Here is a 58,736-nt window from a genome sequence, read left to right as displayed (position 1 = left end):
TAAAATTATGTTGTCAAAATTACTTACTTTTCATTTGACAAATAATAGTTTAAATATTTCTTTAGGGTTTAAAATTAGCTTGAAAAAATGTAGCATATAATCTCTTTGGCCAATGACATACACATTTCGATAGCTAACCATGACATGTTTTTTGTGTATATTTTTTGATCATATTTTGCCAAAAATTGACCAAGTAAGTCCTCATTAGTATAGTGTGAAGTATCCCCGCCTGACCTGCGGGAGACCGGGGTTTGATTTCTCGACTGGGAGTTTTGAACTTTCAATCTCTTTTTTTGCATGCTGTTTCACTTTGTTTTATTGAGATAACAAAAATGCCTTATCTAAATTGAATCCAGGGTTTCTGTCAACTTGAAAAAATCTTGCATGTAAGCTTCATGGCCAGTGCTACAAGTACAATTTGTGAGGTCACCATGACCTGGTTTTGGGTATATTTATCAAAGTAATAAATAGTGATTCAATACACTGCTTGGTAAGAGCAGGAGTAAAGACTTTAGAGTGCTATGCATTGCAAGAGTAAAATTATGTTGTCAATATTACTGACTTTTCATTTGCCAAATAATAGGTTAAATATTTCTTTAGGGTTTTAAATTAGCTTGAAAAAATGTAGCATATAATCTCTTTGGCCAATGACATACAAATTTCGATAGCTAACCATGACATGTTTTTTGGGTATATTTTTTGATCATATTTTACCAAAAATTGACCAAGTAAGTCCTCGTTAGTATAGTGTGAAGTGTCTCCTCCTGTCATGCGGGAGCTGGGGTTCAATTCCCCGATGGGGAGTTTTTAACTTTTAATCTCTTTTTTTGCATGCTGTTTCACTTTGTTTCATTGAGATAACAAAAATGCCTTATCTAAATTGAATCCAGGGATTATGTCAACTTGAAAAAAATCTTGTATGTAAGCTTCATGGCCAGTGCTACAAGTACAGTTTGCGAGGTCCCCATGACCTGGCTTTAGGTATATTTATCAAAGTAATAAATAGTTATTCAATACACTGCTTGGTTAGAGCAGGAGAATAGACTTTAGAGTGCTATGCATTGCAAGAGTAAAATTATGTTGTCAAAATTACTGACTTTTCATTTGCCAAATAATAGGTTAAATATTTCTTTAGGGTTTTAAATTAGCTTGAAAAAATGTAGCATATAATCTCTTTGGCCAATGACATAAACATTTCAATAGCTAACCATGACATGTTTTTTGGGTATATTTTTTGATCATATTTTGCCAAAAATTGACCAAGTAAGTCCTCGTTAGTATAGTGTGAAGTATCCCCGCCTGACCTGCGGGAGACCGGGGTTTGATTTCTCGACTGGGAGTTTTGAACTTTCAATCTCTTTTTTTGCATGCTGTTTCACTTTGTTTCATTGAGATAACAAAAATGCCTTATCTAAATTGAATCCAGGGTTTCTGTCAACTTGAAAAAATCTTGCATGTAAGCTTCATGGCCAGTGCTACAAGTAGAATTTGTGAGGTCACCATGACCTGGTTTTGGGTATATTTATCAAAGTAATAAATAGTGATTCAATACACTGCTTGGTTAGAGCAGGAGAAAAGACTTTAGAGTGCTATGCATTGCAAGAGTAAAATTATGTTGTCAATATTACTGACTTTTCATTTTCCAAATAATAGGTTAAATATTTCTTTAGGGTTTTAAATTAGCTTGAAAAAATGTAGCATATAATCTCTTTGGCCAATGACATACAAATTTCGATAGCTAACCATGACATGTTTTTTGGGTATATTTTTTGATATTATTTTGCCAAAAATTGACCAAGTAAGTCCTCGTTAGTATAGTGTGAAGTGATTCCGCCTGTCATGCGGGAGGCTGGGGTTCAATTCCCCGACGGGGAGTTTTGAACTTTTAATCTATTTTTTTTGCATGCTGTTTCACTTTGTTTCATTGAGATAACAAAAATGCCTTATCTAAATTGAATCCAGGGATTATGTCAACTTGAAAAAAATCTTCCATGTAAGCTTCATGGCCAGTACTACAAGTAGAATTTACGAGGACCCCATGACCTGGCTTTAGGTATATTTATCAAAGTAATAAATAGTGATTCAATACACTGCTTGGTTAGAGCAGGAGAAAATACTTTAGAGTGCAATGGATTGCAAGAGTAAAATTATGTTGTCAATATTACTGACTTTTCATTTTCCAAATAATAGGTTAAATATTTCTTTAGGGTTTTAAATTAGCTTGAAAAAATGTAGCATATAATCTCTTTGGCCAATGACATACACATTTCGATAGCTAACCATGACATGTTTTTTGGGAATATTTTTTGATCATATTTTGCCAAAAATTGACCAAGTAAGTCCTCGTTAGTATAGTGTGAAGTATCCCCGCCTGACCTGAGGGAGACCGGGGTTTGATTTCTCGACTGGGAGTTTTGAACTTTCAATCTCTTTTTTTGCATGCTGTTTCACTTTGTTTCATTGAGATAACAAAAATGCCTTATCTAAATTAAATCCAGGGTTTATGTCAACTTGAAAAAATCTTGCATGTAAGCTTCATGGCCAGTGCTACAAGTACAATTTGTGAGGTCACCATGACCTGGTTTTGGGTATATTTATCAAAGTAATAAATAGTGATTCAATACACTGCTTGGTTAGAGCAGGAGAAAAGACTTTAGAGTGCTATGCATTGCAAGAGTAAAATTATGTTTTCAATATTACTGACTTTTCATTTTCCAAATACTAGGTTAAATATTTCTTTAGGGTTTTAAATTAGCTTGAAAAAATGTAGCATATAATCTCTTTGGCCAATGACATACAAATTTCGATAGCTAACCATGACATGTTTTTTGGGTATATTTTTTGATATTATTTTGCCAAAAATTGACCAAGTAAGTCCTCGTTAGTATAGTGTGAAGTGTTTCCGCCTGTCATGTGGGAGGCTGGGGTTCAATTCCCCGACGGGGAGTTTTGAACGTTTAATCTATTTTTTTTGCATGCTGTTTCACTTTGTTTCATTGAGATAACAAAAATGCTTTATCTAAATTGAATCCAGGGTTTATGTCAATTTGAAAAAATCTTGCATGTAAGCTTCATGGCCAGTGCTTCAAGTACAATTTGTGAGGTCACCATTACCTGGTTTTGGATATATTTATCAAAGTAATAAATAGTGATTCAATACACTGCTTGGTTAGTGCAGGAGAAAAGACTTTAGAGTGCTATGCATTGCAAGAGTAAAATTATGTTGTCAATATTACTGACTTTTCATTTGCCAAATAATAGGTTCAATATTTCTTTATGGTATTAAATTAGCTTGAAAAAATGTAGCATATAATCTCTTTGGCCAATGACATACACATTTCGATCGCTAACCATGACATGTTTTTTGGGTATATTTTTTTATCATATTTTGCCAAAAATTGACCAAGTAAGTCCTCGTTAGTATAGTGTGAAGTATCCCCGCCTGACCTGCAGAGGACCTGGGTTTGATTTCTCGACGGGGAGTTTTGAACTTTCAATCGCTTTTTTTGCATGCTGTTTCACTTTGTTTCATTGAGATAACAAAAATGCCTTATCTAAATTGAATCCAGGGTTTATGTCAACTTGAAAAAATCTTGCATGTAAGCTTCATGGCCAGTGCTACAAGTAGAATTTACGAGGTCCCCATGACCTGGTTTTGGGTATATTTATCAAAGTAATAAATAGTGATTCAATACACTGCTTGGTTAGAGCAGGAGAAAAGACTTTAGAGTGCTATGCATTGCAAGAGTAAAATTATGTTGTCAATATTACTGACTTTTCATTTTCCAAATAATAGGTTAAATATTTCTTTAGGGTTTAAAATAAGCTTGAAAAAATGTAGCATATAATCTCTTTGGCCAATGACATACACATTTCGATAGCTAACCATGACATGTTTTTTGGGTTTATTTTTTGATCAAATTTTGCCAAAAATTGACCAAGTGAGTCCTCGTTAGTATAGTGGTGAGTATCCCCGCCTGTCACGCGGGAGACCGGGGTTCAATTCCCCGACGGGGAGTTTTGAACTTTTAATCTCTTTTCTGTGTGCTGTTTCACGTTGTTTCATTGAGATTACAAAAATGCCTTATCCAAATTGAATCCAGGGTTTATGTCAACTTGAAAAAAATCTTGCATGTAAGTTTCATGGCCAGTGCTACAAGTACAGTTTGTGAGGTCCCCATGACCTGGCTTTAGGTATATTTATCAAAGTAATAAACAGTTATTCAATACACTGCTTGGTTAGCGGAGGAGAATAGACTTTAGAGTGCTATGCATTGCAAGAGTAAAATTATGTTGTCAAAATTACTGACTTTTCATTTGCCAAATAATAGTTTAAATATTTCTTTAAGGTTTTAAATTAGCTTGAAAAAATGTAGCATATAATCTCTTTGGCCAATGACATACACATTTCGATAGCTAACCATGACATGTTTTTTGGGTATATTTTTTGATCATATTTTGCCATAAATTGACCAAGTAAGTCCTCGTTAGTATAGTGTGAAGTATCCCCGCCTGACCTGCGGGAGACCGGGGTTTGATTTCTCGACTGGGAGTTTTGAACTTTCAATCTCTTTTTTTGCATGCTGTTTCACTTTGTTTCATTGAGATAACAAAAATGCCTTATCTAAATTGAATCCAGGGTTTATGTCAACTTGAAAAAATCTTGCATGTAAGCTTCATGGCCAGTGCTACAAGTACAATTTGTGAGGTCACCATGACCTGGTTTTGGATATATTTATCAAAGTAATAAATAGTGATTCAATACACTGCTTGGTTAGTGCAGGAGAAAAGACTTTAGAGTGCTATGCATTGCAAGAGTAAAATTATGTTGTCAATATTACTGACTTTTCATTTGCCAAATAATAGGTTAAATATTTCTTTAGGGTTTTAAATTAGCTTGAAAAAATTTAGCATATAATCTCTTTGGCCAATGACATACAAATTTCGATAGCTAACCATGACATGTTTTTTGTGTATATTTTTTGATCAAATTTTGCCAAAAATTGACAAATTAAGTCCTCGTTAGTATAGTGGTGAGTATCCCCGCCTGTCACGTGGGAGACCGGGGTTCAATTCCCCGACGGGGAGTTTTGAACTTTTAATCTCTTTTCTGTGTGCTGTTTCACGTTGTTTCATTGAGATAACAAAAATGCCTTATCCAAATTGAATCCAGGGTTTATGTCAACTTGAAAAAAATCTTACATGTAATTTTCATGGCCAGTGCTACAAGTACAGTTTGCGAGGTCCCCATGACCTGGCTTTAGGTATATTTATCAAAGTAATAAATAGTGATTCAATACACTGCTTGGTTAGAGCAGGAGAAAAGACTTTAGAGTGCTATGCATTGCAAGAGTAAAATTATGTTGTCAATATTACTGACTTTTCATTTTCCAAATACTAGGTTAAATATTTCTTTAGGGTTTTAAATTAGATTGAAAAAATGTAGCATATAATCTCTTTGGCCAATGACATACACATTTCGATAGCTAACCATGACATGTTTTTTGGGTATATTTTTTGATATTATTTTGCCAAAAATTGTCCAAGTAAGTCCTCGTTAGTATAGTGTGAAGTGTTTCTGCCTGTCATGCGGGAGGCTGGGGTTCAATTCCCCGACGGGGAGTTTTGAACTTTTAATCTATTTTTTTTGCATGCTGTTTCACTTTGTTTCATTGAGATAACAAAAATACCTTATCTAAATTGAATCCAGGGATTATGTCAACTTGAAAAAAATCTTGCATGTAAACTTCATGGCCAGTGTTACAAGTAGAATTTACGAGGTCCCCATGACCTGGTTTTGGGTATATTTATCAAAGTAATAAATAGTGATTCAATACACTGCTTGGTTAGAGCAGGAGAAAATACTTTAGAGTGCAATGGATTGCAAGAGTAAAATTATGTTGTCAATATTACTGACTTTTCATTTTCCAAATAATAGGTTAAATATTTCTTTAGGGTTTTAAATTAGCTTGAAAAAATGTAGCATATAATCTCTTTGGCCAATGACATACACATTTCGATAGCTAACCATGACATGTTTTTTGGGAATATTTTTTGATCATATTTTGCCAAAAATTGACCAAGTAAGTCCTCGTTAGTATAGTGTGAAGTATCCCCGCCTGACCTGCGGGAGACCGGGGTTTGATTTCTCGACTGGGAGTTTTGAACTTTCAATCTCTTTTTTTGCATGCTGTTTCACTTTGTTTCATTGAGATAACAAAAATGCCTTATCTAAATTAAATCCAGGGTTTATGTCAACTTGAAAAAATCTTGCATGTAAGCTTCATGGCCAGTGCTACAAGTACAATTTGTGAGGTCACCATGACCTGGTTTTGGGTATATTTATCAAAGTAATAAATAGTGATTCAATACACTGCTTGGTTAGAGCAGGAGAAAAGACTTTAGAGTGCTATGCATTGCAAGAGTAAAATTATGTTTTCAATATTACTGACTTTTCATTTTCCAAATACTAGGTTAAATATTTCTTTAGGGTTTTAAATTAGCTTGAAAAAATGTAGCATATAATCTCTTTGGCCAATGACATACAAATTTCGATAGCTAACCATGACATGTTTTTTGGGTATATTTTTTGATATTATTTTGCCAAAAATTGACCAAGTAAGTCCTCGTTAGTATAGTGTGAAGTGTTTCCGCCTGTCATGTGGGAGGCTGGGGTTCAATTCCCCGACGGGGAGTTTTGAACGTTTAATCTATTTTTTTTGCATGCTGTTTCACTTTGTTTCATTGAGATAACAAAAATGCTTTATCTAAATTGAATCCAGGGTTTATGTCAATTTGAAAAAATCTTGCATGTAAGCTTCATGGCCAGTGCTTCAAGTACAATTTGTGAGGTCACCATGACCTGGTTTTGGATATATTTATCAAAGTAATAAATAGTGATTCAATACACTGCTTGGTTAGTGCAGGAGAAAAGACTTTAGAGTGCTATGCATTGCAAGAGTAAAATTATGTTGTCAATATTACTGACTTTTCATTTGCCAAATAATAGGTTCAATATTTCTTTATGGTATTAAATTAGCTTGAAAAAATGTAGCATATAATCTCTTTGGCCAATGACATACACATTTCGATCGCTAACCATGACATGTTTTTTGGGTATATTTTTTTATCATATTTTGCCAAAAATTGACCAAGTAAGTCCTCGTTAGTATAGTGTGAAGTATCCCCGCCTGACCTGCAGAGGACCTGGGTTTGATTTCTCGACGGGGAGTTTTGAACTTTCAATCGCTTTTTTTGCATGCTGTTTCACTTTGTTTCATTGAGATAACAGAAATGCCTTATCTAAATTGAATCCAGGGTTTATGTCAACTTGAAAAAATCTTGCATGTAAGCTTCATGGCCAGTGCTACAAGTACAGTTTGCGAGGTCCCCATGACCTGGCTTTAGGTATATTTATCAAAGTAATAAATAGTTATTCAATACACTGCTTGGTTAGAGCAGGAGAATAGACTTTAGAGTGCTATGCATTGCAAGAGTAAAATTATGTTGTCAAAATTACTGACTTTTCATTTGCCAAATAATAGGTTAAATATTTCTTTAGGGTTTTAAATTAGCTTGAAAAAATGTAGCATATAATCTCTTTGGCCAATGACATAAACATTTCAATAGCTAACCATGACATGTTTTTTGGGTATATTTTTTGATCATATTTTGCCAAAAATTGACCAAGTAAGTCCTCGTTAGTATAGTGTGAAGTATCCCCGCCTGACCTGCGGGAGACCGGGGTTTGATTTCTCGACTGGGAGTTTTGAACTTTCAATCTCTTTTTTTGCATGCTGTTTCACTTTGTTTCATTGAGATAACAAAAATGCCTTATCTAAATTGAATCCAGGGTTTCTGTCAACTTGAAAAAATATTGCATGTAAGCTTCATGGCCAGTGCTACAAGTACAATTTGTGAGGTCACCATGACCTGGTTTTGGATATATTTATCAAAGTAATAAATAGTGATTCAATACACTGCTTGGTTAGAGCAGGAGAAAAGACTTTAGAGTGCTATGCATTGCAAGAGTAAAATTATGTTGTCAATATTACTGACTTTTCATTTGCCAAATAATAGGTTAAATATTTCTTTAGGGTTTTAAATTAGCTTGAAAAAATGTTAGCATATAATCTCTTTGGCCAATGACATACAAATTTCGATAGCTAACCATGACATGTTTTTTGTGTATATTTTTTTATCAAATTTTGCCAAAAATTGAACTAGTAAGTCCTCGTTAGTATAGTGGTGAGTATCCCCGCCTGTCACGTGGGAGACCGGGGTTCAATTCCCCGACGGGGAGTTTTGAACTTTTAATCTCTTTTCTGTGTGCTGTTTCACGTTGTTTCATTGAGATAACAAAAATGCCTTATCCAAATTGAATCCAGGGTTTATGTCAACTTGAAAAAAATCTTACATTTAAGTTTCATGGCCAGTGCTACAAGTACAGTTTGCGACGTCCCCATGACCTGGTTTTGGGTATATTTATCAAAGTAATAAATAGTGATTCATTACACTGCTTGGTTAGAGCAGGAGAAAAGACTTTAGAGTGCTATGCATTGCAAGAGTAAAATTATGTTTTCAATATTACTGACTTTTCATTTTCCAAATACTTGGTTAAATATTTCTTTAGGGTTTTAAATTAGCTTGAATAAATGTAGCATATAATCTCTTTGGCCAATGACATACAAATTTCGATAGCTAACCATGACATGTTTTTTGGGTATATTTTTTGATCATATTTTGCCAAAAATTGACCAAGTAAATCTTCGTTAGTATAGTGTGAAGTATCCCCGCCTGACCTGCGGGAGACCGGGGTTTGATTTCTCGACTGGGAGTTTTGAACTTTCAATCTCTTTTTTTGCATGCTGTTTCACTTTGTTTCATTGAGATAACAAAAATGCCTTATCTAAATTGAATCCAGGGTTTATGTCAACTTGAAAAAATCTTGCATGTAAGCTTCATGGCCAGTGCTACAAGTACAATTTGTGAGGTCACCATGACCTGGTTTTGGATATATTTATCAAAGTTATAAATAGTGATTCAATACACTGCTTGGTTAGAGCAGGAGAAAAGACTTTAGAGTGCTATGCATTGCAAGAGTAAAATTATGTTGTCAATATTACTGACTTTTCATTTGCCAAATAATAGGTTAAATATTTCTTTAGGGTTTTAAATTAGCTTGAAAAAATGTAGCATATAATCTCTTTGGCCAATGACATACAAATTTCGATAGCTAACCATGACATGTTTTTTGGGTATATTTTTTGATATTATTTTGCCAAAAATTGACCAAGTAAGTCCTCGTTAGTATAGTGTGAAGAGTTTCCGCCTGTCATGCGGGAGGATGGGGTTCAATTCCCCGACGGGGAGTTTTGAACTTTTAATCTATTTTTTTTGCATGCTGTTTCACTTTGTTTCATTGAGATAACAAAAATGCCTTATCTAAATTGAATCCAGGGATTATGTCAACTTGAAAAAAATCTTCCATGTAAGCTTCATGGCCAGTACTAAAAGTAGAGTTTACGAGGTCCCCATGACCTGGCTTTAGGTATATTTATCAAAGTAATAAATAGTGATTCAATACACTGCTTGGTTAGAGCAGGAGAAAAGACTTTAGAGTGCTATGGATTGCAAGAGTAAAATTATGTTGTCAATATTACTGACTTTTCATTTTCCAAATAATAGGTTAAATATTTCTTTAGGGTTTTAAATTAGCTTGAAAAAATGTAGCATATAATCTCTTTGGCCAATGACATACACATTTCGATAGCTAACCATGACATGTTTTTTGGGTATATTTTTTGATCAAATTTTGCTAAAAATTGACCAAGTAAGTCCTTGTTAGTATAGTGGTGAGTATCCCCGCCTGTCACGCGGGAGACCGGGTTTCAATTCCCCGACGGGGAGTTTTGAACTTTTAATCTCTTTTCTGTGTGCTGTTTCACGTTGTTTCATTGAGATTACAAAAATGCCTTATCCAAATTGAATCCAGGGTTTATGTCAACTTGAAAAAAATCTTACATGTAAGTTTCATGGCCAGTGCTACAAGTACAGTTTGTGAGGTCCCCATGACCTGGCTTTAGGTATATTTATCAAAGTAATAAATAGTTATTCAATACACTGCTTGGTTAGAGGAGGAGAATAGACTTTAGAATGCTATGCATTGCAAGAGTAAAATTATGTTGTCAAAATTACTGACTTTTCATTTGCCAAATAATAGTTTAAATATTTCTTTAAGGTTTTAAATTAGCTTGAAAAAATGTAGCATATAATCTCTTTGGCCAATGACATACACATTTCGATAGCTAACCATGACATGTTTTTTGGGTATATTTTTTGATCATATTTTGCCAAAAATTGACCAAGTAAGTCCTCGTTAGTATAGTGTGAAGTGTTTCCGCCTGTCATGTGGGAGGCTGGGGTTCAATTCCCCGACGGGGAGTTTTGAACTTTTAATCTATTTTTTTGCATGCTGTTTCACTTTGTTTCATTGAGATAACAAAAATGCCTTATCTAAATTGAATCCAGGGATTATGTCAACTTGATAAAAATCTTGCATGTAAGCTTCATGGCCAGTGCTACAAGTAGAATTTACGAGGTCCCCATGACCTGGTTTTGGGTATATTTATCAAAGTAATAAATAGTGATTCAATACACTGCTTGGTTAGAGCAGGAGAAAAGACTTTAGAGTGCTATGCATTGCAAGAGTAAAATTATGTTGTCAATATTACTGACTTTTCATTTTCCAAATAATAGGTTAAATATTTCTTTAGGGTTTTAAATTAGCTTGAAAAAATGTAGCATATAATCTCTTTGGCCAATGACATACACATTTCGATAGCTAACCATGACATGTTTTTTGGGTATATTTTTTGATCAAATTTTGCCAAAAATTGACCAAGTAAGTCCTCGTTAGTATAGTGGTGAGTATCCCCGCCTGTCACGCGGGAGACCGGGGTTCAATTCCCTGACGGGGAGTTTTGAACTTTTAATCTCTTTTATGTGTGCTGTTTCACGTTGTTTCATTGAGAAAACAAAAAAAAATATCCAAATTGAATCCAGGGTTTATGTCAACTTGAAAAAAAGCTTGCATGTAAGCTTCATGGCCAGTGCTACAAGTACAGTTTGCGAGGTCCCCATGGCCTGGCTTTAGGTATATTTATCAAAGTAATAAATAGTTATTCAATACACTGTTTGGTTAGAGCAGGAGAATAGACTTTAGAGTGCTATGCATTGCAAGAGTAAAATTATGTTGTCAAAATTACTGACTTTTCATTTTCCAAATAATAGGTTCAATATTTCTTTAGGGTTTTAAATTAGCTTGAAAAAATGTAGCATATAATCTCTTTGGCCAATGACATACACATTTCGATCGCTAACCATGACATGTTTTTTGGGTATATTTTTTGATCATATTTTGCCAAAAATTGACCAAGTAAGTCCTCGTTAGTATAGTGTGAAGTATCCCCGCCTGACCTGCAGAGGACCTGGGTTTGATTTCTCGACGGGGAGTTTTGAACTTTCAATCGCTTTTTTTGCATGCTGTTTCACTTTGCTTCATTGAGATAACAAAAATGCCTTATCTAAATTGAATCCAGGGTTTATGTCAACTTGAAAAAATCTTGCATGTAAGCTTCATGGCCAGTGCTTCAAGTACAATTTGTGAGGTCACCATGACCTGGTTTTGGATATATTTATCAAAGTAATAAATAGTGATTCAATACACTGCTTGGTTAGTGCAGGAGAAAAGACTTTAGAGTGCTATGCATTGCAAGAGTAAAATTATGTTGTCAATATTACTGACTTTTCATTTGCCAAATAATAGGTTCAATATTTCTTTATGGTATTAAATTAGCTTGAAAAAATGTAGCATATAATCTCTTTGGCCAATGACATACACATTTCGATCGCTAACCATGACATGTTTTTTGGGTATATTTTTTGATCATATTTTGCCAAAAATTGACCAAGTAAGTCCTCGTTAGTATAGTGTGAAGTATCCCCGCCTGACCTGCAGAGGACCTGGGTTTGATTTCTCGACGGGGAGTTTTGAACTTTCAATCGCTTTTTTTGCATGCTGTTTCACTTTGTTTCATTGAGATAACAAAAATGCCTTATCTAAATTGAATCCAGGGTTTATGTCAACTTGAAAAAATCTTGCATGTAAGCTTCATGGCCAGTGCTACAAGTAGAATTTACGAGGTCCCCATGACATGGTTTTGGGTATATTTATCAAAGTAATAAATAGTGATTCAATACACTGCTTGGTTAGAGCAGGAGAAAAGACTTTAGAGTGCTATGCATTGCAAGAGTAAAATTATGTTGTCAATATTACTGACTTTTCATTTTCCAAATAATAGGTTAAATATTTCTTTAGGGTTTAAAATAAGCTTGAAAAAATGTAGCATATAATCTCTTTGGCCAATGACATACACATTTCGATAGCTAACCATGACATGTTTTTTGGGTTTATTTTTTGATCAAATTTTGCCAAAAATTGACCAAGTGAGTCCTCGTTAGTATAGTGGTGAGTATCCCCGCCTGTCACGCGGGAGACCGGGGTTCAATTCCCCGACGGGGAGTTTTGAACTTTTAATCTCTTTTCTGTGTGCTGTTTCACGTTGTTTCATTGAGATTACAAAAATGCCTTATCCAAATTGAATCCAGGGTTTATGTCAACTTGAAAAAAATCTTGCATGTAAGTTTCATGGCCAGTGCTACAAGTACAGTTTGTGAGGTCCCCATGACCTGGCTTTAGGTATATTTATCAAAGTAATAAACAGTTATTCAATACACTGCTTGGTTAGTGGAGGAGAATAGACTTTAGAGTGCTATGCATTGCAAGAGTAAAATTATGTTGTCAAAATTACTGACTTTTCATTTGCCAAATAATAGTTTAAATATTTCTTTAATGTTTTAAATTAGCTTGAAAAAATGTAGCATATAATCTCTTTGGCCAATGACATACACATTTCGATAGCTAACCATGACATGTTTTTTGGGTATATTTTTTGATCATATTTTGCCATAAATTGACCAAGTAAGTCCTCGTTAGTATAGTGTGAAGTATCCCCGCCTGACCTGCGGGAGACCGGGGTTTGATTTCTCGACTGGGAGTTTTGAACTTTCAATCTCTTTTTTTGCATGCTGTTTCACTTTGTTTCATTGAGATAACAAAAATGACTTATCTAAATTAAATCCAGGGTTTATGTCAACTTGAAAAAATCTTGCATGTAAGCTTCATGGCCAGTGCTACAAGTACAATTTGTGAGGTCACCATGACCTGGTTTTGGGTATATTTATCAAAGTAATAAATAGTTATTCAATACACTGCTTGGTTAGAGCAGGAGAATAGACTTTAGAGTGCTATGCATTGCAAGAGTAAAATTATGTTGTCAAAATTACTGACTTTTCATTTGCCAAATAATAGGTTCAATATTTCTTTAGGGTTTTAAATTAGCTTGAAAAAATGTAGCATATAATCTCTTTGGCAAATGACATACACATTTCGATCGCTAACCATGACATGTTTTTTGGGTATATTTTTTGATCATATTTTGCCAAAAATTGACCAAGTAAGTCCTCGTTAGTATAGTGTGAAGTATCCCCGCCTGAGCTGCAGAGGACCGGGGTTTGATTTCTCGACGGGGAGTTTTGAACTTTCAATCTCTTTTTTTGCATGCTGTTTCACTTTGTTTCATTGAGATAACAAAAATGCCTTATCTAAATTGAATCCAGGGTTTATGTCAACTTGAAAAAATCTTGCATGTAAGCTTCATGGCCAGTGCTACAAGTACAATTTGTGAGGTCACCATGACCTGGTTTTGGATATATTTATCAAAGTAATAAATAGTGATTCAATACACTGCTTGGTTAGTGCAGGAGAAAAGACTTTAGAGTGCTATGCATTGCAAGAGTAAAATTATGTTGTCAATATTACTGACTTTTCATTTGCCAAATAATAGGTTAAATATTTCTTTAGGGTTTTAAATTAGCTTGAAAAAATTTAGCATATAATCTCTTTGGCCAATGACATACAAATTTCGATAGCTAACCATGACATGTTTTTTGTGTATATTTTTTGATCAAATTTTGCCAAAAATTGACAAATTAAGTCCTCGTTAGTATAGTGGTGAGTATCCCCGCCTGTCACGTGGGAGACCGGGGTTCAATTCCCCGACGGGGAGTTTTGAACTTTTAATCTCTTTTCTGTGTGCTGTTTCACGTTGTTTCATTGAGATAACAAAAATGCCTTATCCAAATTGAATCCAGGGTTTATGTCAACTTGAAAAAAATCTTACATGTAAGTTTCATGGCCAGTGCTACAAGCACAGTTTGCGAGGTCCCCATGACCTGGCTTTAGGTATATTTATCAAAGTAATAAATAGTGATTCAATACACTGCTTGGTTAGAGCAGGAGAAAAGACTTTAGAGTGCTATGCATTGCAAGAGTAAAATTATGTTGTCAATATTACTGACTTTTCATTTTCCAAATACTAGGTTAAATATTTCTTTAGGGTTTTAAATTAGATTGAAAAAATGTAGCATATAATCTCTTTGGCCAATGACATACAAATTTCGATAGCTAACCATGACATGTTTTTTGGGTATATTTTTTGATATTATTTTGCCAAAAATTGTCCAAGTAAGTCCTCGTTAGTATAGTGTGAAGTGTTTCTGCCTGTCATGCGGGAGGCTGGGGTTCAATTCCCCGACGGGGAGTTTTGAACTTTTAATCTATTTTTTTTGCATGCTGTTTCACTTTGTTTCATTGAGATAACAAAAATGCCTTATCTAAATTGAATCCAGGGATTATGTCAACTTGAAAAAAATCTTGCATGTAAGCTTCATGGCCAGTGCTACAAGTAGAATTTACGAGGTCCCCATGACCTGGTTTTGGGTATATTTATCAAAGTAATAAATAGTGATTCAATACACTGCTTGGTTAGAGGAGGAGAAAAGACTTTAGAGTGCTATGCATTGCAAGAGTAAAATTATGTTGTCAAAATTACTGACTTTTCATTTGCCAAATAATAGTTTAAATATTTCTTTAGGGTTTTAAATTAGCTTGAAAAAATGTAGCATATAATCTCTTTGGCCAATGACATACACATTTCGATAGCTAACCATGACATGTTTTTTGTGTATATTTTTTGATCATATTTTGCCAAAAATTGACCAAGTAAGTCCTCATTAGTATAGTGTGAAGTATCCCCGCCTGACCTGCGGGAGACCGGGGTTTGATTTCTCGACTGGGAGTTTTGAACTTTCAATCTCTTTTTTTGCATGCTGTTTCACTTTGTTTTATTGAGATAACAAAAATGCCTTATCTAAATTGAATCCAGGGTTTCTGTCAACTTGAAAAAATCTTGCATGTAAGCTTCATGGCCAGTGCTACAAGTACAATTTGTGAGGTCACCATGACCTGGTTTTGGGTATATTTATCAAAGTAATAAATAGTGATTCAATACACTGCTTGGTAAGAGCAGGAGAAAAGACTTTAGAGTGCTATGCATTGCAAGAGTAAAATTATGTTGTCAATATTACTGACTTTTCATTTGCCAAATAATAGGTTAAATATTTCTTTAGGGTTTTAAATTAGCTTGAAAAAATGTAGCATATAATCTCTTTGGCCAATGACATACAAATTTCGATAGCTAACCATGACATGTTTTTTGGGTATATTTTTTGATCATATTTTACCAAAAATTGACCAAGTAAGTCCTCGTTAGTATAGTGTGAAGTGTCTCCTCCTGTCATGCGGGAGCTGGGGTTCAATTCCCCGATGGGGAGTTTTTAACTTTTAATCTCTTTTTTTGCATGCTGTTTCACTTTGTTTCATTGAGATAACAAAAATGCCTTATCTAAATTGAATCCAGGGATTATGTCAACTTGAAAAAAATCTTGTATGTAAGCTTCATGGCCAGTGCTACAAGTACAGTTTGCGAGGTCCCCATGACCTGGCTTTAGGTATATTTATCAAAGTAATAAATAGTAATTCAATACACTGCTTGGTTAGAGCAGGAGAATAGACTTTAGAGTGCTATGCATTGCAAGAGTAAAATTATGTTGTCAAAATTACTGACTTTTCATTTGCCAAATAATAGGTTAAATATTTCTTTAGGGTTTTAAATTAGCTTGAAAAAATGTAGCATATAATCTCTTTGGCCAATGACATAAACATTTCAATAGCTAACCATGACATGTTTTTTGGGTATATTTTTTGATCATATTTTGCCAAAAATTGACCAAGTAAGTCCTCGTTAGTATAGTGTGAAGTATCCCCACCTGACCTGCGGGAGACCGGGGTTTGATTTCACGACTGGGAGTTTTGAACTTTCAATCTCTTTTTTTGCATGCTGTTTCACTTTGTTTCATTGAGATAACAAAAATGCCTTATCTAAATTGAATCCAGGGTTTATGTCAACTTGAAAAAATATTGCATGTAAGCTTCATGGCCAGTGCTACAAGTACAATTTGTGAGGTCACCATGACCTGGTTTTGGATATATTTATCAAAGTAATAAATAGTGATTCAATACACTGCTTGGTTAGAGCAGGAGAAAAGACTTTAGAGTGCTATGCATTGCAAGAGTAAAATTATGTTGTCAATATTACTGACTTTTCATTTGCCAAATAATAGGTTAAATATTTCTTTAGGGTTTTAAATTAGCTTGAAAAAATTTAGCATATAATCTCTTTGGCCAATGACATACAAATTTCGATAGCTAACCATGACATGTTTTTTGTGTATATTTTTTTATCAAATTTTGCCAAAAATTGAACTAGTAAGTCCTCGTTAGTATAGTGGTGAGCATCCCCGCCTGTCATGTGGGAGACCGGGGTTCAATTCCCCGACGGGGAGTTTTGAACTTTTAATCTCTTTTCTGTGTGCTGTTTCACGTTGTTTCATTGAGATAACAAAAATGCCTTATCCAAATTGAATCCAGGGTTTATGTCAACTTGAAAAAAATCTTGCATTTAAGTTTCATGGCCAGTGCTACAAGTACAGTTTGCGAGGTCCCCATGACCTGGTTTTGGGTATATTTATCAAAGTAATAAATAGTGATTCATTACACTGCTTGGTTAGAGCAGGAGAAAAGACTTTAGAGTGCTATGCATTGCAAGAGTAAAATTATGTTTTCAATATTACTGACTTTTCATTTTCCAAATACTTGGTTAAATATTTCTTTAGGGTTTTAAATTAGCTTGAAAAAATGTAGCATATAATCTCTTTGGCCAATGACATACAAATTTCGATAGCTAACCATGACATGTTTTTTGGGTATATTTTTTGATCATATTTTGCCAAAAATTGACCAAGTAAATCTTCGTTAGTATAGTGTGAAGTATCCCCGCCTGACCTGCGGGAGACCAGGGTTTGATTTCTCGACTGGGAGTTTTGAACTTTCAATCTCTTTTTTTGCATGCTGTTTCACTTTGTTTCATTGAGATAACAAAAATGCCTTATCTAAATTGAATCCAGGGTTTCTGTCAACTTGAAAAAATCTTGCATGTAAGCTTCATGGCCAGTGCTACAAGTACAATTTGTGAGGTCACCATGACCTGGTTTTGGATATATTTATCAAAGTAATAAATAGTGATTCAATACACTGCTTGGTTAGAGCAGGAGAAAAGACTTTAGAGTGCTATGCATTGCAAGAGTAAAATTATGTTGTCAATATTACTGACTTTTCATTTGCCAAATAATAGGTTAAATATTTCTTTAGGGTTTTAAATTAGCTTGAAAAAATTTAGCATATAATCTCTTTGGCCAATGACATACAAATTTCGATAGCTAACCATGACATGTTTTTTGTGTATATTTTTTTATCAAATTTTGCCAAAAATTGAACTAGTAAGTCCTCGTTAGTATAGTGGTGAGTATCCCCGCCTGTCACGTGGGAGACCGGGGTTCAATTCCCCGACGGGGTGTTTTGAACTTTTAATCTCTTTTCTGTGTGCTGTTTCACGTTGTTTCATTGAGATAACAAAAATGCCTTATCCAAATTGAATCCAGGGTTTATGTCAACTTGAAAAAAATCTTGCATTTAAGTTTCATGGCCAGTGCTACAAGTACAGTTTGCGAGGTCCCCATGACCTGGTTTTGGGTATATTTATCAAAGTAATAAATAGTGATTCATTACACTGCTTGGTTAGAGCAGGAGAAAAGACTTTAGAGTGCTATGCATTGCAAGAGTAAAATTATGTTTTCAATATTACTGACTTTTCATTTTCCAAATACTTGGTTAAATATTTCTTTAGGGTTTTAAATTAGCTTGAAAAAATGTAGCATATAATCTCTTTGGCCAATGACATACAAATTTCGATAGCTAACCATGACATGTTTTTTGGGTATATTTTTTGATCATATTTTGCCAAAAATTGACCAAGTAAATCTTCGTTAGTATAGTGTGAAGTATCCCCGCCTGACCTGCGGGAGACCGGGGTTTGATTTCTCGACTGGGAGTTTTGAACTTTCAATCTCTTTTTTTGCATGCTGTTTCACTTTGTTTCATTGAGATAACAAAAATGCCTTATCTAAATTGAATCCAGGGTTTATGTCAACTTGAAAAAATCTTGCATGTAAGCTTCATGGCCAGTGCTACAAGTACAATTTGTGAGGTCACCATGACCTGGTTTTGGATATATTTATCAAAGTTATAAATAGTGATTCAATACACTGCTTGGTTAGAGCAGGAGAAAAGACTTTAGAGTGCTATGCATTGCAAGAGTAAAATTATGTTGTCAATATTACTGACTTTTCATTTGCCAAATAATAGGTTAAATATTTCTTTAGGGTTTTAAATTAGCTTGAAAAAATGTAGCATATAATCTCTTTGGCCAATGACATACAAATTTCGATAGCTAACCATGACATGTTTTTTGGGTATATTTTTTTATATTATTTTGCTAAAAATTGACCAAGTAAGTCCTCGTTAGTATAGTGTGAAGTGTTTCCGCCTGTCATGCGGGAGGATGGGGTTCAATTCCCCGACTGGGAGTTTTGAACTTTTAATCTATTTTTTTTGCATGCTGTTTCACTTTGTTTCATTGAGATAACAAAAATGCCTTATCTAAATTGAATCCAGGGATTATGTCAACTTGAAAAAAATCTTCCATGTAAGCTTCATGGCCAGTACTACAAGTAGAGTTTACGAGGTCCCCATGACCTGGCTTTAGGTATATTTATCAAAGTAATAAATAGTGATTCAATACACTGCTTGGTTAGAGCAGGAGAAAAGACTTTAGAGTGCTATGGATTGCAAGAGTAAAATTATGTTGTCAATATTACTGACTTTTCATTTTCCAAATAATAGGTTAAATATTTCTTTAGGGTTTTAAATTAGCTTGAAAAAATGTAGCATATAATCTCTTTGGCCAATGACATACACATTTCGATAGCTAACCATGACATGTTTTTTGGGTATATTTTTTGATCAAATTTTGCTAAAAATTGACCAAGTAAGTCCTCGATAGTATAGTGGTGAGTATCCCCGCCTGTCACGCGGGAGACCGGGGTTCAATTCCCTGACGGGGAGTTTTGAACTTTTAATCTCTTTTATGTGTGCTGTTTCACGTTGTTTCATTGAGAAAACAAAAAAAAATATCCAAATTGAATCCAGGGTTTATGTCAACTTGAAAAAAAGCTTGCATGTAAGCTTCATGGCCAGTGCTACAAGTACAGTTTGCGAGGTCCCCATGGCCTGGCTTTAGGTATATTTATCAAAGTAATAAATAGTTATTCAATACACTGCTTGGTTAGAGCAGGAGAATAGACTTTAGAGTGCTATGCATTGCAAGAGTAAAATTATGTTGTCAAAATTACTGACTTTTCATTTGCCAAATAATAGGTTCAATATTTCTTTAGGGTTTTAAATTAGCTTGAAAAAATGTAGCATATAATCTCTTTGGCCAATGACATACACATTTCGATCGCTAACCATGACATGTTTTTTGGGTATATTTTTTGATCATATTTTGCCAAAAATTGACCAAGTAAGTCCTCGTTAGTATAGTGTGAAGTATCCCCGCCTGACCTGCAGAGGACCGGGGTTTGATTTCTCGACGGGGAGTTTTGAACTTTCAATCTCTTTTTTTGCATGCTGTTTCACTTTGTTTCATTGAGATAACAAAAATGCTTTATCTAAATTGAATCCAGGGTTTATGTCAATTTGAAAAAATCTTGCATGTAAGCTTCATGGCCAGTGCTACAAGTACAATTTGTGAGGTCACCATGACCTGGTTTTGGATATATTTATCAAAGTAATAAATAGTGATTCAATACACTGCTTGGTTAGTGCAGGAGAAAAGACTTTAGAGTGCTATGCATTGCAAGAGTAAAATTATGTTGTCAATATTACTGACTTTTCATTTGCCAAATAATAGGTTCAATATTTCTTTATGGTTTTAAATTAGCTTGAAAAAATGTAGCATATAATCTCTTTGGCCAATGACATACACATTTCGATCGCTAACCATGACATGTTTTTTGGGTATATTTTTTGATCATATTTTGCCAAAAATTGACCAAGTAAGTCCTCATTAGTATAGTGTGAAGTATCCCCGCCTGACCTGCAGAGGACAGGGGTTTGATTTCTCGACGGGGAGTTTTGAACTTTCAATCGCTTTTTTTGCATGCTGTTTCACTTTGTTTCATTGAGATAACAAAAATGCCTTATCTAAATTGAATCCAGGGTTTATGTCAACTTGAAAAAATCTTGCATGTAAGCTTCATGGCCAGTGCTACAAGTAGAATTTACGAGGTCCCCATGACCTGGTTTTGGGTATATTTATCAAAGTAATAAATAGTGATTCAATACACTGCTTGGTTAGAGCAGGAGAAAAGACTTTAGAGTGCTATGCATTGCAAGAGTAAAATTATGTTGTCAATATTACTGACTTTTCATTTTCCAAATAATAGGTTAAATATTTCTTTAGGGTTTAAAATAAGCTTGAAAAAATGTAGCATATAATCTCTTTGGCCAATGACATACACATTTCGATAGCTAACCATGACATGTTTTTTGGGTTTATTTTTTGATCAAATTTTGCCAAAAATTGACCAAGTGAGTCCTCGTTAGTATAGTGGTGAGTATCCCCGCCTGTCATGCGGAGACCGGGGTTCAATTCCCCGACGGGGAGTTTTGAACTTTTAATCTCTTTTCTGTGTGCTGTTTCACGTTGTTTCATTGAGATTACAAAAATGCCTTATCCAAATTGAATCCAGGGTTTATGTCAACTTGAAAAAAATCTTGCATGTAAGTTTCATGGCCAGTGCTACAAGTACAGTTTGCGAGGTCCCCATGACCTGGATTTGGGTATATTTATCAAAGTAATAAATAGTGATTCATTACACTGCTTGGTTAGAGCAGGAGAAAAGACTTTAGAGTGCTATGCATTGCAAGAGTAAAATTATGTTTTCAATATTACTGACTTTTCATTTTCCAAATACTTGGTTAAATATTTCTTTAGGGTTTTAAATTAGCTTGAAAAAATGTAGCATATAATCTCTTTGGCCAATGACATACAAATTTCGATAGCTAACCATGACATGTTTTTTGGGTATATTTTTTGATCATATTTTGCCAAAAATTGACCAAGTAAATCTTCGTTAGTATAGTGTGAAGTATCCCCGCCTGACCTGCGGGAGACCGGGGTTTGATTTCTCGACTGGGAGTTTTGAACTTTCAATCTCTTTTTTTGCATGCTGTTTCACTTTGTTTCATTGAGATAACAAAAATGCCTTATCTAAATTGAATCCAGGGTTTATGTCAACTTGAAAAAATCTTGCATGTAAGCTTCATGGCCAGTGCTACAAGTACAATTTGTGAGGTCACCATGACCTGGTTTTGGATATATTTATCAAAGTTATAAATAGTGATTCAATACACTGCTTGGTTAGAGCAGGAGAAAAGAATTTAGAGTGCTATGCATTGCAAGAGTAAAATTATGTTGTCAATATTACTGACTTTTCATTTGCCAAATAATAGGTTAAATATTTCTTTAGGGTTTTAAATTAGCTTGAAAAAATGTAGCATATAATCTCTTTGGCCAATGACATACAAATTTCGATAGCTAACCATGACATGTTTTTTGGGTATATTTTTTGATATTATTTTGCCAAAAATTGACCAAGTAAGTCCTCGTTAGTATAGTGTGAAGTGTTTCCGCCTGTCATGCGGGAGGATGGGGTTCAATTCCCCGACGGGGAGTTTTGAACTTTTAATCTATTTTTTTTGCATGCTGTTTCACTTTGTTTCATTGAGATAACAAAAATGCCTTATCTAAATTGAATCCAGGGATTATGTCAACTTGAAAAAAATCTTCCATGTAAGCTTCATGGCCAGTACTACAAGTAGAGTTTACGAGGTCCCCATGACCTGGCTTTAGGTATATTTATCAAAGTAATAAATAGTGATTCAATACACTGCTTGGTTAGAGCAGGAGAAAAGACTTTACAGTGCTATGGATTGCAAGAGTAAAATTATGTTGTCAATATTACTGACTTTTCATTTTCCAAATAATAGGTTAAATATTTCTTTAGGGTTTTAAATTAGCTTGAAAAAATGTAGCATATAATCTCTTTGGCCAATGACATACACATTTCGATAGCTAACCATGACATGTTTTTTGGGTATATTTTTTGATCAAATTTTGCCAAAAATTGACCAAGTAAGTCCTCGTTAGTATAGTGGTGAGTATCCCCGCCTGTCACGCGGGAGACCGGGGTTCAATTCCCTGATGGGGAGTTTTGAACTTTTAATCTCTTTTATGTGTGCTGTTTCACGTTGTTTCATTGAGATAACAAAAAAAAATATCCAAATTGAATCCAGCGTTTATGTCAACTTGAAAAAAATCTTGCATGTATGCTTCATGGCCAGTGCTACAAGTACAGTTTGCGAGGTCCCCATGGCCTGGCTTTAGGTATATTTATCAAAGTAATAAATAGTTATTCAATACACTGCTTGGTTAGAGCAGGAGAATAGACTTTAGAGTGCTATGCATTGCAAGAGTAAAATTATGTTGTCAAAATTACTGACTTTTCATTTGCCAAATAATAGGTTCAATATTTCTTTAGGGTTTTAAATTAGCTTGAAAAATGTAGCATATAATCTCTTTGGCCAATGACATACACATTTCGATCGATAACCATGACATGTTTTTTGGGTATATTTTTTGATCATATTTTGCCAAAAATTGACCAAGTAAGTCCTCGTTAGTATAGTGTGAAGTATCCCCGCCTGACCTGCAGAGGACCGGGGTTTGATTTCTCGACGGGGAGTTTTGAACTTTCAATCGCTATTTTTGCATGCTGTTTCACTTTGATTCATTGAGATAACAAAAATGCCTTATCTAAATTGAATCCAGGGTTTATGTCAACTTGAAAAAATCTTGCATGTAAGCTTCATGGCCAGTGCTACAAGTAGAATTTACGAGGTCCCCATGACCTGGTTTTGGGTATATTTATCAAAGAAATAAATAGTTATTCAATACACTGCTTGGTTAGAGCAGGAGAATAGACTTTAGAGTGCTATGCATTGCAAGAGTAAAATTATGTTGTCAAAATTACTGACTTTTCATTTGCCAAATAATAGGTTCAATATTTCTTTAGTGTTTTAAATTAGCTTGAAAAATGTAGCATATAATCTCTTTGGCCAATGACATACAAATTTCGATCGCTAACCATGACATGTTTTTTGGGAATATTTTTTGATCATATTTTGCCAAAAATTGACCAAGTAAGTCCTCGTTAGTATAGTGTGAAGTATCCCCGCCTGACCTGCGCGAGACCGGGGTTTGATTTCTCGACTGGGAGTTTTGAACTTTCAATCTCTTTTTTTGCATGCTGTTTCACTTTGTTTCATTGAGATAACAAAAATGCCTTATCTAGATTAAATCCAGGGTTTATGTCAACTTGAAAAAATCTTGCATGTAAGCTTCATGGCCAGTGCTACAAGTACAATTTGTGAGGTCACCATGACCTGGTTTTGGGTATATTTATCAAAGTAATAAATAGTGATTCAATACACTGCTTGGTTAGAGCAGGAGAAAAGACTTTAGAGTGCTATGCATTGCAAGAGTAAAATTATGTTGTCAATATTACTGACTTTTCATTTTCCAAATAATAGGTTAAATATTTCTTTAGGGTTTTAAATTAGCTTGAAAAAATGTAGCATATAATCTCTTTGGCCAATGACATACAAATTTCGAAAGCTAACCATGACATGTTTTTTGGGTATATTTTTTGATATTATTTTGCCAAAAATTGACCAAGTAAGTCCTCGTTAGTATAGTGTGAAGTGATTCCGCCTGTCATGCGGGAGGCTGGGGTTCAATTCCCCGACGGGGAGTTTTGAACTTTTAATCTATTTTTTTTGCATGCTGTTTCACTTTGTTTCATTGAGATAACAAAAATGCCTTATCAAAATTGATTCGAGGGATTATGTCAACTTGAAAAAAATCTTCCATGTAAGCTTCATGGCCAGTGCTACAAGTACAGTTTGTGAGGTCCCCATGACCTGGCTTTAGGTATATTTATCAAAGTAATAAATAGTTATTCAATACACTGCTTGGTTAGAGGAGGAGAATAGACTTTAGTGTGCTATGCATTGCAAGAGTAAAATTATGTTGTCAAAATTACTGACCTTTCATTTGCCAAATAATAGTTTAAATATTTCTTTAGGGTTTTAAATTAGCTTGAAAAAATGTAGCATATGAACTTTCAATCTCTTTTTTTGCATGCTGTTTCACTTTGTTTCATTGAGATAACAAAAATGCCTTATCTAAATTGAATCCAGGGTTTCTGTCAACTTGAAAAAATCTTGCATGTAAGCTTCATGGCCAGTGCTACAAGTACAATTTGTGAGGTCACCATGACCTGGTTTTGGTTATATTTATCAAAGTAATAAATAGTGATTCAATACACTGCTTGGTTAGAGCAGGAGAAAAGACTTTAGAGTGCTATGCATTACAAGAGTAAAATTATGTTGTCAATATTACTGACTTTTCATTTGCCAAATAATAGGTTAAATATTTCTTTAGGGTTTTAAATTAGCTTGAAAAAATGTAGCATATAATCTCTTTGGCCAATGACATACAAATTTCGATAGCTAACCATGACATGTTTTTTGGGTATATTTTTTGATCAAATTTTGCCAAAAATTTACCAAGTAAGTCCTCGTTAGTATAGTGGTGAGTATCCCCACCTGTCACGCGGGAGACCGGGGTTCAATTCCCCGATGGGGAGTTTTGAACTTTTAATCTCTTTTCTGTGTGCTGTTTCACGTTGTTTCATTGAGATAACAAAAATTCCTTATCCAAATTGAATCCAGGGTTTATGTCAACTTGAAAAAAATCTTGCATGTAAGTTTCATGGCCAGTGCTACAAGTACAGTTTGTGAGGTCCCCATGACCTGGCTTTAGGTATATTTATCAAAGTAATAAATAGTTATTCAATACACTGCTTGGTTAGAGCAGGAGAATAGACTTTAGAGTGCTATGCATTGCAAGAGTAAAATTATGTTGTCAAAATTACTGACTTTTCATTTGCCAAATATTATGTTAAATATTTCTTTAGGGTTTTAAATTAGCTTGAAAAAATGTAGCATATAATCTCTTTGGCCAATGACATACACATTTCAATAGCTAACCATGACATGTTTTTTGTGTATATTTTTTGATCATATTTTGCCAAAAATGGACCAAGTAAGTCCTCGTTAGTATAGTGTGAAGCATCCCCGCCTGACCTGCGGGAGACCGGGGTTTGATTTCTCGACTGGGAGTTTTGAACTTTCAATCTCTTTTTTTGCATGCTGTTTCACTTTGTTTCATTGAGATAACAAAAATGCCTTATCTAAATTGAATCCAGGGTTTATGTCAACTTGAAAAAATCTTGCATGTAAGCTTCATGGCCAGTGCTACAAGTACAATTTGTGTGGTCACCATGACCTGGTTTTGGATATATTTATCAAAGTAATAAATAGTGATTCAATACACTGCTTGGTTAGAGCAGGAGAAAAGACTTTAGAGTGCTATGCATTGCAAGAGTAAAATTATGTTGTCAATATTACTGACTTTTCATTTGCCAAATAATAGGTTAAATATTTCTTTAGGGTTTTAAATTAGCTTGAAAAAATGTAGCATATAATCTCTTTGGCCAATGACATACAAATTTCGATAGCTAACCATGACATGTTTTTTGGGTGAATTTTTTGATATTATTTTGCCAAAAATTGACCAAGTAAGTCCTCATTAGTATAGTATGAAGTGTTTCCGATTGTCATGCGGGAGGCTGGGGTTCAATTTCCCGACAGGGAGTTTTGAACTTTTAATCTATTTTTTTTGCATGCTGTTTCACTTTGTTTCATTGAGATAACAAAAATGCCTTATCTAAATTAAGTCCAGGGATTATGTCAACTTGAAAAAAATCTTGCATGTAAGCTTCATGGCCAGTGCTACAAGTAGAATTTACGAGGTCCCCATGACCTGGCTTTAGGTATATTTATCAAAGTAATAAATAGTGATTCAATACACTGCTTGGTTAGAGCAGGAAAAAAGACTTTAGAGTGCTATGCATTGCAAGAGTAAAATTATGTTGTCAAAATTACTGACTTTTCATTTGCCAAATAATAGGTTAAATATTTCTTTAGGGTTTTAAATTAGCTTGAAAAAATGTAGCATATAATCTCTTTGGCCAATGACATACACATTTCGATAGCTAACCATGACATGTTTTTTGGGTATATTTTTTGATCATATTTTGCCAAAAATTGACCAAGTAAGTCCTCGTTAGTATAGTATGAAGTATCCCCGCCTGACCTGCGGGAGACCAGGGTTTGATTTCTCGACGGGGAGTTTTGAACTTTCAATCTCTTTTTTTGCATGCTGTTTCACTTTGTTTCATTGAGATAACAAAAATGCCTTACCTAAATTAAATCCAGGGTTTATGTCAACTTGAAAAAATCTTGCATGTAAGCTTCATGGCCAGTGCTACAAGTACAATTTGTGAGGTCACCATGACCTGGTTTTGGGTATATTTATCAAAGTAATAAATAGTGATTCAATACACTGCTTGGTTAGAGCAGGAGAAAAGACTTTAGAGTGCTATGCATTGCAAGAGTAAAATTATGTTGTCAATATTACTGACTTTTCATTTTCCAAATAATAGGTTAAATATTTCTTTCGGGTTTTAAATTAGCTTGAAAAAATGTAGCATATAATCTCTTTGGCCAATGACATACAAATTTCGATAGCTAACCATGACATGTTTTTTGGGTATATTTTTTGATATTATTTTGCCAAAAATTGACCAAGTAAGTCCTCGTTAGTATAGTGTGAAGTGATTCCGCCTGTCATGCGGGAGGCTGGGGTTCAATTCCCCGACGGGGAGTTTTGAACTTTTAATCTCTTTTATGTGTGCTGTTTCACGTTGTTTCATTGAGATAACAAAAAAAAATATCCAAATTGAATCCAGCGTTTATGTCAACTTGAAAAAAAGCTTGCATGTAAGCTTCATGGCCAGTGCTACAAGTACAGTTTGCGAGGTCCCCATGGCCTGGCTTTAGGTATATTTATCAAAGTAATAAATAGTTATTCAATACACTGCTTGGTTAGAGCAGGAGAATAGACTTTAGAGTGCTATGCATTGCAAGAGTAAAATTATGTTGTCAAAATTACTGACTTTTCATTTGCCAAATAATAGGTTCAATATTTCTTTAGGGTTTTAAATTAGCTTGAAAAAATGTAGCATATAATCTCTTTGGCCAATGACATACACATTTCGATCGCTAACCATGACATGTTTTTTGGGTATATTTTTTGATCATATTTTGCCAAAAATTGACCAAGTAAGTCCTCGTTAGTATAGTGTGAAGTATCCCCGCCTGACCTGCAGAGGACCGGGGTTTGATTTCTCGACGGGGAGTTTTGAACTTTCAATCGCTATTTTTGCATGCTGTTTCACTTTGTTTCATTGAGATAACAAAAATGCCTTATCTAAATTGAATCCAGGGTTTATGTCAACTTGAAAAAATCTTGCATGTAAGCTTCATGGCCAGTGCTACAAGTAGAATTTACGAGGTCCCCATGACCTGGTTTTGGGTATATTTATCAAAGTAATAAATAGTGATTCAATACACTGCTTGGTTAGAGCAGGAGAAAAGACTTTAGAGTGCTATGCATTGCAAGAGTAAAATTATGTTGTCAAAATTACTGACTTTTCATTTGCCAAATAATAGGTTAAATATTTCTTTAGGGTTTTAAATTAGCTTGAAAAAATGTAGCATATAATCTCTTTGGCCAATGACATACACATTTCAATAGCTAACCATGACATGTTTTTTGTGTATATTTTTTGATCATATTTTGCCAAAAATGGACCAAGTAAGTCCTCGTTAGTATAGTGTGAAGTATCCCCGCCTGACCTGCGGGAGACCGGGGTTTGATTTCTCGACTGGGAGTTTTGAACTTTCAATCTCTTTTTTTGCATGCTGTTTCACTTTGTTTCACTGAGATAACAAAAATGCCTTATCTAAATTAAATCCAGGGTTTATGTCAACTTGAAAAAATCTTGCATGTAAGCTTCATGGCCAGTGCTACAAGTACAATTTGTGAGGTCCCCATGACCTGGTTTTGGGTATATTTATCAAAGTAATAAATAGTGATTCAATACACTGCTTGGTTAGAGCAGGAGAAAAGACTTTAGAGTGCTATGCATTGCAAGATTAAAATTATGTTGTCAATATTACTGACTTTTCATTTTCCAAATAATAGGTTAAATATTTCTTTAGGGTTTTAAATTAGCTTGAAAAAATGTAGCATATAATCTCTTTGGCCAATGACATACACATTTCGATAGCTAACCATGACATGTTTTTTGGGTATATTTTTTGATCAAATTTTGCCAAAAATTGACCAAGTAAGTCCTCGTTATTATAGTGGTGACTATCCCTGCCTGTCACGCGGGAGACCGGGGTTCAATTCCCCGACGGGGAGTTTTGAACTTTTAATCTCTTTTATGTGTGCTGTTTCACGTTGTTTCATTGAGATAACAAAAAAAAATATCCAAATTGAATCCAGCGTTTATGTCAACTTGAAAAAAATCTTGCATGTAAGCTTCATGGCCAGTGCTACAAGTACAGTTTGCGAGGTCCCCATGGCCTGGCTTTAGGTATATTTATCAAAGTAATAAATAGTTATTCAATACACTGCTTGGTTAGAGCAGGAGAATAGACTTTAGAGTGCTATGCATTGCAAGAGTAAAATTATGTTGTCAAAATTACTGACTTTTCATTTGTCAAATAATAGGTTCAATATTTCTTTAGGGTTTTAAATTAGCTTGAAAAATGTAGCATATAATCTCTTTGGCCAATGACATACACATTTCGATCGATAACCATGACATGTTTTTTGGGTATATTTTTTGATCATATTTTGCCAAAAATTGACCAAGTAAGTCCTCGTTAGTATAGTGTGAAGTATCCCCGCCTGACCTGCAGAGGACCGGGGTTTGATTTCTCGACGGGGAGTTTTGAACTTTCAATCGCTATTTTTGCATGCTGTTTCACTTTGTTTCATTGAGATAACAAAAATGCCTTATCTAAATTGAATCCAGGGTTTATGTCAACTTGAAAAAATCTTGCATGTAAGCTTCAAGGCCAGTGCTACAAGTAGAATTTACGAGGTCCCCATGACCTGGTTTTGGGTATATTTATCAAAGTAATAAATAGTGATTCAATACACTGCTTGGTTAGAGCAGGAGAAAAGACTTTAGAGTGCTATGCATTGCAAGAGTAAAATTATGTTGTCAAAATTACTGACTTTTCATTTGCCAAATAATAGGTTAAATATTTCTTTAGGGTTTTAAATTAGCTTGAAAAAATGTAGCATATAATCTCTTTGGCCAATGACATACACATTTCAATAGCTAACCATGACATGTTTTTTGTGTATATTTTTTGATCATATTTTGCCAAAAATGGACCAAGTAAGTCCTCGTTAGTATAGTGTGAAGTGATTCCACCTGTCATGCGGGAGGCTGGGGTTCAATTCCCCGACGGGGAGTTTTGAACTTTTAATCTATTTTTTTTGCATGCTGTTTCACTTTGTTTCATTGAGATAACAAAAATGCCTTATCTAAATTGAATCGAGGGATTATGTCAACTTGAAAAAAATCTTCCATGTAAGCTTCATGGCCAGTACTACAAGTAGAGTTTACGAGGTCCCCATGACCTGGCTTTAGGTATATTTATCAAAGTAATAAATAGTGATTCAATACACTGCTTGGTTAGAGCAGGAGAAAAGACTTTAGAGTGCTATGGATTGCAAGAGTAAAATTATGTTGTCAATATTACTGACTTTTCATTTTCCAAATAATAGGTTAAATATTTCTTTAGGGTTTTAAATTAGCTTGAAAAAATGTAGCATATAATCTCTTTGGCCAATGACATACACATTTCAATAGCTAACCATGACATGTTTTTTGTGTATATTTTTTGATCATATTTTGCCAAAAATGGACCAAGTAAGTCCTCGTTAGTATAGTGTGAAGTATCCCCGCCTGACCTGCGGGAAACCGGGGTTTGATTTCTCGACTGGGAGTTTTGAACTTTCAATCTCTTTTTTTGCATGCTGTTTCACTTTGTTTCACTGAGATAACAAAAATGCCTTATCTAAATTAAATCCAGGGATTATGTCAACTTGAAAAAATCTTGCATGTAAGCTTCATGGCCAGTGCTACAAGTACAATTTGTGAGGTCCCCATGACCTGGTTTTGGGTATATTTATCAAAGTAATAAATAGTGATTCAATACACTGCTTGGTTAGAGCAGGAGAAAAGACTTTAGAGTGCTATGCATTGCAAGATTAAAATTATGTTGTCAATATTACTGACTTTTCATTTTCCAAATAATAGGTTAAATATTTCTTTAGGGTTTTAAATTATCTTGAAAAAATGTAGCATATAATCTCTTTGGCCAATGACATACACATTTCGATAGCTAACCATGACATGTTTTTTGGGTATATTTTTTGATCAAATTTTGCCAAAAATTGACCAAGTAAGTCCTCGTTATTATAGTGGTGACTATCCCTGCCTGTCACGCGGGAGACCGGGGTTCAATTCCCCGACGGGGAGTTTTGAACTTTTAATCTCTTTTATGTGTGCTGTTTCACGTTGTTTCATTGAGATAACAAAAAAAAATATCCAAATTGAATCCAGCGTTTATGTCAACTTGAAAAAAAGCTTGCATGTAAGCTTCATGGCCAGTGCTACAAGTACAGTTTGCGAGGTCCCCATGGCCTGGCTTTAGGTATATTTATCAAAGTAATAAATAGTTATTCAATACACTGCTTGGTTAGAGCAGGAGAATAGACTTTAGAGTGCTATGCATTGCAAGAGTAAAATTATGTTGTCAAAATTACTGACTTTTCATTTGCCAAATAATAGGTTCAATATTTCTTTAGGGTTTTAAATTAGCTTGAAAAATGTAGCATATAATCTCTTTGGCCAATGACATACACATTTCGATCGATAACCATGACATGTTTTTTGGGTATATTTTTTGATCATATTTTGCCAAAAATTGACCAAGTAAGTCCTCGTTAGTATAGTGTGAAGTATCCCCGCCTGACCTGCAGAGGACCGGGGTTTGATTTCTCGGCGGGGAGTTTTGAACTTTCAATCGCTATTTTTGCATGCTGTTTCACTTTGTTTCATTGAGATAACAAAAATGCCTTATCTAAATTGAATCCAGGGTTTATGTCAACTTGAAAAAATCTTGCATGTAAGCTTCATGGCCAGTGCTACAAGTAGAATTTACGAGGTCCCCATGACCTGGTTTTGGGTATATTTATCAAAGTAATAAATAGTGATTCAATACACTGCTTGGTTAGAGCAGGAGAAAAGACTGTAGAGTGCTATGCATTGCAAGAGTAAAATTATGTTGTCAAAATTACTGACTTTTCATTTGCCAAATAATAGGTTAAATATTTCTTTAGGGTTTTAAATTAGCTTGAAAAAATGTAGCATATAATCTCTTTGGCCAATGACATACACATTTCAATAGCTAACCATGACATGTTTTTTGTGTATATTTTTTGATCATATTTTGCCAAAAATGGACCAAGTAAGTCCTCGTTAGTATAGTGTGAAGTGATTCCACCTGTCATGCGGGAGGCTGGGGTTCAATTCCCCGACGGGGAGTTTTGAACTTTTAATCTATTTTTTTTGCATGCTGTTTCACTTTGTTTCATTGAGATAACAAAAATGCCTTATCTAAATTGAATCGAGGGATTATGTCAACTTGAAAAAAATCTTCCATGTAAGCTTCATGGCCAGTACTACAAGTAGAGTTTACGAGGTCCCCATGACCTGGTTTTGGGTATATTTATCAAAGTAATAAATAGTGATTCAATACACTGCTTGGTTAGAGCAGGAGAAAAGACTTTAGAGTGCTATGCATTGCAAGAGTAAAATTATGTTGTCAAAATTACTGACTTTTCATTTGCCAAATAATAGGTTAAATATTTCTTTAGGGTTTTAAATTAGCTTGAAAAAATGTAGCATATAATCTCTTTGGCCAATGACATACACATTTCAATAGCTAACCATGACATGTTTTTTGTGTATATTTTTTGATCATATTTTGCCAAAAATGAACCAAGTAAGTCCTCGTTAGTATAGTGTGAAGTATCCCCGCCTGACCTGCGGGAGACCGGGGTTTGATTTCTCGACTGGGAGTTTTGAACTTTCAATCTCTTTTTTTGCATGCTGTTTCACTTTGTTTCACTGAGATAACAAAAATGCCTTATCTAAATTAAATCCAGGGTTTATGTCAACTTGAAAAAATCTTGCATGTAAGCTTCATGGCCAGTGCTACAAGTACAATTTGTGAGGTCCCCATGACCTGGTTTTGGGTATATTTATCAAAGTAATAAATAGTGATTCAATACACTGCTTGGTTAGAGCAGGAGAAAAGACTTTAGAGTGCTATGCATTGCAAGATTAAAATTATGTTGTCAATATTACTGACTTTTCATTTTCCAAATAATAGGTTAAATATTTCTTTAGGGTTTTAAATTAGCTTGAAAAAATGTAGCATATAATCTCTTTGGCCAATGACATACACATTTCGATAGCTAACCATGACATGTTTTTTGGGTATATTTTTTGATCAAATTTTGCCAAAAATTGACCAAGTAAGTCCTCGTTATTATAGTGGTGACTATCCCTGCCTGTCACGCGGGAGACCGGGGTTCAATTCCCCGACGGGGAGTTTTGAACTTTTAATCTCTTTTATGTGTGCTGTTTCACGTTGTTTCATTGAGATAACAAAAAAAAATATCCAAATTGAATCCAGCGTTTATGTCAACTTGAAAAAAAGCTTGCATGTAAGCTTCATGGCCAGTGCTACAAGTACAGTTTGCGAGGTCCCCATGGCCTGGCTTTAGGTATATTTATCAAAGTAATAAATAGTTATTCAATACACTGCTTGGTTAGAGCAGGATAATAGACTTTAGAGTGCTATGCATTGCAAGAGTAAAATTATGTTGTCAAAATTACTGACTTTTCATTTGTCAAATAATAGGTTCAATATTTCTTTAGGGTTTTAAATTAGCTTGAAAAATGTATCATATAATCTCTTTGGCCAATGACATACACATTTCGATCGATAACCATGACATGTTTTTTGGGTATATTTTTTGATCATATTTTGCCAAAAATTGACCAAGTAAGTCCTCGTTAGTATAGTGTGAAGTATCCCCGCCTGACCTGCAGAGGACCGGGGTTTGATTTCTCGACGGGGAGTTTTGAACTTTCAATCGCTATTTTTGCATGCTGTTTCACTTTGTTTCATTGAGATAACAAAAATGCCTTATCTAAATTGAATCCAGGGTTTATGTCAACTTGAAAAAATCTTGCATGTAAGCTTCATGGCCAGTGCTACAAGTAGAATTTACGAGGTCCCCATGACCTGGTTTTGGGTATATTTATCAAAGTAATAAATAGTGATTCAATACACTGCTTGGTTAGAGCAGGAGAAAAGACTTTAGAGTGCTATGCATTGCAAGAGTAAAATTATGTTGTCAAAATTACTGACTTTTCATTTGCCAAATAATAGGTTAAATATTTCTTTAGGGTTTTAAATTAGCTTGAAAAAATGTAGCATATAATCTCTTTGGCCAATGACATACACATTTCAATAGCTAACCATGACATGTTTTTTGTGTATATTTTTTGATCATATTTTGCCAAAAATGGACCAAGTAAGTCCTCGTTAGTATAGTGTGAAGTGATTCCACCTGTCATGCGGGAGGCTGGGGTTCAATTCCCCGACGGGGAGTTTTGAACTTTTAATCTATTTTTTTTGCATGCTGTTTCACTTTGTTTCATTGAGATAACAAAAATGCCTTATCTAAATTGAATCGAGGGATTATGTCAACTTGAAAAAAATCTTCCATGTAAGCTTCATGGCCAGTACTACAAGTAGAGTTTACGAGGTCCCCATGACCTGGCTTTAGGTATATTTATCAAAGTAATAAATAGTGATTCAATACACTGCTTGGTTAGAGCAGGAGAAAAGACTTTAGAGTGCTATGGATTGCAAGAGTAAAATTATGTTGTCAATATTACTGACTTTTCATTTTCCAAATAATAGGTTAAATATTTCTTTAGGGTTTTAAATTAGCTTGAAAAAATGTAGCATATAATCTCTTTGGCCAATGACATACACATTTCAATAGCTAACCATGACATGTTTTTTGTGTATATTTTTTGATCATATTTTGCCAAAAATGGACCAAGTAAGTCCTCGTTAGTATAGTGTGAAGTATCCCCGCCTGACCTGCGGGAGACCGGGGTTTGATTTCTCGACTGGGAGTTTTGAACTTTCAATCTCTTTTTTTGCATGCTGTTTCACTTTGTTTCACTGAGATAACAAAAATGCCTTATCTAAATTAAATCCAGGGTTTATGTCAACTTGAAAAAATCTTGCATGTAAGCTTCATGGCCAGTGCTACAAGTACAATTTGTGAGGTCCCCATGACCTGGTTTTGGGTATATTTATCAAAGTAATAAATAGTGATTCAATACACTGCTTGGTTAGAGCAGGAGAAAAGACTTTAGAGTGCTATGCATTGCAAGATTAAAATTATGTTGTCAATATTACTGACTTTTCATTTTCCAAATAATAGGTTAAATATTTCTTTAGGGTTTTAAATTATCTTGAAAAAATGTAGCATATAATCTCTTTGGCCAATGACATACACATTTCGATAGCTAACCATGACATGTTTTTTGGGTATATTTTTTGATCAAATTTTGCCAAAAATTGACCAAGTAAGTCCTCGTTATTATAGTGGTGACTATCCCTGCCTGTCACGCGGGAGACCGGGGTTCAATTCCCCGACGGGGAGTTTTGAACTTTTAATCTCTTTTATGTGTGCTGTTTCACGTTGTTTCATTGAGATAACAAAAAAAAATATCCAAATTGAATCCAGCGTTTATGTCAACTTGAAAAAAAGCTTGCATGTAAGCTTCATGGCCAGTGCTACAAGTACAGTTTGCGAGGTCCCCATGGCCTGGCTTTAGGTATATTTATCAAAGTAATAAATAGTTATTCAATACACTGCTTGGTTAGAGCAGGAGAATAGACTTTAGAGTGCTATGCATTGCAAGAGTAAAATTATGTTGTCAAAATTACTGACTTTTCATTTGCCAAATAATAGGTTCAATATTTCTTTAGGGTTTTAAATTAGCTTGAAAAATGTAGCATATAATCTCTTTGGCCAATGACATACACATTTCGATCGATAACCATGACATGTTTTTTGGGTATATTTTTTGATCATATTTTGCCAAAAATTGACCAAGTAAGTCCTCGTTAGTATAGTGTGAAGTATCCCCGCCTGACCTGCAGAGGACCGGGGTTTGATTTCTCGACGGGGAGTTTTGAACTTTCAATCGCTATTTTTGCATGCTGTTTCACTTTGTTTCATTGAGATAACAAAAATGCCTTATCTAAATTGAATCCAGGGTTTATGTCAACTTGAAAAAATCTTGCATGTAAGCTTCATGGCCAGTGCTACAAGTAGAATTTACGAGGTCCCCATGACCTGGTTTTGGGTATATTTATCAAAGTAATAAATAGTGATTCAATACACTGCTTGGTTAGAGCAGGAGAAAAGACTGTAGAGTGCTATGCATTGCAAGAGTAAAATTATGTTGTCAAAATTACTGACTTTTCATTTGCCAAATAATAGGTTAAATATTTCTTTAGGGTTTTAAATTAGCTTGAAAAAATGTAGCATATAATCTCTTTGGCCAATGACATACACATTTCAATAGCTAACCATGACATGTTTTTTGTGTATATTTTTTGATCATATTTTGCCAAAAATGGACCAAGTAAGTCCTCGTTAGTATAGTGTGAAGTGATTCCACCTGTCATGCGGGAGGCTGGGGTTCAATTCCCCGACGGGGAGTTTTGAACTTTTAATCTATTTTTTTTGCATGCTGTTTCACTTTGTTTCATTGAGATAACAAAAATGCCTTATCTAAATTGAATCGAGGGATTATGTCAACTTGAAAAAAATCTTCCATGTAAGCTTCATGGCCAGTACTACAAGTAGAGTTTACGAGGTCCCCATGACCTGGCTTTAGGTATATTTATCAAAGTAATAAATAGTGATTCAATACACTGCTTGGTTAGAGCAGGAGAAAAGACTTTAGAGTGCTATGGATTGCAAGAGTAAAATTATGTTGTCAATATTACTGACTTTTCATTTTCCAAATAATAGGTTAAATATTTCTTTAGGGTTTTAAATTAGCTTGAAAAAATGTAGCATATAATCTCTTTGGCCAATGACATACACATTTCAATAGCTAACCATGACATGTTTTTTGTGTATATTTTTTGATCATATTTTGCCAAAAATGGACCAAGTAAGTCCTCGTTAGTATAGTGTGAAGTATCCCCGCCTGACCTGCGGGAGACCGGGGTTTGATTTCTCGACTGGGAGTTTTGAACTTTCAATCTCTTTTTTTGCATGCTGTTTCACTTTGTTTCACTGAGATAACAAAAATGCCTTATCTAAATTAAATCCAGGGTTTATGTCAACTTGAAAAAATCTTGCATGTAAGCTTCATGGCCAGTGCTACAAGTACAATTTGTGAGGTCCCCATGACCTGGTTTTGGGTATATTTATCAAAGTAATAAATAGTGATTCAATACACTGCTTGGTTAGAGCAGGAGAAAAGACTTTAGAGTGCTATGCATTGCAAGATTAAAATTATGTTGTCAATATTACTGACTTTTCATTTTCCAAATAATAGGTTAAATATTTCTTTAGGGTTTTAAATTAGCTTGAAAAAATGTAGCATATAATCTCTTTGGCCAATGACATACACATTTCGATAGCTAACCATGACATGTTTTTTGGGTATATTTTTTGATCAAATTTTGCCAAAAATTGACCAAGTAAGTCCTCGTTATTATAGTGGTGACTATCCCTGCCTGTCACGCGGGAGACCGGGGTTCAATTCCCCGACGGGGAGTTTTGAACTTTTAATCTCTTTTATGTGTGCTGTTTCACGTTGTTTCATTGAGATAACAAAAAAAAATATCCAAATAGAATCCAGCGTTTATGTCAACTTGAAAAAAAGCTTGCATGTAAGCTTCATGGCCAGTGCTACAAGTACAGTTTGCGAGGTCCCCATGGCCTGGCTTTAGGTTTATTTATCAAAGTAATAAATAGTTATTCAATACACTGCTTGGTTAGAGCAGGAGAATAGACTTTAGAGTGCTATGCATTGCAAGAGTAAAATTATGTTGTCAAAATTACTGACTTTTCATTTGCCAAATAATAGGTTCAATATTTCTTTAGGGTTTTAAATTAGCTTGAAAAATGTAGCATATAATCTCTTTGGCCAATGACATACACATTTCGATCGATAACCATGACATGTTTTTTAGGTATATTTTTTGATCATATTTTGCCAAAAATTGACCAAGTAAGTCCTCGTTAGTATAGTGTGAAGTATCCCCGCCTGACCTGCAGAGGACCGGGGTTTGATTTCTCGACGGGGAGTTTTGAACTTTCAATCGCTATTTTTGCATGCTGTTTCACTTTGTTTCATTGAGATAACAAAAATGCCTTATCTAAATTGAATCGAGGGATTATGTCAACTTGAAAAAAATCTTCCATGTAAGCTTCATGGCCAGTACTACAAGTAGAGTTTACGAGGTCCCCATGACCTGGCTTTAGGTATATTTATCAAAGTAATAAATAGTGATTCAATACACTGCTTGGTTAGAGCAGGAGAAAAGACTTTAGAGTGCTATGGATTGCAAGAGTAAAATTATGTTGTCAATATTACTGACTTTTCATTTTCCAAATAATAGGTTAAATATTTCTTTAGGGTTTTAAATTAGCTTGAAAAAATGTAGCATATAATCTCTTTGGCCAATGACATACACATTTCGATAGCTAACCATGACATGTTTTTTGTGTATATTTTTTGATCATATTTTGCCAAAAATGGACCAAGTAAGTCCTCGTTAGTATAGTGTGAAGTGATTCCACCTGTCATGCGGGAGGCTGGGGTTCAATTCCCCGACGGGGAGTTTTGAACTTTTAATCTATTTTTTTTGCATGCTGTTTCACTTTGTTTCATTGAGATAACAAAAATGCCTTATCTAAATTGAATCGAGGGATTATGTCAACTTGAAAAAAATCTTCCATGTAAGCTTCATGGCCAGTACTACAAGTAGAGTTTACGAGGTCCCCATGACCTGGCTTTAGGTATATTTATCAAAGTAATAAATAGTGATTCAATACACTGCTTGGTTAGAGCAGGAAAAAAGACTTTAGAGTGCTATGCATTGCAAGAGTAAAATTATGTTGTCAAAATTACTGACTTTTCATTTGCCAAATAATAGGTTAAATATTTCTTTAGGGTTTTAAATTAGCTTGAAAAAATGTAGCATATAATCTCTTTGGCCAATGACATACACATTTCGATAGCTAACCATGACATGTTTTTTGGGAATATTTTTTGATCATATTTTGCCAAAAATTGACCAAGTAAGTCCTCGTTAGTATAGTGTGAAGTATCCCCGCCTGACCTGCGGGAGACCGGGGTTTGATTTCTCGACTGGGAGTTTTGAACTTTCAATCTCTTTTTTTGCATGCTGTTTCACTTTGTTTCATTGAGATAACAAAAATGCCTTATCTAAATTAAATCCAGGGTTTATGTCAACTTGAAAAAATCTTGCATGTAAGCTTCATGGCCAGTGCTACAAGTACAATTTGTGAGGTCCCCATGACCTGGTTTTGGGTATATTTATCAAAGTAATAAATAGTGATTTAATACACTGCTTGGTTAGAGCAGGAGAAAAGACTTTAGAGTGCTATGCATTGCAAGAGTAAAATTATGTTGTCAATATTACTGACTTTTCATTTTCCAAATAATAGGTTAAATATTTCTTTAGGGTTTTAAATTAGCTTGAAAAAATGTAGCATATAATCTCTTTGGCCAATGACATACACATTTCGATAGCTAACCATGACATGTTTTTTGTGTATATTTTTTGATATTATTTTGCCAAAAATTGACCAAGTAAGTCCTCGTTAGTATAGTGTGAAGTGATTCCGCCTGTCATGCGGGAGGCTGGGGTTCAATTCCCCGACGGTGAGTTTTGAACTTTTAATCTATTTTTTTTGCATGCTGTTTCACTTTGTTTCATTGAGATAACAAAAATGCCTTATCTAAATTGAATCGAGGGATTATGTCAAGTTTAAAAAAATCTTCCATGTAAGCTTCATGGCCAGTACTACAAGTAGAGTTTACGAGGTCCCCATGACCTGGCTTTAGGTATATTTATCAAAGTAATAAATAGTGATTCAATACACTGCTTGGTTAGAGCAGGAGAAAAGACTTTAGAGTGCTATGCATTGCAAGAGTAAAATTATGTTGTCAAAATTACTGACTTTTCATTTGCCAAATAATAGGTTCAATATTTCTTTAGGGTTTTAAATTAGCTTTAAAAAATGTAGCATATAATCTCTTTGGCCAATGACATACACATTTCGATCGCTAACCATGACATGTTTTTTGGGTATATTTTTTGATCATATTTTGCCAAAAATTGACCAAGTAAGTCCTCGTTAGTATAGTGTGAAGTATCCCCGCCTGACCTGCAGAGGACCGGGGTTTGATTTCTCGATGGGGAGTTTTGAACTTTCAATCGCTATTTTTGCATGCTGTTTCACTTTGTTTCATTGAGATAACAAAAATGCCTTAACTAATTTGAATCCAGGGTTTATGTCAACTTGAAAAAATCTTGCATGTAAGCTTCATGGCCAGTGCTACAAGTAGAATTTACGAGGTCCCCATGACCTGGTTTTGGGTATATTTATCAAAGTAATAAATAGTGATTCAATACACTGCTTGGTTAGAGCAGGAGAAAAGACTTTAGAGTGCTATGCATTGCAAGAGTAAAATTATGTTGTCAAAATTACTGACTTTTCATTTGCCAAATAATAGGTTAAATATTTCTTTAGGGTTTTAAATTAGCTTGAAAAAATGTAGCATATAATCTCTTTGGCCAATGACATACACATTTCAATAGCTAACCATGACATGTTTTTTGTGTATATTTTTTGATCATATTTTGCCAAAAATGGACCAAGTAAGTCCTCGTTAGTATAGTGTGAAGTGATTCCACCTGTCATGCGGGAGGCTGGGGTTCAATTCCCCGACGGGGAGTTTTGAACTTTTAATCTATTTTTTTTGCATGCTGTTTCACTTTGTTTCATTGAGATAACAAAAATGCCTTATCTAAATTGAATCGAGGGATTATGTCAACTTGAAAAAAATCTTCCATGTAAGCTTCATGGCCAGTACTACAAGTAGAGTTTACGAGGTCCCCATGACCTGGCTTTAGGTATATTTATCAAAGTAATAAATAGTTATTCAATACACTGCTTGGTTAGAGCAGGAGAAAAGACTTTAGAGTGCTATGGATTGCAAGAGTAAAATTATGTTGTCAATATTACTGACTTTTCATTTTCCAAATAATAGGTTAAATATTTCTTTAGGGTTTTAAATTAGCTTGAAAAAATGTAGCATATAATCTCTTTGGCCAATGACATACACATTTCGATAGCTAACCATGACATGTTTTTTGTGTATATTTTTTGATCATATTTTTCCAAAAATGGACCAAGTAAGTCCTTGTTAGTATAGTGTGAAGTGATTCCACCTGTCATGCGGGAGGCTGGGGTTCAATTCCCTGACGGGGAGTTTTGAACTTTTAATTTTTTTTTTTTGCATGCTGTTTCACTTTGTTTCATTGAGATAACAAAAATGCCTTATCTAAATTGAATCGAGGGATTATGTCAACTTGAAAAAAATCTTCCATGTAAGCTTCATGGCCAGTACTACAAGTAGAGTTTACGAGGTCCCCATGACCTGGCTTTAGGTATATTTATCAAAGTAATAAATAGTGATTCAATACACTGCTTGGTTAGAGCAGGAGAAAAGACTTTAGAGTGCTATGGATTGCAAGAGTAAAATTATGTTGTCAATATTACTGACTTTTCATTTTCCAAATAATAGGTTAAATATTTCTTTAGGGTTTTAAATTAGCTTGAAAAAATGTAGCATATAATCTCTTTGGCCAATGACATACACATTTCGATAGCTAACCATGACATGTTTTTTGGGAATATTTTTTGATCATATTTTGCCAAAAATTGACCAAGTAAGTCCTCGTTAGTATAGTGTGAAGTATCCCCGCCTGACCTGCGGGAGACCGGGGTTTGATTTCTCGACTGGGAGTTTTGAACTTTCAATCTCTTTTTTTGCATGCTGTTTCACTTTGTTTCATTGAGATAACAAAAATGCCTTATCTAAATTAAATCCAGGGTTTATGTCAACTTGAAAAAATCTTGCATGTAAGCTTCATGGCCAGTGCTACAAGTACAATTTGTGAGGTCACCATGACCTGGTTTTGGGTATATTTATCAAAGTAATAAATAGTGATTCAATACACTGCTTGGTTAGAGCAGGAGAAAAGACTTTAGAGTGCTATGCATTGCAAGAGTAAAATTATGTTGTCAATATTACTGACTTTTCATTTTCCAAATAATAGGTTAAATATTTCTTTAGGGTTTTAAATTAGCTTGAAAAAATGTAGCATATAATCTCTTTGGCCAATGACATACACATTTCGATAGCTAACCATGACATGTTTTTTGGGTATATTTTTTGATCAAATTTTGCCAAAAATTGACCAAGTAAGTCCTCGTTAGTATAGTGGTGAGTATCCCCGCCTGTCACGCGGGAGACCGGGGTTCAATTCCCCGACGGGGAGTTTTGAACTTTTAATCTCTTTTATGTGTGCTGTTTCACGTTGTTTCATTGAGATAACAAAAAAAAATATCCAAATTGAATACAGCGTTTATGTCAACTTGAAAAAAAGCTTGCATGTAAGCTTCATGGCCAGTGCTACAAGTACAGTTTGCGAGGTCCCCATGGCCTGGCTTTAGGTATATTTATCAAAGTAATAAATAGTTATTCAATACACTGCTTGGTTAGAGCAGGAGAATAGACTTTAGAGTGCTATGCATTGCAAGAATAAAATTATGTTGTCAAAATTACTGACTTTTCATTTGCCAAATAATAGGTTCAATATTTCTTTAGGGTTTTAAATTAGCTTGAAAAAATGCAGCATATAATCTCTTTGGCCAATGACATACACATTTCGATCGCTAACCATGACATGTTTTTTGGGTATATTTTTTGATCATATTTTGCCAAAAATTGACCAAGTAAGTCCTCGTTAGTATAGTGTGAAGAATCCCCGCCTGACCTGCAGAGGACCGGGGTTTGATTTCTCGACGGGGAGTTTTGAACTTTCAATCGCTATTTTTGCATGCTGTTTCACTTTGTTTCATTGAGATAACAAAAATGCCTTATCTAATTTGAATCCAGGGTTTATGTCAACTTGAAAAAATCTTGCATGTAAGCTTCATGGCCAGTGCTACAAGTAGAATTTACGAGGTCCCCATGACCTGGTTTTGGGTATATTTATCAAAGTAATAAATAGTGATTCAATACACTGCTTGGTTAGAGCAGGAGAAAAGACTTTAGAGTGCTATGCATTGCAAGAGTAAAATTATGTTGTCAAAATTACTGACTTTTCATTTGCCAAATAATAGGTTAAATATTTCTTTAGGGTTTTAAATTAGCTTGAAAAAATGTAGCATATAATCTCTTTGGCCAATGACATACAGATTTCAATAGCTAACCATGACATGTTTTTTGTGTATATTTTTTGATCATATTTTGCCAAAAATGGACCAAGTAAGTCCTCGTTAGTATAGTGTGAAGTATCCATGCCTGACCTGCGGGAGACCGGGGTTTGATTTCTCGACTGGGAGTTTTGAACTTTCAATCTCTTTTTTTGCATGCTGTTTCACTTTGTTTCATTGAGATAACAAAAATGCCTTACCTAAATTAAATCCAGGGTTTATGTCAACTTGAAAAAATCTTGCATGTAAGCTTCATGGCCAGTGCTACAAGTACAATTTGTGAGGTCACCATGACCTGGTTTTGGGTATATTTATCAAAGTAATAAATAGTGATTCAATACACTGCTTGGTTAGAGCAGGAGAAAAGACTTTAGAGTGCTATGCATTGCAAGAGTAAAATTATGTTGTCAATATTACTGACTTTTCATTTTCCAAATAATAGGTTAAATATTTCTTTAGGATTTTAAATTAGCTTGAAAAAATGTAGCATATAATCTCTTTGGCCAATGACATACAAATTTCGATAGCTAACCATGACATGTTTTTTGGGTATATTTTTTGATATTATTTTGCCAAAAATTGACCAAGTAAGTCCTCGTTAGTATAGTGTGAAGTGATTCTGCCTGTCATGCGGGAGGCTGGGGTTCAATTCCCCGACGGTGAGTTTTGAACTTTTAATCTATTTTTTTTGCATGCTGTTTCACTTTGTTTCATTGAGATAACAAAAATGCCTTATCTAAATTGAATCGAGGGATTATGTCAAGTTTAAAAAAATCTTCCATGTAAGCTTCATGGCCAGTACTACAAGTAGAGTTTACGAGGTCCCCATGACCTGGCTTTAGGTATATTTATCAAAGTAATAAATAGTGATTCAATACACTGCTTGGTTAGAGCAGGAGAAAAGACTTTAGAGTGCTATGCATTGCAAGAGTAAAATTATGTTGTCAATTTTACTGACTTTTCATTTTCCAAATAATAGGTTAAATATTTCTTTAGGGTTTTAAATTAGCTTGAAAAAATGTAGCATATAATCTCTTTGGCCAATGACATACACATTTCGATAGCTAACCATGACGTTTTTTGGGAATATTTTTTTATCATATTTTGCCAAAAATTGACCAAGTAAGTCCTCGTTAGTATAGTGTGAAGTATCCCCGCCTGACCTGCGGGAGACCGGGGTTTGATTTCTCGACTGGGAGTTTTGAACTTTCAATCTCTTTTTTTGCATGCTGTTTCACTTTGTTTCATTGAGATAACAAAAATGCCTTATCTAAATTAAATCCAGGGTTTATGTCAACTTGAAAAAATCTTGCATGTAAGCTTCATGGCCAGTGCTACAAGTACAATTTGTGAGGTCCCCATGACCTGGTTTTGGGTATATTTATCAAAGTAATAAATAGTGATTCAATACACTGCTTGGTTAGAGCAGGAGAAAAGACTTTAGAGTGCTATGCATTGCAAGAGTAAAATTATGTTGTCAATATTACTGACTTTTCATTTTCCAAATAATAGGTTAAATATTTCTTTAAGGTTTTAAATTAGCTTGAAAAAATGTAGCATATAATCTCTTTGGCCAATGACATACACATTTCGATAGCTAACCATGACATGTTTTTTGGGTATATTTTTTGATCACATTTTGCCAAAAATTGACCAAGTAAGTCCTCGTTATTATAGTGGTGACTATCCCTGCCTGTCACGCGGGAGACCGGGGTTCAATTCCCCGACGGGGAGTTTTGAACTTTTAATCTCTTTTATGTGTGCTGTTTCACGTTGTTTCATTGAGATAACAAAAAAAAATATCCAAATTGAATCCAGCGTTTATGTCAACTTGAAAAAAAGCTTGCATGTAAGCTTCATTGCCAGTGCTACAAGTACAGTTTGCGAGGTCCCCATGGCCTGGCTTTAGGTATATTTATCAAAGTAATAAATAGTTATTCAATACACTGCTTGGTTAGAGCAGGAGAATAGACTTTAGAGTGCTATGCATTGCAAGAGTAAAATTATGTTGTCAAAATTACTGACTTTTCATTTGCCAAATAATAGGTTCAATATTTCTTTAGGGTTTTAAATTAGCTTGAAAAATGTAGCATATAATCTCTTTGGCCATTGACATACACATTTCGATCGCTAACCATGACATGTTTTTTGGGTATATTTTTTGATCATATTTTGCCAGAAATTGACCAAGTAAGTCCTCGTTAGTATAGTGTGAAGTATCCCCGCCTGACCTGCAGAGGACCGGGGTTTGATTTCTCGACGGGGAGTTTTGAACTTTCAATCGCTATTTTTGCATGCTGTTTCACTTTGTTTCATTGAGATAACAAAAATGCCTTATCTAAATTGAATCCAGGGTTTATGTCAACTTGAAAAAATCTTGCATGTAAGCTTCATGGCCAGTGCTACAAGTAGAATTTACGAGGTCCCCATGACCTGGTTTTGGGTATATTTATCAAAGTAATAAATAGTGATTCAATACACTGCTTGGTTAGAGCAGGAGAAAAGACTTTAGAGTGCTATGCATTGCAAGTGTAAAATTATGTTGTCAAAATTACTGACTTTTCATTTGCCAAATAATAGGTTAAATATTTCTTTAGGGTTTTAAATTAGCTTGAAAAAATGTAGCATATAATCTCTTTGGCCAATGACATACACATTTCAATAGCTAACCATGACATGTTTTTTGTGTATATTTTTTGATCATATTTTGCCAAAAATTGACCAAGTAAGTCCTCGTTAGTATAGTGTGAAGTATCCCCGCCTGACCTGCGGGAGACCGGGGTTTGATTTCTCGACTGGGAGTTTTGAACTTTCAATCTCTTTTTTTGCATGCTGTTTCACTTTGTTTCATTGAGATAACAAAAATGCCTTATCTAAATTAAATCCAGGGTTTATGTCAACTTGAAAAAATCTTGCATGTAAGCTTCATGGCCAGTGCTACAAGTACAATTTGTGAGGTCCCCATGACCTGGTTTTGGGTATATTTATCAAAGTAATAAATAGTGATTCAATACACTGCTTGGTTAGAGCAGGAGAAAAGACTTTAGAGTGCTATGCATTGCAAGAGAAAAATTATGTTGTCAATATTACTGACTTTTCATTTTCCAAATAATAGGTTAAATATTTCTTTAGGGTTTTAAATTAGCTTGAAAAAATGTAGCATATAATCTCTTTGGCCAATGACATACAAATTTTGAAAGCTAACCATGACATGTTTTTTGGGTATATTTTTTTATATTATTTTGCCAAAAATTGACCAAGTAAGTCCTCGTTAGTATAGTGTGAAGTGATTCCGCATGTCATGCGGGAGGTTTGGGGTTCAATTCCCCGACGGGGAGTTTTGAACTTTTAATCTATTTTTTTTGCATGCTGTTTCACTTTGTTTCATTGAGATAACAAAAATGCCTTATCTAAATTGAATCGAGGGATTATGTCAACTTGAAAAAAATCTTCCATGTAAGCTTCATGGCCAGTGCTACAAGTACAGTTTGTGAGGTCCCCATGACCTGGCTTTAGGTATATTTATCAAAGTAATAAATAGTTATTCAATACACTGCTTGGTTAGAGGAGGAGAATAGACTTTAGAGTGCTATGCATTGCAAGAGTAAAATTATGTTGTCAAAATTACTGACTTTTCATTTGCCAAATAATAGTTTTAAATATTTCTTTACGGTTTTAAATTAGCTTGAAAAAATGTAGCATATAATCTCTTTGGCCAATGACATACACATTTCGATAGCTAACCATGACATGTTTTTTGGGTATATTTTTTGATCATATTTTGCCAAAAATTGACCAAGTAAGTCCTCGTTAGTATAGTGTGAAGTATCCCCGCCTGACCTGCGGGAGACCGGGGTTTTATTTCTCGACTGGGAGTTTTGAACTTTCAATCTCTTTTTTTGCATGCTGTTTCACTTTGTTTCATTGAGATAACAAAAATGCCTTATCTAAATTGAATCCAGGGTTTCTGTCAACTTGAAAAAATCTTGCATGTAAGCTTCATGGCCAGTGCTACAAGTACAATTTGTGAGGTCACCATGACCTGGTTTTGGTTATATTTATCAAAGTAATAAATAGTGATTCAATACACTGCTTGGTTAGAGCAGGAGAAAAGACTTTAGAGTGCTATGCATTACAAGAGTAAAATTATGTTGTCAATATTACTGACTTTTCATTTGCCAAATAATAGGTTAAATATTTCTTTAGGGTTTTAAATTAGCTTGAAAAAATGTAGCATATAATCTCTTTGGCCAATGACATACAAATTTCGATAGCTAACCATGACATGTTTTTTGTGTATATTTTTTGATCATATTTTGCCAAAAATTGACCAAGTAAGTCCTCGTTAGTATATTGTGAAGTATCCCCGCCTGACCTGCGGGAGACCGGGGTTTGATTTCTCGACTGGGAGTTTTGAACTTTCAATCTCTTTTTTTGCATGCTGTTTCACTTTGTTTCATTGAGATAACAAAAATGCCTTATCTAAATTAAATCCAGGGTTTATGTCAACTTGAAAAAATCTTGCATGTAAGCTTCATGGCCAGTGCTACAAGTACAATTTGTGAGGTCACCATGACCTGGTTTTGGATATATTTATCAAAGTAATAAATAGTGATTCAATACACTGCTTGGTTAGAGCAGGAGAAAAGACTTTAGAGTGCTATGCATTGCAAGAGTAAAATAATGTTGTCAATATTACTGACTTTCATTTGCCAAATAATAGGTTAAATATTTCTTTAGGGTTTTAAATTAGCTTGAAAAAATGTAGCATATAATCTCTTTGGCCAATGACATACAAATTTCGATAGCTAACCATGACATGTTTTTTGGGTATATTTTTTGATATTATTTTGCCAAAAATTGACCAAGTAAGTCCTCGTTAGTATAGTGTGAAGTGTTTCCGCCTGTCATGCGGGAGGTTGGGGTTCAATTTCCCGACGGGGAGTTTTGAACTTTTAATCTATTTTTTTTGCATGCTGTTTCACTTTGTTTCATTGAGATAATAAAAATGCCTTATCTAAATTGAGTCCAGGGATTATGTCAACTTGAAAAAAATCTTGCATGTAAGCTTCATGGCCAGTGCTACAAGTAGAATTTACGAGGTCCCCATGACCTGGCTTTAGGTATATTTATCAAAGTAATAAATAGTGATTCAATACACTGCTTGGTTAGAGCAGGAGAAAAGACTTTAGAGTGCTATGGATTGCAAGAGTAAAATTATGTTGTCAATATTACTGACTTTCATTTGCCAAATAATAGGTTAAATATTTCTTTAGGGTTTTAAATTAGCTTGAAAAAATGGAGCATATAATCTCTTTGGCCAATGACATACACATTTCGATAGCTAACCATGACATGTTTTTTGGGTATATTTTTTGATCATATTTTGCCAAAAATTGACCAAGTAAGTCCTCGTTAGTATAGTGTGAAGTATCCTCGCCTGACCTGCGGGAGACCGGGGTTTTATTTCTCGACTGGGAGTTTTGAACTTTCAATCTCTTTTTTTGCATGCTGTTTCACTTTGTTTCATTGAGATAACAAAAATGCCTTATCTAAATTGAATCCAGGGTTTCTGTCAACTAGAAAAAATCTTGCATGTAAGCTTCATGGCCAGTGCTACAAGTACAATTTGTGAGGTCACCATGACCTGGTTTTGGGTATATTTATCAAAGTAATAAATAGTGATTCAATACACTGCTTGGTTAGAGCAGGAGAAAAGACTTTAGAGTGTTATGCATTACAAGAGTAAAATTATGTTGTCCATATTACTGACTTTTCATTTGCCAAATAATAGGTTAAATATTTCTTTAGGGTTTTAAATTAGCTTGAAAAAATGTAGCATATAATCTCTTTGGCCAATGACATACAAATTTCGATAGCTAACCATGACATGTTTTTTGGGTATATTTTTTGATCAAATTTTGCCAAAAACTTACCAAGTAAGTCCTCGTTAGTATAGTGGTGAGTATCCCCGCCTGTCACGTGGGAGACCGGGGTTCAATTCCCCGACGTGGAGTTTTGAACTTTTATACTCTTTTCTGTGTGCTGTTTCACGTTGTTTCATTGAGATAACAAAAATGCCTTATCCAAATTGAATCCAGGGTTTATGTCAACTTGAAAAAAATCTTGCATGTAAGTTTCATGGCCAGTGCTACAAGTACAGTTTGCGAGGTCCCCATGACCTGGCTTTAGGTATATTTATCAAAGTAATAAATAGTGATTCAATACACTGCTTGGTTAGAGCAGGAGAAAAGACTTTAGAGTGCTATGGATTGCAAGAGTAAAATTATGTTGTCAATATTACTGACTTTTCATTTTCCAAATAATAGGTTAAATATTTCTTTAGGGTTTTAAATTAGCTTGAAAAAATGTAGCATATAATCTCTTTGGCCAATGACATACACATTTCGATAGCTAACCATGACATGTTTTTTGTGTATATTTTTTGATCATATTTTGCCAAAAATGGACCAAGTAAGTCCTTGTTAGTATAGTGTGAAGTGATTCCACCTGTCATGCGGGAGGCTGGGGTTCAATTCCCTGACGGGGAGTTTTGAACTTTTAATTTTTTTTTTTTGCATGCTGTTTCACTTTGTTTCATTGAGATAACAAAAATGCCTTATCTAAATTGAATCGAGGGATTATGTCAACTTGAAAAAAATCTTCCATGTAAGCTTCATGGCCAGTACTACAAGTAGAGTTTACGAGGTCCCCATGACCTGGCTTTAGGTATATTTATCAAAGTAATAAATAGTGATTCAATACACTGCTTGGTTAGAGCAGGAGAAAAGACTTTAGAGTGCTATGGATTGCAAGAGTAAAATTATGTTGTCAATATTACTGACTTTTCATTTTCCAAATAATAGGTTAAATATTTCTTTAGGGTTTTAAATTAGCTTGAAAAAATGTAGCATATAATCTCTTTGGCCAATGACATACACATTTCGATAGCTAACCATGACATGTTTTTTGGGAATATTTTTTGATCATATTTTGCCAAAAATTGACCAAGTAAGTCCTCGTTAGTATAGTGTGAAGTATCCCCGCCTGACCTGCGGGAGACCGGGGTTTGATTTCTCGACTGGGAGTTTTGAACTTTCAATCTCTTTTTTTGCATGCTGTTTCACTTTGTTTCATTGAGATAACAAAAATGCCTTATCTAAATTAAATCCAGGGTTTATGTCAACTTGAAAAAATCTTGCATGTAAGCTTCATGGCCAGTGCTACAAGTACAATTTGTGAGGTCACCATGACCTGGTTTTGGGTATATTTATCAAAGTAATAAATAGTGATTCAATACACTGCTTGGTTAGAGCAGGAGAAAAGACTTTAGAGTGCTATGCATTGCAAGAGTAAAATTATGTTGTCAATATTACTGACTTTTCATTTTCCAAATAATAGGTTAAATATTTCTTTAGGGTTTTAAATTAGCTTGAAAAAATGTAGCATATAATCTCTTTGGCCAATGACATACACATTTCGATAGCTAACCATGACATGTTTTTTGGGTATATTTTTTGATCAAATTTTGCCAAAAATTGACCAAGTAAGTCCTCGTTAGTATAGTGGTGAGTATCCCCGCCTGTCACGCGGGAGACCGGGGTTCAATTCCCCGACGGGGAGTTTTGAACTTTTAATCTCTTTTATGTGTGCTGTTTCACGTTGTTTCATTGAGATAACAAAAAAAAATATCCAAATTGAATACAGCGTTTATGTCAACTTGAAAAAAAGCTTGCATGTAAGCTTCATGGCCAGTGCTACAAGTACAGTTTGCGAGGTCCCCATGGCCTGGCTTTAGGTATATTTATCAAAGTAATAAATAGTTATTCAATACACTGCTTGGTTAGAGCAGGAGAATAGACTTTAGAGTGCTATGCATTGCAAGAGTAAAATTATGTTGTCAAAATTACTGACTTTTCATTTGCCAAATAATAGGTTCAATATTTCTTTAGGGTTTTAAATTAGCTTGAAAAAATGCAGCATATAATCTCTTTGGCCAATGACATACACATTTCGATCGCTAACCATGACATGTTTTTTGGGTATATTTTTTGATCATATTTTGCCAAAAATTGACCAAGTAAGTCCTCGTTAGTATAGTGTGAAGAATCCCCGCCTGACCTGCAGAGGACCGGGGTTTGATTTCTCGACGGGGAGTTTTGAACTTTCAATCGCTATTTTTGCATGCTGTTTCACTTTGTTTCATTGAGATAACAAAAATGCCTTATCTAATTTGAATCCAGGGTTTATGTCAACTTGAAAAAATCTTGCATGTAAGCTTCATGGCCAGTGCTACAAGTAGAATTTACGAGGTCCCCATGACCTGGTTTTGGGTATATTTATCAAAGTAATAAATAGTGATTCAATACACTGCTTGGTTAGAGCAGGAGAAAAGACTTTAGAGTGCTATGCATTGCAAGAGTAAAATTATGTTGTCAAAATTACTGACTTTTCATTTGCCAAATAATAGGTTAAATATTTCTTTAGGGTTTTAAATTAGCTTGAAAAAATGTAGCATATAATCTCTTTGGCCAATGACATACAGATTTCGATCGCTAACCATGACATGTTTTTTGGGTATATTTTTTGATCATATTTTGCCAAAAATTGACCAAGTAAGTCCTCGTTAGTATAGTGTGAAGTATCCCCGCCTGACCTGCAGAGGACCGGGGTTTGATTTCTCGACGGGGAGTTTTGAACTTTCAATCGCTATTTTTGCATGCTGTTTCACTTTGTTTCATTGAGATAACAAAAATGCCTTAACTAATTTGAATCCAGGGTTTATGTCAACTTGAAAAAATCTTGCATGTAAGCTTCATGGCCAGTGCTACAAGTAGAATTTACGAGGTCCCCATGACCTGGTTTTGGGTATATTTATCAAAGTAATAAATAGTGATTCAATACACTGCTTGGTTAGAGCAGGAGAAAAGACTTTAGAGTGCTATGCATTGCAAGAGTAAAATTATGTTGTCAAAATTACTGACTTTTCATTTGCCAAATAATAGGTTAAATATTTCTTTAGGGTTTTAAATTAGCTTGAAAAAATGTAGCATATAATCTCTTTGGCCAATGACATACACATTTCAATAGCTAACCATGACATGTTTTTTGTGTATATTTTTTGATCATATTTTGCCAAAAATGGACCAAGTAAGTCCTCGTTAGTATAGTGTGAAGTGATTCCACCTGTCATGCGGGAGGCTGGGGTTCAATTCCCCGACGGGGAGTTTTGAACTTTTAATCTATTTTTTTTGCATGCTGTTTCACTTTGTTTCATTGAGATAACAAAAATGCCTTATCTAAATTGAATCGAGGGATTATGTCAACTTGAAAAAAATCTTCCATGTAAGCTTCATGGCCAGTACTACAAGTAGAGTTTACGAGGTCCCCATGACCTGGCTTTAGGTATATTTATCAAAGTAATAAATAGTGATTCAATACACTGCTTGGTTAGAGCAGGAGAAAAGACTTTAGAGTGCTATGGATTGCAAGAGTAAAATTATGTTGTCAATATTACTGACTTTTCATTTTCCAAATAATACGTTAAATATTTCTTTAGGGTTTTAAATTAGCTTGAAAAAATGTAGCATATAATCTCTTTGGCCAATGACATACACATTTCGATAGCTAACCATGACATGTTTTTTGTGTATATTTTTTGATCATATTTTGCCAAAAATGGACCAAGTAAGTCCTCGTTAGTATAGTGTGAAGTGATTCCACCTGTCATGCGGGAGGCTGGGGTTCAATTCCCCGACGGGGAGTTTTGAACTTTTAATCTATTTTTTTTGCATGCTGTTTCACTTTGTTTCATTGAGATAACAAAAATGCCTTATCTAAATTGAATCGAGGGATTATGTCAACTTGAAAAAAATCTTCCATGTAAGCTTCATGGCCAGTACTACAAGTAGAGTTTACGAGGTCCCCATGACCTGGCTTTAGGTATATTTATCAAAGTAATAAATAGAGATTCAATACACTGCTTGGTTAGAGCAGGAGAAAAGACTTTAGAGTGCTATGGATTGCAAGAGTAAAATTATGTTGTCAATATTACTGACTTTTCATTTTCCAAATAATAGGTTAAATATTTCTTTAGGGTTTTAAATTAGCTTGAAAAAATGTAGCATATAATCTCTTTGGCCAATGACATACACATTTCGATAGCTAACCATGACATGTTTTTTGGGAATATTTTTTGATCATATTTTGCCAAAAATTGACCAAGTAAGTCCTCGTTAGTATAGTGTGAAGTATCCATGCCTGACCTGCGGGAGACCGGGGTTTGATTTCTCGACTGGGAGTTTTGAACTTTCAATCTCTTTTTTTGCATGCTGTTTCACTTTGTTTCATTGAGATAACAAAAATGCCTTACCTAAATTAAATCCAGGGTTTATGTCAACTTGAAAAAATCTTGCATGTAAGCTTCATGGCCAGTGCTACAAGTACAATTTGTGAGGTCACCATGACCTGGTTTTGGGTATATTTATCAAAGTAATAAATAGTGATTCAATACACTGCTTGGTTAGAGCAGGAGAAAAGACTTTAGAGTGCTATGCATTGCAAGAGTAAAATTATGTTGTCAATATTACTGACTTTTCATTTTCCAAATAATAGGTTAAATATTTCTTTAGGATTTTAAATTAGCTTGAAAAAATGTAGCATATAATCTCTTTGGCCAATGACATACAAATTTCGATAGCTAACCATGACATGTTTTTTGGGTATATTTTTTGATATTATTTTGCCAAAAATTGACCAAGTAAGTCCTCGTTAGTATAGTGTGAAGTGATTCTGCCTGTCATGCGGGAGGCTGGGGTTCAATTCCCCGACGGTGAGTTTTGAACTTTTAATCTATTTTTTTTGCATGCTGTTTCACTTTGTTTCATTGAGATAACAAAAATGCCTTATCTAAATTGAATCGAGGGATTATGTCAAGTTTAAAAAAATCTTCCATGTAAGCTTCATGGCCAGTACTACAAGTAGAGTTTACGAGGTCCCCATGACCTGGCTTTAGGTATATTTATCAAAGTAATAAATAGTGATTCAATACACTGCTTGGTTAGAGCAGGAGAAAAGACTTTAGAGTGCTATGCATTGCAAGAGTAAAATTATGTTGTCAATATTACTGACTTTTCATTTTCCAAATAATAGGTTAAATATTTCTTTAGGGTTTTAAATTAGCTTGAAAAAATGTAGCATATAATCTCTTTGGCCAATGACATACACATTTCGATAGCTAACCATGACGTTTTTTGGGAATATTTTTTTATCATATTTTGCCAAAAATTGACCAAGTAAGTCCTCGTTAGTATAGTGTGAAGTATCCCCGCCTGACCTGCGGGAGACCGGGGTTTGATTTCTCGACTGGGAGTTTTGAACTTTCAATCTCTTTTTTTGCATGCTGTTTCACTTTGTTTCATTGAGATAACAAAAATGCCTTATCTAAATTAAATCCAGGGTTTATGTCAACTTGAAAAAATCTTGCATGTAAGCTTCATGGCCAGTGCTACAAGTACAATTTGTGAGGTCCCCATGACCTGGTTTTGGGTATATTTATCAAAGTAATAAATAGTGATTCAATACACTGCTTGGTTAGAGCAGGAGAAAAGACTTTAGAGTGCTATGCATTGCAAGAGTAAAATTATGTTGTCAATATTACTGACTTTTCATTTTCCAAATAATAGGTTAAATATTTCTTTAAGGTTTTAAATTAGCTTGAAAAAATGTAGCATATAATCTCTTTGGCCAATGACATACACATTTCGATAGCTAACCATGACATGTTTTTTGAGTATATTTTTTGATCAAATTTTGCCAAAAATTGACCAAGTAAGTCCTCGTTATTATAGTGGTGACTATCCCTGCCTGTCACGCGGGAGACCGGGGTTCAATTCCCCGACGGGGAGTTTTGAACTTTTAATCTCTTTTATGTGTGCTGTTTCACGTTGTTTCATTGAGATAACAAAAAAAAATATCCAAATTGAATCCAGCGTTTATGTCAACTTGAAAAAAAGCTTGCATGTAAGCTTCATGGCCAGTGCTACAAGTACAGTTTGCGAGGTCCCCATGGCCTGGCTTTAGGTATATTTATCAAAGTAATAAATAGTTATTCAATACACTGCTTGGTTAGAGCAGGAGAATAGACTTTAGAGTGCTATGCATTGCAAGAGTAAAATTATGTTGTCAAAATTACTGACTTTTCATTTGCCAAATAATAGGTTCAATATTTCTTTAGGGTTTTAAATTAGCTTGAAAAATGTAGCATATAATCTCTTTGGCCAATGACATACACATTTCGATCGCTAACCATGACATGTTTTTTGGGTATATTTTTTGATCATATTTTGCCAGAAATTGACCAAGTAAGTCCTCGTTAGTATAGTGTGAAGTATCCCCGCCTGACCTGCAGAGGACCGGGGTTTGATTTCTCGACGGGGAGTTTTGAACTTTCAATCGCTATTTTTGCATGCTGTTTCACTTTGTTTCATTGAGATAACAAAAATGCCTTATCTAAATTGAATCCAGGGTTTATGTCAACTTGAAAAAATCTTGCATGTAAGCTTCATGGCCAGTGCTACAAGTAGAATTTACGAGGTCCCCATGACCTGGTTTTGGGTATATTTATCAAAGTAATAAATAGTGATTCAATACACTGCTTGGTTAGAGCAGGAGAAAAGACTTTAGAGTGCTATGCATTGCAAGAGTAAAATTATGTTGTCAAAATTACTGACTTTTCATTTGCCAAATAATAGGTTAAATATTTCTTTAGGGTTTTAAATTAGCTTGAAAAAATGTAGCATATAATCTCTTTGGCCAATGACATACACATTTCAATAGCTAACCATGACATGTTTTTTGTGTATATTTTTTGATCATATTTTGCCAAAAATTGACCAAGTAAGTCCTCGTTAGTATAGTGTGAAGTATCCCCGCCTGACCTGCGGGAGACCGGGGTTTGATTTCTCGACTGGGAGTTTTGAACTTTCAATCTCTTTTTTTGCATGCTGTTTCACTTTGTTTCATTGAGATAACAAAAATGCCTTATCTAAATTGAATCCAGGGTTTCTGTCAACTTGAAAAAATCTTGCATGAAAGCTTCATGGCCAGTGCTACAAGTACAATTTGTGAGGTCACCATGACCTGGTTTTGGGTATATTTATCAAAGTAATAAATAGTGATTCAATACACTGCTTGGTTAGAGCAGGAGAAAAGACTTTAGAGTGCTATGCATTACAAGAGTAAAATTATGTTGTCAATATTACTGACTTTTCATTTGCCAAATAATAGGTTAAATATTTCTTTAGGGTTTTAAATTAGCTTGAAAAAATGTAGCATATAATCTCTTTGGCCAATGACATACAAATTTCGATAGCTAACCATGACATGTTTTTTGGGTATATTTTTTGATCAAATTTTGCCAAAAACTTACAAAGTAAGTCCTCGTTAGTATAGTGGTGAGTATCCCCGCCTGTCACGTGGGAGACCGGGGTTCAATTCCCCGACGTGGAGTTTTGAACTTTTAATCTCTTTTCTGTGTGCTGTTTCACGTTGTTTCATTGAGATAACAAAAATGCCTTATCCAAATTGAATCCAGGGTTTATGTCAACTTGAAAAAAATCTTGCATGTAAGTTTCATGGCCAGTGCTACAAGTACAGTTTGCGAGGTCCCCATGACCTGGCTTTAAGTATATTTATCAAGGTAATAAATAGTTATTCAATACACTGCTTGGTTAGAGCAGGAGAATAGACTTTAGAGTGCTATGCATTGCAAGAGTAAAATTATGTTGTCAAAATTACTGACTTTTCATTTGCCAAATAATATGTTAAATATTTCTTTAGGGTTTTAAATTAGCTTGAAAAAATGTAGCATATAATCTCTTTGGCCAATGACATACACATTTCAATAGCTAACCATGACATGTTTTTTGTGTATATTTTTTGATCATATTTTGCCAAAAATTGACCAAGTAAGTCCTCGTTAGTATATTGTGAAGTATCCCCGCCTGACCTGCGGGAGACCGGGGTTTGATTTCTCGACTGGGAGTTTTGAACTTTCAATCTCTTTTTTTGCATGCTGTTTCACTTTGTTTCATTGAGATAACAAAAATGCCTTATCTAAATTGAATCCAGGGTTTATGTCAACTTGAAAAAAATCTTGCATGTAAGCTTCATGGCCAGTGCTACAAGTAGAATTTACGAGGTCCCCATGACCTGGCTTTAGGTATATTTATCAAAGTAATAAATAGTGATTCAATACACTGCTTGGTTAGAGCAGGAGAAAAGACTTTAGAGTGCTATGGATTGCAAGAGTAAAATTATGTTGTCAATATTACTGACTTTTCATTTTCCAAATAATAGGTTAAATATTTCTTTAGGGTTTTAAATTAGCTTGAAAAAATGGAGCATATAATCTCTTTGGCCAATGACATACACATTTCTATAGCTAACCATGACATGTTTTTTGGGTATATTTTTTGATCATATTTTGCCAAAAATTGACCAAGTAAGTCCTCGTTAGTATAGTGTGAAGTATCCCCGCCTGACCTGCGGGAGACCGGGATTTGATTTATCGACTGGGAGTTTTGAACTTTCAATCTCTTTTTTTGCATGCTGTTTCACTTTGTTTCATTGAGATAACAAAAATGCCTTATCTAAATTAAATCCAGGGTTTATGTCAACTTGAAAAAATCTTGCATGTAAGCTTCATGGCCAGTGCTACAAGTACAATTTGTGAGGTCACCATGACCTGGTTTTGGATATATTTATCAAAGTAATAAATAGTGATTCAATACACTGCTTGGTTAGAGCAGGAGAAAAGACTTTAGAGTGCTATGCATTGCAAGAGTAAAATAATGTTGTCAATATTACTGACTTTCATTTGCCAAATAATAGGTTAAATATTTCTTTAGGGTTTTAAATTAGCTTGAAAAAATGTAGCATATAATCTCTTTGGCCAATGACATACAAATTTCGATAGCTAACCATGACATGTTTTTTGGGTATATTTTTTGATATTATTTTGCCAAAAATTGACCAAGTAAGTCCTCGTTAGTATAGTGTGAAGTGTTTCCGCCTGTCATGCGGGAGGTTGGGGTTCAATTTCCCGACGGGGAGTTTTGAACTTTTAATCTATTTTTTTTGCATGCTGTTTCACTTTGTTTCATTGAGATAACAAAAATGCCTTATCTAAATTGAGTCCAGGGATTATGTCAACTTGAAAAAAATCTTGCATGTAAGCTTCATGGCCAGTGCTACAAGTAGAATTTACGAGGTCCCCATGACCTGGCTTTAGGTATATTTATCAAAGTAATAAATAGTGATTCAATACACTGCTTGGTTAGAGCAGGAGAAAAGACTTTAGAGTGCTATGGATTGCAAGAGTAAAATTATGTTGTCAATATTACTGACTTTTCATTT

The 58,736-nt window shown here is 34.5% G+C and overlaps 11 non-coding genes across 11 annotated transcripts; all 11 read left to right on the top strand.

Annotated features, from left to right (window-relative positions):
* The first annotated feature begins 3,946 nt into the window (after positions 1–3,946).
* TRNAD-GUC (transfer RNA aspartic acid (anticodon GUC)) lies at positions 3,947–4,018 on the top strand. The gene has a single exon. It is a non-coding gene; the product is annotated as a tRNA-Asp (tRNA).
* A 998-nt stretch (positions 4,019–5,016) lies between these two features.
* Positions 5,017–5,088, top strand: TRNAD-GUC (transfer RNA aspartic acid (anticodon GUC)). Its single transcript has one exon. It is a non-coding gene; the product is annotated as a tRNA-Asp (tRNA).
* Positions 5,089–8,230: 3,142 nt separating this feature from the next.
* TRNAD-GUC (transfer RNA aspartic acid (anticodon GUC)) lies at positions 8,231–8,302 on the top strand. Its single transcript has one exon. It is a non-coding gene; the product is annotated as a tRNA-Asp (tRNA).
* A 2,606-nt stretch (positions 8,303–10,908) lies between these two features.
* TRNAD-GUC (transfer RNA aspartic acid (anticodon GUC)) lies at positions 10,909–10,980 on the top strand. Its single transcript has one exon. It is a non-coding gene; the product is annotated as a tRNA-Asp (tRNA).
* Positions 10,981–12,512: 1,532 nt separating this feature from the next.
* On the top strand, positions 12,513–12,584 carry TRNAD-GUC (transfer RNA aspartic acid (anticodon GUC)). The gene has a single exon. It is a non-coding gene; the product is annotated as a tRNA-Asp (tRNA).
* A 1,533-nt stretch (positions 12,585–14,117) lies between these two features.
* On the top strand, positions 14,118–14,189 carry TRNAD-GUC (transfer RNA aspartic acid (anticodon GUC)). The gene has a single exon. It is a non-coding gene; the product is annotated as a tRNA-Asp (tRNA).
* Positions 14,190–16,794: 2,605 nt separating this feature from the next.
* TRNAD-GUC (transfer RNA aspartic acid (anticodon GUC)) lies at positions 16,795–16,866 on the top strand. Its single transcript has one exon. It is a non-coding gene; the product is annotated as a tRNA-Asp (tRNA).
* Positions 16,867–22,681: 5,815 nt separating this feature from the next.
* TRNAD-GUC (transfer RNA aspartic acid (anticodon GUC)) lies at positions 22,682–22,753 on the top strand. The gene has a single exon. It is a non-coding gene; the product is annotated as a tRNA-Asp (tRNA).
* Positions 22,754–25,179: 2,426 nt separating this feature from the next.
* TRNAD-GUC (transfer RNA aspartic acid (anticodon GUC)) lies at positions 25,180–25,251 on the top strand. Its single transcript has one exon. It is a non-coding gene; the product is annotated as a tRNA-Asp (tRNA).
* A 17,056-nt stretch (positions 25,252–42,307) lies between these two features.
* On the top strand, positions 42,308–42,379 carry TRNAD-GUC (transfer RNA aspartic acid (anticodon GUC)). Its single transcript has one exon. It is a non-coding gene; the product is annotated as a tRNA-Asp (tRNA).
* An 8,491-nt stretch (positions 42,380–50,870) lies between these two features.
* Positions 50,871–50,942, top strand: TRNAD-GUC (transfer RNA aspartic acid (anticodon GUC)). Its single transcript has one exon. It is a non-coding gene; the product is annotated as a tRNA-Asp (tRNA).
* The last annotated feature ends 7,794 nt before the right edge of the window (positions 50,943–58,736 follow it).

This window comes from Taudactylus pleione, unplaced genomic scaffold, assembly GCF_031769625.1.
Source record: "Taudactylus pleione unplaced genomic scaffold, aTauple2 ptg000117l, whole genome shotgun sequence".
Taxonomy (NCBI): domain Eukaryota; kingdom Metazoa; phylum Chordata; class Amphibia; order Anura; family Myobatrachidae; genus Taudactylus; species Taudactylus pleione.
This window is presented reverse-complemented; position numbering and strand designations above follow the sequence as displayed.